At 39.9% G+C, this 71,468-nt stretch overlaps 1 protein-coding gene and 1 non-coding gene across 2 annotated transcripts; one reads left to right on the top strand and one right to left on the bottom strand.

The window, feature by feature from the left end:
* Positions 1–20,677: 20,677 nt before the first annotated feature.
* SNX3 (sorting nexin 3) lies at positions 20,678–70,974 on the bottom strand. The gene is made up of 4 exons (XM_019443028.2): positions 70,517–70,974; positions 32,294–32,389; positions 22,830–22,954; positions 20,678–21,437 (listed from the first exon to the last, which is right to left on the bottom strand). The coding sequence occupies exons 1-4, from the start codon at positions 70,676–70,678 to the stop codon at positions 21,332–21,334; spliced, it is 489 nt and encodes a 162-aa protein (XP_019298573.1). The 5' UTR covers positions 70,679–70,974; the 3' UTR covers positions 20,678–21,331.
* On the top strand, positions 65,662–65,768 carry LOC128777950 (U6 spliceosomal RNA). Its single transcript, XR_008423240.1, has one exon. It is a non-coding gene; the product is annotated as a U6 spliceosomal RNA (small nuclear RNA).
* Positions 70,975–71,468: the final 494 nt, after the last annotated feature.

The raw sequence follows: 71,468 nt of genomic DNA, 5'->3' as shown, positions 1-71,468 counted from the left end.
CACTGTTCATGTTTGACAACGAAAATGTCCACGGGTGTATACAGTATTACCCTCGTTAAAGTGAATAGACTAGAGCCAATGTATTCGACATGGGTACGTGTTGTGAAATGCAGTGTGGGGGTGGGTGGAAAGTGAATCACAAAAGATACATACAGCTGAGTGTTTATGTAAAGTTTTACAACCTACAGAACAATACCAGATTATGTTTATGGGTATATAAATATATCACAAATATTTAAAACGAACACGAGTGGGATACACACGAACTGCACAATAGTGGTTACCTTTGGGAATGTATGAGATTAGTGAAAGGCACCAAAAAGGTTCAAAAATGTTTCTGAAGTGGCTTGTTTCATAAGACAAAAGCGAATCAGAAACAAATATGAGATCAATAACAAGATCTGGTAAAGCTGAGCAATGGCTCTGAGGCTATCCATCCATGTATTAGTCAAGTTTTGCTTCAATAATACTAAATAGCAAATAGCCCTCAGAGCCTAAGATAGCAGACTTGTATTTCTTGCTCACGGGAGGCTGCCCGTCCCTGGGGGCTCGGCCGGGCGTGGTTCCAGGCTGGAGTTTGGGTTCAAGTGTGCTCCAGTGTTTCCTCATTCTGGACTAGCTGCTTGCCCGAAGCAGCTTCTTCGCATGGCAGAATGCAGAAGTGCAAGATGCGGAATCAAACCACGCAGACGCGTCTGAAGCTGCTGCTCATGTCACATTCTTTCGCTTTCCACTGGCCCAAGCCAGACACATGTGGCCAAACCCAACTTCCTGTGGGCAGGGATGTATACTCCTCTTGTGGAGGAGGGGGATGGAAGGGTATCGCTGACCTACAATAAAATCTGTCACAATCATATAATCTATCTTAATCCACTGAAAATATCCTTAGTGAAGTTAAAAAGGAGTAAGTTTCCTGGGACATGCCACAGAATAGATTCCCACTGGGATTCCCACCGCCTTTGTTTTGGGCATCTCCACCATTATAGGCAAGAATCAAAGCTGGCTTTCAAGATTTGAAAAAGCCCAGAATTAAAAACCTCATAGCACTCTCTTTGGGGACTTAGGATCTCTACTGGATGCAGTTTGGGTACTTTAAGAACCTCAGTGCTTGCATGGATTTTAAGGCAGATATCCTCTATGGCTGGTGTCGGCGGCAGAGTTGTGGGGGATGTGACACGGTAGTCTCTGAATATACAGATTTAAGTCCTACCGTTCCAATATATGCAATTTGAATATACAAACAAGAGAAGATGGACCTAGGCAAGTGATTACTGCAGCCCAAAACCAATCTTCCGTGCTCCTTTAACAAATGGTTTTTCTCAATCGGGGAGGGCTGCTTTTCAAAAGTATTATTTACATGTTGTGACAATTAGGTGAGGGGGTCTTACATCTGTGTTTGAATCATTTGTAGTCGGCCTTTGATACTGGGGAAGAGAAAGAACAGGAGGTTAACTTACAAACTGAATTAAGGACCCTAAAATATTTCACTTATAGTTTAGGGATTTTTAGTCCAATTTAGGAGCCCAAGAACTGAACCCCTTGACCAGAGGTGTGCACTGTGGTTGCTGTCCTTAATCCTTATAAAAATGGAAACGCTAGGGGCACCTGGGTGGCTCAGTCAGTTGAGTGTCTGACTTCGACTCATGTCATGATCTCACGGTTCATGAGTTCAAGCCCCACATCGGGCTCTGGGCTGACAGCACAGAGCCTGGAGCCTGCTTCAGATTCTGTGTCTCTCTCTCTCTCTCTCTTACCCTCCACTGCTCACACTCTTGTCTCTCTCTCTCTCTCTGTCTCTCAAAAATAAACATTAAAAAAATTAAATAAAAATGGAAACCCTCTATTTTTTCTGTAGATTATATTTGTGTGTATGGCTGTCCCTTCCAGTGGTACATATGGCTCTACTTCATTTTTTTTTTTAAACATCTGCCTAGTATTCCATTTTATGGATTAACTACAGTTTATTCAACTAATTCCTTACTGGTGGACTTTGAGTTACTCACAGTTTTTCACTGTAATAAATTAGACTGCAAAGAACCATCTTTCTATGTACACTTCCATGAACGTGGGGGTATTTCTGTAGGATAAATTCTTAGAAGTGGCATTTCTGAGTCAAAGATTATATGCATTTTTAATTTTGATACATACAACCAAATGGCTCTCCAAAAGGGTCGTATCAATTTGCGCTTCTGCCAAGAGGGTCTGAGAGGGCCCATTTCATTGCTCAGAATTTAAAAGTACTTAATCAGACACAGGCTTGATGAACACTTCAGAAGCTGTTAGAAAAATACAGAGAATGCCTGTGTTTCTATTATGAATATGCCTCTGCTTACTGGGCTCGTGAAGTAGATCTCACCCTGTACCCATGGTAGAGCTTGACTCCCCCAGTTTTTCTAGTCCGGGCCCCTTCTGCAGACTTCTGAGCATACCCATGTTTCAAGGAAGGTTGAGAGAAAGTAGATAAATGACAATGTTTTTGTTTTTGTTTTTTGATATATGATTATGTAGAAGCAGCTTGGCAAACACTTTCTGCTGCTGAGATGCTGTTCTAAGAATCTCAAGCCACTCATTTTACAAGAACATTTTTTATAATCACTCGGGGAAATTGAAGAACAATAACTCAGTTTGATTAACTCCAGTGCCTTTACCATGAATGACTAATGGTTTATTTTATGTCATCTGTATTTTAAAATCATCTTTTTAAATTTGTGAATCCTCTTTTGGAATGTGGAGTGGCTTTTTGCTCTGATTATCCCTGACCTGTATAGAGACCATTAGGGAGGGTCATCAGAGCTTTCGGCCGCCTCTGAGTGGGGTTCCTCAGCAATGTGCAGACGGCAGACTCCCCAGTGGGGTAACCAGGATGTTGCCACATAGCTCAGGGAGCTTCCTGACATACCCCAGTGTTGCAGTGCTCTGTTGGGAAACTGTGAGTAGGGTGAGTGCTTTGAGGAAGCCAAGGTCCTAGGTTTCCTCCTCGGGGGAGCCAGGTGTCCTTATCTGTCTTGGCCCTGTAATCTATAGTATCCGTCAATTAGTATGTCCCGGCCACTGAGCAAGGGCCTGCAGAGGCCTCGGCTTCTCCACCATGAAGGCTGGAGAACAGCCCCCAGCTCCTGCCCCATCGAGTGTCATTCAGAGCATCTTCTTTTTCTTGTTTTTAAGTTTATTTATTGATTTTGAGAGAGAAAGAGTATGTGCACGCATGAGCAGGGGAGGGGCAGAGAGAGAAGGGGAGAGAGAATCCCAAGCAGGTTCCACGCTGTCAGTGCAGAGCCTGATGTGGGGCTGGATCCCACAAACCATGAGATCATGACCTGAGCTGAAACCAAGAGTCCACCACTTTACCAACTGAGCCACTCAGACGCCCTTCTAGGGCATCTTCTTTGCACTGGCCCAGCGATGAGCCTTGTGGAAGGGGCACTGGCTAGGATGAAGAGGCTGGGGTTCCAGGATGGACAATGTGATCTTGGGTGAGTCAGCTAACCTCAGTGTACCTCAGTGTTTTCATCTGAACAAAGGAGCACTGGGTGCAGTGATGCCTAATTTCCCTTCTTACTCTCACTCTTCACGTGGGGCCAAGAGAGCAGCAGAAGAAATTCTCCTTGGTGGCAAGAACCGATCAGATTAAGTGGATTTCCAAATGTGCTCAATCCTGACTACTTGCCCCCAAACCCTTTCATTTAGACAAGTCGTTCTCAACCTTGGCTGCTTCTAGAATCATGTGGGCAGCTCTCACAGCTGTCAGTGCCCAAGCTACATTCCAAGTGCAACTGTAGCAGAATCTCTGGGGCAGGGCCCAGGCATCAGCCTTTGAAGGCTTCCCGAGGATTCCAGTGTAAGGCCAAGGATGAGAATCACTGATGCCAGCCTTTGGTCAGGAGCCCTGGGAAGGGGGTTCACGTTCTGGCTCCAGGATCCTCTGCGCCCCTCATCTCTCATGTCTGGTTACTCTCCCACTACTCACTGATGACCTTTAAAAAAGTTAATTCTTTCCCCTCTTTCTCTGCTCTGGCCTGTCATTGAACTCACCCAGCTGATTGTGGCGCTTATGATTGAGAACCTCTTCTGACCGCTTCCCTTTCCCCAGAAATTAATGTGATCATTAAGGCTTATAATTTCACTCACCAGTGCTATCAATCAAGGGGCTGCGAAACAGAGTTAAGAGTCCTTTTGTAATTGGCAGCGGCCTGTGATTCGGAGCAGAGCATCCAGGGGCTGTGGGGAGGCTGAAGGAGGGGAGGGCCTGGTGCACAGGGAGGGGCTGTGCCCCCTTGTACTTAGTCCATAAGCCCTTTGTGGCCTCCTTTCTCAGGGGCCAGCGAGCTCCCAGCTTCAGCAGCCCTAAATGTCAAAAGGAGGAAACCAGTTCTTGGCAACTGCACTTCAGGCTACCCCTTGCCCACCCCAAACTCTGCAGAACTTGGGAATAGGAAAGAGCAATGGATTCTTTAGACACTGGGCAACTCAGAGTCTTGTCAGGAAGGGGCAGTGGGTCCAGATTATCTGCAGTTCAGAAGGGGGGTCCAGGCTGTCAGTCCTAAGGGAGTAACACTCCTCCCCAATCGTGTTGTTCAGAGATACTTCAGAACCCCATAAACAACAGCTAAGCCTGGAGCAGTGCACACCCTGTGCTTCCTTCCCCAGCCCACAGTACCTCCAGGCTTCCTCCTGTGTGCAGGGAGCTTGCGATCACAGTGACCTTGGGACAGTAGCTGAGTTCCCCCTCCTGGGAGGGTTGACTTAGCTCATTCAGTTTCTAGAACACACAGTGCCTAATGGATTATCTCATATATACATGGTGGGTGACTCGTGGACCAGAGGTGATAGGGGAGTTATTTTTATTTTAAATAAAACATTAGTACAACATTAAAAGTGACTTTCTTTTATTAGATAAAAATAGGAAAATCTGGAGGGGAAAAATCATCTATAATTCCACCTCCTTAACACAACTATTTCCATGTTTGCCTATTTTTTCTGGTTCTTATGGATGTACCTGTATATTTGAAGCATTTTGAAAATGATTTAATATATTGTTTGCATCCCTTTCTGAACATTTTGCCCTTGCCTTTGTGTGGCTGAGATGTCCATCCATTTGGCTGAGAGAAATACTGGGATTTGCTATAAAAGGGAATGAAAGGGGAGGAGGGTGAAGATCCCACCTCTGATCTGAAAAACAGGTTTAAACAATAATGTAACATTACAAGCCAGGCTATTATTTTGAGTTTTCCAAATACTTCATTCTCTGCTTTTTCAAAGTGGGAGCCTAGAGTTCACAGAGTTCTGTAGTGAAGAGAAAATTCTGCTTTGGCCTATGACAGTGCAGCCAAGAGGTGTGCTGCTTGATGGTCGAAGTAAAGGGAGGAAGTAAAAGAAAAGCTCCTTCCTTCCTACTTCTTGAGTATGGTGGGAAGAAGGAAAAACAGGGTCAAGTAGAGGAAACAAGGCTCATGTCTGTGTCCCAACTTCCAGACTTTTTTTTTTTTTTTACACTTATTTATTTTTGAGTGACAGAGAGAGACAGCATGAACCAGGGAGGGGCAGAGGGAGAGGGAGACAAAGAATCCGAAGCAGGCTCCAGGCTCTAAGCTGTCAGCACAGAGCCCGATGCGGGGCTCGAACTCATGAACACGGAGATGATGACCTGAGCTGAAGTCCAACACTTCAGTCTGACTGAGGCACTCAGGGGCCCCAAACTTTAAAAAAAAAACAAAACAAAAAAAAAAAACTTTATTTTTGAGCGAAAGAGACAGCGCGTGCGGGCGGGCGCGCGCGCGAGAGAGCAAGTATGCGCTTGCGTGTGCCCCGAGCTTGCTCACAAACGCGGGGGCGAGGCAGACACGGGGACAGGGGATCCTGAGCCGGCTGGGCTTGACGCTGACAGCAGCGAACTTGATGCGGAGCTGGAATTCGTGAACCATAAGGTAATGACCTGAGCTGAAGTTGGACCCTCAAGGGACTGAGCTACCCAGGCGCTCCCAACTTCCGGACCTTTCCCCCGGTGTGGGGGAGGGGCATGGGGAAGTTAGGATAACTTCCAGGGAAGGAGCTTTCTGCTTCTAAACCTGGATTGTGGTGACCCACAGTACTCTGAGGCTGCTTCCACAATACTCTTGGGGTGAGCCATAGCAACGTGGCTACAACATGGGGAAAGAAAAGTGAGGTCCTAAGGTTTCCGTTTCTCTCCATTCTCTTGTTATGTGGAAGCTGACTCAAGAACTAGGGGCTGGCCACCGACGGGCAAAGTGACAGACTGGTCAGCAGAGGGTAGGTGTGGATTCCTGGGTCGACGACTGTCTGGAGAATTTGGCAGAGGTCTAGGAGTCACAAGAGCTAAAGTGGAGCCCTGTTGTCCAGGGACTGCCACAGGCTCGGACCAAACCTGGAGCCCAGACCACAACTTAACAGCTGCTGCAATACTCAGTGCAAATACCTCCTGGTGGACAGCCCCTCAGCAGAGACGTTTCTAGAGTCCAGTGGGCTGGAAGCGCTGTGCCTGAGGACCTCAGCTCTTCCTACAACTAGAAGCACACTTTTGTGTCACTAGTCCCCATTATATGGGGGCACCTTTTTGGGGAGAAAAGCACAGACAAGGGGTCACTCTCTGGGAGACTGCAAACTACATAAAGGGCTATTTAAATCACCCTCACAAGATAAGATGCAACGTTAATGTTTATCTCTAAACAGCAGATGTGTGTTTGTGAAGACCAGTTGAATTGTAGAAAAACTAAAGAAATTGCATATTTATGCAATTTGAATTGTAGGGGAGTTATTTATTTATTGAGAGAGAGAGAGCAGGGGAGGGGCAGAGGGAGAGGGAGAGAGAATCTTAAGCAGGCTCCATGCTTAGTTTGAGCCTGACTCAGGGCTCAAACTCCCGAACCGTGAGATCATGACCTGAGCCGAAATCAAGAGTTGGATGCTTAACCTACTGAACCACCCAGGTGCCCCAAATTATAGTGAGAGTTTCATTTGAATCCTCCTCCATTAACTCTAAAGAGCTGGTGAATCATTTGAACTGTGAAATGGGTGAAAATAGAGAGATATGCAAACTCTTGTCCAATTCTGGCTTTCCAGCACCATAATCCAAAATAAGAATTTTGACTGGGGTAAGGGAATGAGATGCCATAACCCCATGGGTTACGATATTCATAATTCACTCATTTCTTCACCTGGTAAAGCTCATCAAGGGCCCTCTGTGTACCGGGACTGAGCTCCACGGTCAGGACACAGGAATGATAAAGCCTTCAAGAAGCTCATTCACAGTTTAGCAAGGGAGACTGTTACACAAATTACAGTGCAGTGATGAGGGCCATCATAAATGGAGACAGGGACACTTTGCTAAGGGGACATGAGAGCAGAAGAATCTTACCTCTACCCTGGGACACGCAGTAAGCCTTCGCTGAGCTGGTGGCAGTTATGCTGACTTTTGAATGATGAGCAGGGGTGAACCAGCTTCTGACCAGTTGGGTTCAGCAGTTTAGCTGGAACAGCATGTGCAAATGCCTGTTTGAGTGTCATATTTAGGTTGAAGCTTCAGAGGTTGAGGATATGTTGGTAGGGGCTGATGGTAGGTATGTTTGAAACAAGATTGGAATCTGATTCTGGAGGGTGTAGATATCTTTAGGCATTGATTTCGGCCTTGAGTTGTTATGTACCGACATACCTTCAGTCCCTGCTAGACTGTGACACCCAGGTCCCCCATGTACTTTGAAAGCAGTCAGCATTTGTTGAATAAAGAGATGTGTTACTGTAGAGTGTATGGAGTCAATTAATTATACTGAGGAGATAGGTTCCATTGACCCATTTGACAAGTGTCAAGACCAAAACATGAAGGGCTTAGGGACTTTCTCTAATAGCAGTCAGTACACCTCTGTGGTCACCTTGAATCCCTTTAGGAATTATTGACTCCTGTGTTTTCCACCAAACTCTTCAGCATAATCCAATGTGTGATGTCTGTTCATGGATTCCTTTATATTGCACTGTCCCAAAGCACTTCACCTTATTATTTTTTAATTCACCTTACCTGCAAGTAAAACTCAGACACTGCTGAAGAAAGAAAATGGTAGCAGTCCAGCCTACTCTGTACCACTGCCTCAATGACAGTTGAGGAACGTCAGCAGTCAACACCAGATGGGATAAGGTCAGCAGGCTGTATTGCCCAAATAGTTGACTAAGGCCTGGGAATAGTATTCTCTTCCAGAGAGCAAGCCAGCAGAGGAGTTAGAATGACAGCTTCTTGCCTGCTGAAAGAATACACCGACAACGAGGCCCCTTCCCCAAAGGAAAAGTTGCCACAGTGAATTAGTCATTTTTACAAAAGGCTCATATCAGTGAATTAGTACATAACTCTTGTGAAAACAACCTAGCAACTTGTATCACAAGCCAAAGATATTCATTCATTTCTTAAGATGTATTTCTGGAGCTCTAGCTCAAAAAACCCCCTAAAATATAGCAAGAGTTAAAAAAAATTTTTTTTAACATTTATTTTTGAGAGACAGCATGTGCAGGGGAGGGGCAGAGAGAGAGGGAGACACAGAATCCGAAGCAGGCTTCAGGCTCTGAGATGTCAGCACAGAACCCAATGCGAGGCTTGAACCCACAAACCATGAGATCATGACCCGAGCTAAAGTTGGATGCTTAACTGACTAAGCCTCTGAGGTGCCCCAAATAGCAAGAGTTTTATGCACAGAGGTGCTTACCATACTATTATTTATAATAATGGAAATAATAAAAATCTCCAATATTAGAAGGTAACACAAATACATTTAGTATACCCTCCACATTAATTGTTGTATCTGCAAAATTATATGGAGGTATTAGTGTATGAAAATTTGCATAGGCAAAAATAGTGGGATTGTGGGTAAGTTATTTTGTATCTACTTTCTAAACAATTGATCAGGTGGTTTTGTTATTATTTTAATGTTTGTTTATTTTCGAGAGAGAGAGACAGAGTGGGAGCAGGGAAGGGGCAGAGAGAGAGGGGGACACAGGACTCAGAACAGTCTCCAGGCTCCAAGCTGTCTCCACAGAGCCTGGTGTTGGGCTCGAACCCACAAGCTTGCGATCATGACTTGAGCTAAAGTCGGACACTCAACCAACTGAGCCACCCAGGCGCCCCGAAGTGGTTTTATTATTTTTAATAGCTTGACATATTTCTTGTATTTATATCTGTGTTGGTAGTTTTTTCATTATTTATATTTGTTTTTACAGTTAACAAATTTATTTAGAATTTCCAAAGCTGGGGGGCACCTGGGTGGCTCAGTTGGTTGAGCATCTGACTCTTGATTTCTGCTCAGGTCATGATCTCGTGGCTTGGGGATCGAGCCCTGCCTTGGGCTCTGTGCTGGCAGCACAGAGCCTCCTTGGGATTCTCTCTCTCTCCATCCCTCTCTTTCAAAGTAAATAAATACACATTAAAAAAATAAAATTTCCAAGGCTGGAGCACAGTCTGCCTTAGTTCTGGCTGTGGGGTCCCCTAGGGTCCTGGAGGGTCTGTGGAGGTAGGTACGTGCACTCTGGCAGGTATAAGGAGGTACCTGCCTTCTTGGGAATTGCTAAGCAAGTTCAGGGAAAATCTACCTATCCATGGTGTCTCATTAATGCCTACAGGGAAAACAAGGGCGTGGAAGCTGAAGAGGCAGATCTGTGAGAGGTGTGAGTGAGTGGCAAAGAGAAATGACAGCAAGAACCCAACAGGATTTAGAGATGGGCTGTGCACCCCGTCACTTCACACGGAGGCCCAGGCAGGTCAGTGACATGTTCAAGGTCAGGCAGTGGCGCTGACCCAGAGCTCAGACTCTCCCCAGCTTCCCAAACTGAATTTTGCAGTCCATACAAAAGACCAATTCCCTGCTTCTTACTGTGGAATGTATCTACTCAGTGCCTCTATTGGGAAATTACTTTTCTTCTCACTCCCTCTCACAGGGGAATGAAGGCTTTCATCTCTCAGTTTCCCTTCCCACTGCTTCCCCTTGGGCGGTACAGGGGCCTGGCGATTCCATGTGCGTGTTTCCAGGAAGGGAAGAGAGTTTGGCCAGTGGTGTCACATTTCTGTACAAGTAGAGATCAGGGATGAAAGAACACTTTCTTTTCTCAATAAATTCTTAGAAATCATGAGTACTTCCTCAAAGAACTATTGTTTGTTTGGTCTTTAAAACAAATTACTGATACATGCAACAACATAGCTGAATCTTAAAACATGTTGAGTGACATCCAGACAAAAAATTTACCACCTAGCCCGAGGACACAGAGCTGAGATTTGAACCCAAGTCTGGTTGACTTTGAAGCTTATCCTCTTTCTCCTATTCCTTGGCCCCCGCCTCTTGGCTTTTGGTCTGGACTCTGGGCTGCTGTTAGGGGAGGGTTCTGGACAAGTCCCTCTCTGTGTCTGAAAAATAAGAGGCTTGGGTTGGATTGCTTCTGAGATTCCTTACAGCTCTAACATCCTAGACTCTATAAGTCTATTTATTTTATTTATTTATTTATTTATTTATTTATTTATTTATTTATTTTTTATGTTTATTTGTGTCTGACAGAGGGAGAGAGAATATGAGCAGGGGAGGGGCAGAGAGAGAGGGGGCTAGAGGATCCGAAGGGCTCTGTGCTGAGAGTGGAGAGCCCGATGTGGTGCTCAAATTCATGAACTGGGAAATCATGACCTGAGTCAAAGCCAGACGCTCAACTGACTGAGCCACCCAGGTGCCTCCCAGTGCTGGTTTCTTAGTGTTGCGAAAAATACCCTGGTCATATGAGATGTCAACTGGGTGAGGGGGTACATGGGAACTCTTTTTTTTTTTTTTAACGTTTATTTATTTTGAGACAGAGAGAGACAGAGCATGAACGGGGGAAGGGCAGAGAGCGAGGGAGACGCAGAACCGGAAGCAGGCTCCAGGCTCTGAGCCATCAGCCCAGAGCCTGATGCGGGAGCCATCAGCCCAGAGCCTGACGCGGGGCTCGAACTCACAGAATGTGAGATCGTGACTTGAGCTGAAGTCGGACGCTTAACCGACTGAGCCACCCAGGCGCCCCACATGGGAACTCTTTGTATTATCTTTATAGTTTTTCTGTAGAATTAATTAATTAATTAATTAATTAATTAATTAAAGAGAGGGATGTAGGGAGGGAGAGAGGGAGTGCATGAACTGGGGAAGAGGGGCAGAGGGACAGAGAGAATCTTAAGCAGGCTCCATGCTCAGCGCGGAGCCCCACGAGGGGCTCAGTCCCACAACCCTGAGATCATGACCTGAGCTGAATCGAGAGTTGGATGCTCAACTGACTGAGCCACCCAGGCACCTCTCAATTATTTCAAAATAAAAAGTGTTTTGTTTTGGAGCACACAGTGACATGTTGTCCTCTCGCCTCTGTCCTTGGGCCACCCAGTCTGTTCCTCCCCAGCCAGGGGACCAGTGTTACCTGTTTCTTACATAATCTTTCAGAGATACTCAACTAATAATCAGAGAAAGTATCCATATCGTATAAATATCCTTTCTCAAAACCAAAAGTGTGTCTGAGATACAGTCCTCAAAGCGAATTGCTGGGCTTCTAGTTTTGTTATTGCCAAATTGCCTTCCCTGGAAGTTGTGCCAACAGTTCCTCCTCCCAGCGGGCAAGGTATATGTATGAGCACCTGCCGTTTCACCCTCACAGACTTGTCTGCGAGACCAGTTCACCTCAGTCTTATCCGACTGCCAGCTCCCGAAATGCTCATGAGCAAACGTCTGCAGAATGCTGTCACAGAACGGTGGGTCCATTCTGAAGCACGCAGCCCAGGCAAGTGGGGGGTGGCCGCAGTGGCCGGCCGGGCTCAGCCAGACTGTGAAGAGGGGCAGCCCAATGATTAACATTCCTGACGTCAATTACCACCGTCCTCAGGAGAAGACCTTCACCGAAGGGCATTGTCTCGGCTCCACAGCACACAAAGGGTCAAGCCTCACAAATTTGCTCATAGCGGGGGGAAGAAAAACCCCACAGGTCAAAATGTTCAGATTACAGGTTCGGGAAAATCCCTTTACAGAAAGAAGACAGCAAATCCCCAGTTCACTTGAAAGGACAAAACTTTCTTCACCTCAGAGATTCTCCAATGAATAAACCGGTTAAACATGGTTTGGATTTACTGAACATGAAAACAACTGGATTAAAGTATAATCTAGCTAGAAAGGAAAGGAAATGTACCCAGAACGCTAAGTAAGGACAAAGCTGCAGTGTTTATATGTACCAAGCATGGACGGACATTCCAGTTTTATAACCAAGTTTTCCTAAATGTTTAACTTTCCTTTAGATCCAGATAACGAGTCTCTGTTTGCATAGGCCTCTCTGATAACAACACGGGTATCAAGGCAACTGTATGAGCGCTAGGAGCATCGATGCCCAGGAGGCCACAGGCCCTGGCACACGAGAGTTTGGAGGCACCAGCTATCACGGCAGGTGTTCAGCGTGGGCCTGGCCTGCCAGCAGCCCGTACAGTGCACATTGGAGTCAGCATCGCACAGGCACAGGTTCTGTAATTAGAAAGACCTGGGTTTGTATCCCAGTTTCACTTTTTACTGACTGTGTGACCTTAGGCAAACAACTTATACTGTCTCAGTTCTTCTCTTAGTAAAATGAGAATACCCACGCAATAGGCTGTTTTGAGAATTAAATGAGATAATACATGGGAAAAGCCCAGGCTGAAACTGAAGAACCCAACAGATAGGAGGCTGGTTGTCTTCCAATCTTGGGCCACGTTCAGATCTTACTCTGTGACAGGAGGCTTCAGAATCTGTTATATCATGGGCTCCTAACCCTTTTTGTACCAAAGATCCTGACTCAGATGTTTATAAAAGTATAAGATGAAACACACATGACTCCAAAGAAAGCCAGTTTGTTGAATACACTTAAAGTGTTTTTTAAAACTTGTGTTAAAATAATACACAGGCCTTTAACACGTTAAATAAGAGTCCACGGTAGGTCTAATAACGACAATCATTTTAAAGTAGTGATCAGTGGGGCGCCTGGGTGGCTCAGCCAGTTGAGCGTCCGACTTTGGCTCAGGTCACGATCTCGTGGCTTGTGAGTTTGAGCCCCGTGTCGGGTTCTGTGCTGACAGCCCAGAGCCTGGAGCCTGCTTTGGATTCTGTGTCTCCCTTTCCCTCTGCCCCTCCCCCACTCATGCTCTGTCTCTGTCTCTCTCTCTCAAAAATAAATAAACATTAAAAAAATAATAAAGTAGTGATCAGTGTATTTCAAGATCTGCAACAACAAATATGACATTCATACTTGCATCTTTTTAAAGTTTATTTATTTTGAGAGAGAAAGTGCAAGCAGGTGAGGGGCAGAGAGAAGGAAAGACAGAATCCCAAGCAGGCTCCACACCATGAACACAGAGCCCAATGTGGGGTTGTTGAACCCATGAACTATGAAATCATGACCTGAGCAGAGATCAAGAGTCAGATGCTTAACCAACTGAGCCACCCAGGCGCCCCCATACTTGCATTTTAAAATTGGTGACAATCACAAGTTCTGCTTATACCACTACTATGGTTTGCTCTTACTTTCATAATGGAAGAAATCCTAAATTCCAGTGAGAGAATATGAAGTATAAAGATGCAACTTTTTTCCCCATCCAGATTCAGACTCTAGATTAAACAATATCACCACCTCTGGCCTCAAGACTACTGATAAAAAGCATTTAAAAACTGTCAAGTCAGGGGCTCCTTGCTGGTTCAGTCGGAAGAGCCTGAGATTCTTGATCCCTTTACTCTTTCACTCTGGCTTCTCTCAAGATACTCTGTTGGTCTTTCATTTTCTGCAGTTAGGAAATGATATGCCTACATGTTGTTTTGTTTTGAGTTTGTCCCACATGATATCTATCCTCTCAGCTTCCTGGACCTGTGGTTCAGTGTCTCTAATTTTTGGAAGATTCTCAGCCATGATTATTTCGGCATTTCTTTTGCTCCGTTCTCTTTCCCTTCTGGCATTCCAGTTACACCTTATGAAAGTATCCCACGGGTTTTGAAGTTCTGCTGGTGGTTTTTTAGTTTTTTCTTTGCATTTGTTTGAGAGGTTTCTTTTCTTTTTAATTTTAGAGAGAGTGCACACAAGCAGGGGAGAGGGAGGGGGCGAGAGAGAGAGAATCTCAAGCAGCCTCCACACTCAGCATGGAGCCCAATGAGGGGCTCAATCCCCCAACTGTGAGATCATGACCTTAGTCAAAAGAGTTGGATGCCCAACTGACTGAGCTACCCAGATGCCCCAATTTGAGAACTTTCTATTGTCAGATTCGCGGATTCCTCCTAAACTGTTAAACCTACTAAGGAGCTCATGGAAGGTGTTCTTCAATTCTATTACAATGACTTTGATTTCTAGCACTTCCTTTTGATTCTTAATTTCCATTTCTCTGATTATATTACCCTTGTGTTCTTACATGTTGTCTTTTTCTATTAAAACCTTTAACATTAATCACGGTTATTTTAAATTCCTTGCTTGATAACTCCAAAATCTGTGTCCTTCCTGACTCTGGTTGTGATGACTGCTTTCTCTCTTCAGACTTCTTCTTGCTTTTTGGCATGCCTTGTAATTTTTTGTTGAAAGCCAGACCATTTTGTATTGGGTAACAGAAAGTGAGGTAAATAGGCGTCTATGAAGATTTATGGTAATCTGGCTAGGGAGTGAATGTGTTCAGTGTTTGCTGTAGTTACAGTGCCACAGGATTCAAATTCCTCTAGTGTCTGCTTTTGTCTCTTAACTTTGGGTTCCCCTCATTACTCCTCTGCAGTCTGTCTTGAATCTTTTTTTAAAAATTTTTTGAAGTTTACTTAGAGAGGGAGAAAGAGAAGGGGAGGGGCAGAGAGAGAGAGGAAGAGAGAGAGAATCCCAAGCAGGATCTGTGCTGTCTGTGCAGAGCCTGACATAGGCCTCAAACTCATGAGCCGTGAGATCATGACCAAGGCCGAAACCAAGAGTCAGACGCTTAACCGCCTGAGCCACCCAGGTGCCCCTGTCTTGCATCTTTCAGCTGGAATCCACTGTGACTCTACTGGGGCCCTGCGGGTGTGGGGGTAAAGAAGGGGGTTTGTGTGCATTCTATTACGTCCAGATCAAATCTCTGTGTTTTGGTGGGCCTGTGACCTCTACGAGTATTTCTGCAGTGGTATAGCCTTGCCCCTCTGCCCCTCCCTCCCTTCTCTGGCTACAGCATTCCCAGTCTGTTTCCTTGAGGTCTTGACCCTTGTTGACTGTATATATTTTCCCTCTTAGGTGAGATAGCAAGGCTGGAGGGGCTGGTGTGAGAAGAATGCCCTTCCCCCAACTGGGATAGGGCTCTGGCAAAGTCTTTTACCCTGGAGAGTGGGCCTTTGTAATAAAGAAGGTTCTGGGTGTATTTCACAATGATTACTCATCTCTCCCTGCCAGAGCCATATGGGGATCTCCCTTGATCTTCACTGTGGGTATTACCCCCAAGAACATACGCAGTTCCTCTAACACTGCAGTCTCCAGGAATTTCTTACTCTCAGGCTAGACCACACTCAACCTCTGGCAATCCATTATTACTGTGTAAGCGTTCCTACCAGTTTATGGCTCCAGCACTTTCTGTTGCAGGAAAAGATTTTGACTATCAATTCTCGATGAGCCCCTCTCTCCAGACTTTGGGGTGATGGTTTGTTTGCCCTGCAATCTCAATTCTCTGATGGGTGGGTCCAGGAAAAGACACGGATTTTCAGTTTGTCCAGCTTTTATTTGTTGTAAGGACAAGAGTGCCAACTTTTAAGCTCTGTACATGTCAGAGCCAAAACTGGAAGTCCCCTTTATTCTGAACAGCCATTCCCTTCCCTCCATCTGAACTCCTGTGTCCCTTCTTGCCTTCACATTTGCTGTACCTTTCTCTGGCTATGCTAGCTGAGTCTTTTCATGATGTCGAAACAAGACTGAGTTTCTTGAGAAAAGAGGCCATGGTTAACCTCTTGCCTATGTTCATATTTTGTACATGTGAAACGTCTAGTGCTGCTGTTTGACTTTACTGGATCCCTTCCATTTATGGCCTTCGTTCTAACATTCTAACAGTACAAAGCATCTGGTGAGATGTTACCCAGTGTCCTCTAAACTTCCTTTTGTGCTTTTAATTTTTATTTATTTTTGAGAGAGAGACAGCGTGTGAGCAGGGGAGGAGCAGAGGGAGAGGGAGACACAGAATCTGAAGCAGGCTCCAGGCCCCCAGCTGTTAGCACAGAGCCCTCGAACTCATGAACTGTGGGATCATGACCTGAGCCGAAGTTGGATGCTCAACCGACTGAGCGACCCAGGCGCCCCCCTTTTGTGCTTTTAAATAAATCATTGTCATCTCTGAATCAAGGTCTTCTTTTCTTAGCAAGGTTGGAATAATGCAAATTTCACTTATTGTAAATCGAGATTTACAAAAGTAACTTCTCAAGATCTGAGAAGTCCTTACTCTTTTTTCCTTTTCATTTTTTTTAAAGTTTTTATTTAAATTCCAGTTAGTTAGGGGCTCCTGGTAGGCTTAGTCAGTAGAGCTTGTGACTCTTAATTTCAGGGTTGTGAATTCAAGCCCCAGGTTGGGTGTGGAGCCCCACATTAAAAAATAAAGAGGGGTCACCTGGGTGGCTCAGTCGGTTAAGTGTAGGACTTTGGCTCAGGTCATGGATCTCACTGCTTACAAGTTTGAGCCGCCTTCGGGTTCTGTCCTGACATCTCAGAGACTGGAGCCTGCTTCAGATTCTGTGTCTCCCTCTCTCTCTGCCCCTCCCCCCACCACTGTTTCTTTCTGAAATATAAACATTAAAATTTTTTTTTAAAAAAACAGATAAATTCCAGTTAGCTAACATACAGTGTAACACTAGTTTTAGGTATACAATACAGTCATCCCACAGTTCCAAAAAACACCCACTGCTCATTACAAATTCCCTCCTTAATCCCCATCACCTATTTAACCCACTCCCCCACCCACCTCCCCTCTGGTAACTATCAGTTTGTTCTCTACAGTTAAGAGTCTGTTTCTTGGTTTGCCTTTCTTTTTCCCCCTTTGCTTGTTTTGCTTTTTACACTCCACATGAGTGAAATTATATGATATTTGTCTTTCTCTCGATTTCCTGACTTCATTTTGTAATGACTTAAGTAGCTAGGTTAAGATCAAATCTGACCAAATCCTAGGAAAAGGGCCTTCTGGCTAAATGTCCAAACCTAGCTGTTGCAGAATTATCTAGGAAGCTTTAAAAAAAATTCTTGGACTCAGTCTTAGGGAGTAATTGTGGTATACAGCTAAGTGTAGAAAAATAAGATACCTCTGATCAGTGAGCTATTCATGTCCAAAAGTGCTTTTTTTACCCACACTTAATCTAACTAAAAAAACAAACAAAACTGATCCATTCATTCATTCATGTTCAGCCTAGAGGACACAGGAAATGTTACCAAAAATTCACTCTTCATTCGCTAAATTTATTGCGCACCAGGTAAGGGCTGGTTACCAAGTCACAGGCCCTGTCCAAAAGAAGGAACTGTGCTCATGCATGGCTTTGAGAGTCAGACATCCGTACAACCCACATCCAGAGCCATCACATCCTGGGTAACTGTGAGCATGTCACTTAAGCTTGCAGGGCCTCAGTCTTCTCATCTATAAGGGAGAATATCACTTACTTCATAGGGTTCTGTGACAGAGATCACAAAGTGTTGAGGAAGACTTACACTCCATCCTCCTAAAGCAGTTTCTAGCTCATTTCCAGTCCAAACACTTGCACACTGAAATAATCACAGCTAGTACTCACTGAGCAGTTAACCTGTATGCCAGGCAGTGTTATGCTATCAGTCCAGCCACATGTCAAATTTTAACTGTGAAGGCCTGGAGGCCAGCAGCCTCCTCCTTGATTGGCTGTACTTATCCTCACTCCACTAACCAAAATAGACAAAGCAAGCTGAAACAACAGGACGAGGACTTTTTTTTTTTTTAGAGATTTTATTTTTAAGTAACCTCTACCCCCAACATGGGGCTCAAACTCCTAACCCTGATATCTAGAGTCACATGCTCTACCGACTGAGTCAGCCAGGTGCCCCAGGACAAGGACTTTTAATCTAGAGGTGACCATAACAAGAGGGCTGAGCTTGAAAGCCACAGGATGTAATAAAAAGATGTGCCCCTCCCCCCCCCCCCACATCCTCCCTTCAGAGGTCATCATCACAACCAAGGGTCATGATGGCAGAACCTCCAAGAAGGAAGCCAAATACTAGATAAACCTATCTACGAACTGCCATGGGTTTAATGGTGCCATTTGCTGCTACTACTAATGTATTGATCACTATCACTGCCATCAAATAACTAAGTCTTTGTCCCAGATACTATTGTTCTGTGGAGTTTACATTTAGTCCTCAAAAACTCTAAGTTACTAAAGGTACCACTGATGCTCACCTTTTACAACTAACAGCCAAGATAAGGCAATTACTTACTGAGAGGACACAGCCTGAGACTCTTGTAACATAACTCACTGCCAAATTAACTTCTACTTTTAGGAGACCCTTACGGGCTTCCAGAACCTCCTCCTATATGGTTAGAGTTAATTGCAACTACATTTTACTTCACAGGATTAAAGGTGTCCTTTTAAAATGGACCATGGTTTTAATTCTCTAAGAGACAACAGTGAGAAGTGCCTGCCCACATTAGGCAAAAACATATCACCTGCAATAAGCAACATTTCACCTAATTTGAAACTTTCAACTTTTTTTTTTTTTTTTTACTTATTTATTTTTGAGAGAGAGAGGGAGAGGGGCAGAGAGAAAGGGGATCAGAGGATCTGAAGCAGGCCATGTGCTGACAACAGCAAGTCCGAAGTGGGGCTCAAATTCACAAACTGTGAAAACATGTCCTGAGCCAAATTTGGATGCTTAGCCGATTGAGCCACCCAGGTGCCCCAAAACCTTCAACTTTCTTTAAAAAACAAAAGCAAAAGACTTTAATTAATGTTTGTTTATTTTTGAGAAAGAGAGAGTGAGTGTGAGTGGGGGAGGGGCAGATAGAGAGGGAGACAGAATTCTCAGCAGGCTCCAGGCTCCAAGCTGTCAGCACAGAGCCCGACGTGGAGCTTGAATTCATGAACCTTGAGATCATAACCTGAGCCAAAGTCAGGCGCTTAACTGACTGAGCTATAGAGCGCCCCCAAATCTTCAACTTTCTAAGGATTATACCTGCCCTAATGCAATTGTAGAGGTTAAAAGTAAGCAGGCCAGGGGCACCTGGGTGGCTCAGTCAGTTAAGCATCCAATTTCGGCTCAAGTCAGGATCTCACCATTTGCGAGTTCAAGTCCCGCATCAGGCTCTGTGCCGACAGCTTAGAGCCTGGAGCCTGCTCTGGATTCTGTGTCTCCCCCTCTCTATGCCCCTCCCCCACTTGCATTCTCTCTCTCAAAAACAAATAAACATTAAAAAAAAAAAAAAGTAAGCAGGCCAGTACAACCCATCCTAAGCCACATTATTCCTTTGTCTATAAATGATCAAAATCAAAAGAATTCCAGTGAGCAGAAACGTCCACACTACTGAGGTTTTTCTGTTGTAGGAGGCAGTCCTGTGCGCTGTGGGAGGTTTAACAGCATGTCTAACTTCTGCCCACTAGATTCCAATAGCATTCCCCAGTTCTGACAACCAAAAATGTCTCGAGATATTGCCAAATTGCCCTGGGGGCATACTCATCTCTGCTTGAAAAACACTGCTTGAGAAGAACTGATTCAGAGCTACCATGACTCTGTTCTGCATACCAAAAACCGACAGCCTTTTGAGTTTACTTCTCTAGCTCCCTGAAATAAAGTTCACATGTTGTTTAGCTTTGTACCTTCTTAATTTATAGTAACAGAAATGTCCAGTTTATGGAATTGTGAAATATTATTTAAGCAACAAAAGGTCTTACAGGGCTGCTCTAATTCCTAGGACTTCCAATCTGCTAGGTGGACATCCTAGTCTGGCTAAGACCAAAGCTGGTCCTCTCAAATGAACTGACCTGTCTCTAGAGGAGACGCCACTGGAGTGGGAAGGCGAACCTTCCTTACCTTGTGGTTTAACTCTAGGTCACAATGGGACCCTCCCAAACCACCAGATGTTGTTCAAATTCAAATCAGAGACCACATTCTGGCTGCAAAGGTCTGGCTACAACACAAGTTAGACAGCAAGGAGTCATGCATTTTCTGGTTTCTTACCACTTATACAAGTCGGGCTAGAACGCTGTGCCCTTCTCCCTTGGTTAAAGAGGATAAAGTGTGCCACCATCCCAAGCTAAATTAAAGAGAAAGCATGAATCTGCTGATCAAGAAAAGCGTTATTATACCCTTGCTAAGTTTGTTTAAACAAGTCACTTAGATGAACTAGGAAAAAAATTCCTCTGAAAAACAGGAGGCACAGTGTTGACTTATCTTAAAAGGCCTTTTAAGAATGACTTGAGATTACAAAGCATTTTTCAAATACACAAAGTGCTTCATAACAACTCAGTAAGCTTTAAGGAATGCTTCTTTTAGTACATCACTTTTTTTGTTGTATAAAAGAAAATACCCCAATTCAAAGGGTGGTAGCATATTTGATATCACCCCTGTTTAAGAGGAATGGAGTTACAGGAATGAGAAGTATATAATTAGTAAATAATCCCTCTCAACAAGTGAGTTAAGTAGGACAGCCGTAAAGGGGGACAAAAAGAAGCTGGAGGCAACACAATCAGTGCATATCAGAAATGCATTTTTATTTTTATTTGAAAACAACTTAAATTTTTAGACAAATGATTTTAGTATATAAATTGGATTTTGTTTTTATACAGAATATAAAGATTTCCCTCATTGATCTTCCATGTGAAGGGTATTACAAGCCTGAAGGGAGATACTTTCTGCACACAAGTGTGTATCTCACACGTAGGGGACTGGAAACCAATGGTGTAGTGCATCTACACATAAATTAGGACAAGTGACATCACATATTAAAAAGGGGTAAGAGAAATATTCTAGTTAATCAGATTCAAGAAGCAAACAGGACACAAAAACTGTGCAGATAAGACCAAGTCAGTAACTTTAGTTAGGACACTGCAGATCATACTGGAGTAACAGGTTTGTGGGGTTACAGTGTGTACCACATTAAAACAGCAAGGAAGAGCGAGAAAGGCTGGAACAAGGGATTTTCACTAAAGCAAATTAACTTCTTGTCAACTGCCAAAACAAAACAAAACTGAGCATATGAATGTTAGTATACTGAAGGCATGTTATACCAGTTTCTGTGCAGCATGCTAAAAGTTAGATAGAACTTCTTCACTGGTGCATACGAATCATTAATAGTCACAGGAGGTTTTTGTTTTTTTTTTTTGCCCCTTCTCATCAAATTTCAGGCATGTCTTATTTTAGATGGAGTATAGCTTTTATCTATAATTTCATCCTGTAAAAACATGTGAAGACAACGTTCATTCTGTGCCAGAGGATGACCAGCGACCCTAGGAATAAAAATTACAAATTTAGTCCCAATACTTTATAAAAGTGGGGTCAGGAGTCACACACACATATTCTATAGTTAAAAAGCATGTATGATTTAGCAATAATAAGTGTTATTCTGGACTGCCCATTAGGCTATGCTCTATCAACTAATGGGAAATTTCCTTTGGTTCACAAGGGTCATTTAGAAAACATTTAATCACTGTATTTGCACTGCTTCTGGCACATGTACCCAAGAAACTTCTTTATATAGCAGTTTGTACATTCACAAAAAACCTAAATGAATTTTAATGTTAAAAGTGAAACGTCATTAATTCTAAGAACCCATTTTAAAGAAGGAAAAGATATAGGATCAAAATTAGAAATATACTGAATTTGAAAAAAAAAATACACTGAAGTTCAATAAAAGCCCAAAACACTAAGAAAGAGGCACAAGTGTGTCCAGGTTTTTCTTCTTTTTCCTTTTTTTGGCCTGCTTTAAAGGTTCCCATTGCAGACTAAACACAAGATCAAAATGGGTAACCAGACTTCTATTTCTCAATTCAAAAGTACCTCAGCTAACACTGCCTTCTCCAAAAGGAAAGCGTGTTCATAAAAGACAATGAAGGCTATGTGCTAAACTAAAAGTTAAAGGCTTTGTACAACTTTCCCTCCTGTTTACCACTCACAGATCTTCAAATTACTAAAAATTGAAGTTGTTGGTTAGTATGTAACCTCGTACAACTATATTCTTCAGCATTTGACTTCATTTGGTCAAATTTAAGTCCAATGCACAATTTATAGCAAGCCCCTTCCTGACATTAGCTCTGTTACTTTGGCTTTTAAAAATGGCTATATTTCAAATTAAGAATAAAATTAAAAGCTAGAAATTTTGGTTTAAGAGTTTCTAAAGTAAAAGATAAACAATTGAAAGTCTTCTTACATTTTGGAAAGAAACATTTTGCTGTGAAAATTTTGAATGTGCACCTTTACACAAGACATGCTGATAATACCTCCATTTGCAATCAAACAAAATGATTGCAAGCGTACCACAAGTTTTATTGTTCATGCTAGAACATACCTTAAATGAGAAAGAATCATAAGTAAAACTATTTTTTAAATGCTGCAATTTTAAATGTAATTTGCATAAATTAACCAAGAAAAACAAATACAAAACTTAGGTCAACACAAAGATACTCATTTTAATCACTCAAGTGTGTTAATATTTATCACATGATATTCAACTTGTTATATACTTTACTTTATTTAAATGATACAAAATGTTAGTTAGGAAATGGCCAAAAAAGAAAAGCAATACTACAGTTTAGCTTAATATCTAAATTTTGAGTATTTGCTTAAAGTTGTCTCAGAACACTATTCGCTCTTATACCTCTTGAGGTACAGAAAGTACTTACTTGTTTATAAACTGCTCCAGCCCTTGCTTCCTTTCTTCAATAAAATTATCATCAAATATTCCATCATCTCCTCTGAAAGGAAGCTGACGCAAAAATGCTTTTCCAGGGAGCGGGGGAACTACAACCTAAAAAAACATAGGAAAGTTCTTGAAGATGCTGACTGGGTTGTGAAAATTTATAGACCACAACATGAAGACAAAGTGTATGTTCACTGTGACAGCTATTCCACTGTTCAACTAGTTTAAATAAAAAAATCAGTAAAGAACACATTGAAAAAAAAACCACACTAAAAAACAGTCAATGTTTTGGAGGCAAGATAACCAAAGGTAGACAGAATAAATAGCCCATTAGATCAATGCTCCTTAATGGCATGGCCCATAGCTTAAGGTTTTCCTGAACTTATTGAAGCATAAGTATACAAAAAGAGCATTCAAGCAATGCTGAAATGAAACCTACGATGCCTCCAGTTTTGATGCCACTCAGGGAAGACCATGCTTTATTACAATGAAAAACTACAGAGATCAAAATCAACTTTCAATTAATTAAGAAATAAAATATTAACAACATTCTCTCCAGCATGGGCAGATAAGAATTCTGTGGTCTATTTCCTCCACCTCATACCATCTGCATACAGTCTTTCCTACTTGTGTTTGAAGTGATGATAAAAAAGTCAACAATTCTGTCACCATGCTTCCATTTTGTTTTTTTTTAATGTTTATTTGAGAGAGAGAGACAGCACACATGCAAGTAGGGGGAGGGACAGAGAGAAAGACAGGAGAGAGAGAGAGAATCCCAAGCAGGCTCCACCTCCTGAAGCATGAGATCATTACCTGAGCTGAAATCAAGAGTTGGATGCTTAACCGACTAAGCTGCTCAGGTGCCCCACACTTCCTTTTTCTATGTTAAGAAACATGTCAACATTCTCCCAAATCTACTACTCCATCTTTCCCCAAAGACCTGTCATTTCTTTCTTCCTACATAGCAATATCCTATTTTTCCCCTTCAAAGTCTAACTATCCTCTAGGGTCAACTTATACTGATCTCTTCTAGGAATTATCTAGAGCTCAAATATTTGAGTTAAATAGCACCTAGCTACTTACTTCACAGGTTAGTCAGGGTTTCTCGCCCATGGCACTATTAACATTTTGAGTCACATTATTCTTTGTAGAGGGGGGAGAGTAGGGGAAGGAGTTTCTTGGTGCACTGCAGAATGTTTAACAGCATCCCAGGCCTCTACCCACTAGACTGGGTAGCACCCAGTAGTGACAATAAAAACAGTCTCCAGACCCTGTCAAATGTCTCCTGGGGGATAAAACAGGCACTGGTGGAAAACCAACTTATCCTACTAATGCCTTCAAATCAAGGATCCTGTCTCAGGCTTCCTATGGTTATTTAAAGAAAAGTTGGGCACACAACACAACAGACACTCAAATATCTGTTAAATGACTAACCACTTAGCGGGATCCATATCTTACACCAAAACAGAGAAAAGGTGTAAGTGACAAATCAAACAAGAAGAAATATAAATAGTAAACAGAAGTAATTGTACATACCCTAAAAGAGGAAAAATTTTAAACCCCTGATGCAGTTTCTATCCTAAAACAATAACCCAGCTGGGTAAAAAAAGGGAAAGAGCAACACAACTTCATAAAGAATAGCAAAGAACAAAATGACAGCAAAAAAAGAAACACAAAACCAAATACCCAACATAAAATTCATGATTCTTTCCTAAATGTAGTCTTCTCTCCAGGACCAATGATTAACACATCTAGAGATTTGTCTCTGTAACTCTGCCTCAGTATTCTTGAATCTCTCTCCCTACATTAATATTTGTGAAGTAGAGTGTTAAAACCTGCAGAGACCTTACAACTGAGAAACACATCATGACCATTAACTGAGCTCCAGCAGAATGGCTTTTCTGAAGGACAGGGGAAAACATCTGTATCTATGAAACTACTATTAAAAAAAGAATCTAGAACCAATGCACTAAACAAATGACTACCATTAATTCAGGACATAATTCAGCATGAAATTTAAGATCAGTATGTATTATCTGCAGAGATATATTCTTCCTAACATAATATTCAAAACAGTCACTGAAATGGATGGTGAGGTTGTAGGTAACAGGATTTAATGATCTACAAAAATCTTGAGTGGCTTGCCCAGCTAAGATTCCAAAGATCCTCTTCAACATCAAATTAGTTTTGCTGAACAAGTCTGGAAAGATCTAGTTAGAATTTTTTTATTTTTTTTATTTTTTAATTTTTCATTAATAATTTATTTACTTTTTAAAATTATATCCAAGTCAGCATATGGTGCAACAATGATTTCAGGAGTAGATTCCTTAATGCCCCTTACCCATTTAGCCCAGCCCCCATCCCCTCCAGCAATGCTGTTTGTTCTCCATATTTAAGAGTCTCTTATGTTTTGTCCCCCTCCCTGTTTTTTATTATTTTTGTTTCCCTTCCCTTATGTTCGTTCTTAAAGTCCTCATATGAGTAAAGTCATATGATATTTGTCTTTCTCTAATTTCGCTTAGCACAATACCCTCTAGTTCCATCCATGTAGTTGCAAATGGCAAGATTTCATTCTTTTTGATTGCCGAGTAATACTCCATTGTATATATACCACTTCTTCTTTATCCATTCATCCATTGATGGACATTTGGGCTCTTCCCATACCTTGTCTACTGTCGGTAGTGCTGCTATAAACATTGGGGTGCATGTGCCCCTTCAAAACAGCATACCTGTATCCCTTGGATAAATACCTAGTAGTGCAATTGCTGGGTCATAGGGTAGTTCTATTTTTAATTTTTTGAGGAACCTCCATCCTGTTTTCCAGAGTGGCTGCACCAGTTTGCATTCCCACCAGCAGTGCAAAAGAGATCCTTTTTCTCCACATCCTCGCCAACATCTGTTGTTGCCTGAGTTGTTAATGTTAGCCATTCTGACAGGTGTGAGGTGGTATCTCATTGTGGTTTTGATTTGTATTTCCCTGATGATGAGTGATGTTGAGCATTTTTTCATGTGTCGGCCATCTGGATGTCTTCTTGGGAGAGGTGTCTATTCATGTCTTTTGCCCATTTCTTCACTGGATTATCTGTTTTTTGGGTGTTGAGTTTGATACGTTCTCTACAGATTTTGGATACTAACCCTTTATCTGATACTTCTCCCATTCCATCAGTTGCCTTTTAGTTTTGCTGATTATTTCCTTTGCTGTGCAGAAGCTTTTTATTTTGATGAGGTCCTAATAGTTCATTTTTGCTTTGGTCTCCCTTGCCTTCAGAGACGTGTTGAGTAAGAAGCTGTTGCTGCCAAGGTCAAAAAAGTTTTTGCCTGCTTTCTCCTTGAGGATTTTGATGGCTTCCTGTCTTACATTTAGGTCTTTCAACCATTTTGAGTTTATTTTTATGTATGGTGTGAGAAAGTGGTCCGGGTTCATTTTTCTGCATGTCACAGTCCAGTTTTCCCAAAACCATTTGCTGAAGAGACTGTCTTTATTCCATTGGATATTCTTTCCTGCTCTCTCAAAGATTAGTTGGCCATATATTTGTGGGTTCATTTCTGGGTTCTTTATTCTGTCCCATTGATTTGAGTGTCTGTTTTTGTGCCAGTGCCATATTGTCTTAATGATTACAGATTTGTAATACAGCTTGAAGTGTGATAGAATTCTTATACCAATCTAATCATCATTAATCCAAAGATACGTGTGTACACGTGGGGTTAGAAGTAGACAGGAAAATACTTGGCCAGCATAATATAGTGAAAGCATACTAAAATAAAAGCTAAAAAGATATCACTATAATGACCAGTAAACACAATAAATATCATCTACTTCCTAGCCTCATATAACAGATCTTATTTAATTAAAAATACTTATAAACAGGGGCTCCTGGGTGCCTCACTCAGTTAAGCATCCGACTTCGGCTTGGGCCATGGTCTCACAGTTCGTAAGTTTAAGCCCCGTGTTGAGCTCTGTGCTGACAGCTCAGAGCCTGGAGCCTGCTTTGGATTCTGTGTCTCCATCTCTCTCTGCTCCTCCCCCACTCACACTCTGTCTCCCTCTCTCAAAAATAAAAACTAAAAAAAAATTTAAAAATTAAAAAAAAAAGGTACTTAAAATAACTTGATTAATTGTTCTTAGCAATACTATAATAAAAATACAACTTTAGGGATTTAGGTTAAATCCCTCAGAGATTTAACTGGTCTATTGTTAAAACTGAAGTATTGTGCTTCAAAGGACAGTAATAAGTGGAAACAATTCATAGATAAAGAGATTTTGGCAAATCAACTATCTTGTAAGAGACTTTTAAGAGTTTTTTGTATATTCTAGGTACAACTCAATAATAAAGACAAAACACTCGATTAAATGGGCAAAGGATCTGAAAAAATATATATATAACTGATAATATGTAAATACAAATATAAATAAATAAATATATATATATCTGATAAATACATGGAAAGATGATCAACATCATCAGCCATTGGGAAAATGAAAATTCAAACCATAATGATATTCCAACTTCACACATACTAGGACAGCTATAATAAAGAAGACATAATAGTTATGTGTTGGATGGGGAGTACACGGGAACTCTCGTACACTGTTGGTGGGAATGTAAAATGGTGCAGCTGCTTTGGTAAACAGTCTGGGAGTTCCTCAAAATTAAAGAGAGTTGTCACAGGACCCAGTAAATCCACTTCTAGGTATATACTCAAGATAAATGAAAATATATGTCCAAACAAAAACCTGTAAACAAATGTTCACAGCAGCATTATCTATAATAGTCAAAAAGCAGAAACAACTGAATGTCTGCAAACTGATTAATAAATGTGTTATATCCACACAACAGAATATTATTATTGGGCAATGAAAAGAAGTGAGTTAAGAAAAAAAGAACTAGTGGGGCCCCTGGGTGGCTCAGTCGGTTGAGCGTCCGACTTCAGCTCAGGTCACTATCTCACAGTCTGTGAGTTCGAGCCCCGCATCGGGCTGTGTGCTGATGGCTCAGAGCCTGGAGCCTGCTTCGGATTCTGTGTCTCCCTCTCTCTCTGCCCCTCCCCTGCTCATGCTCTGTCTCTGTCTCAAAAATAAATAAAAACATTAAGAAAAAAATTTAAAAAGAAAGAAAAAAAGTAGTGTTTAATGTTGAAAACACACTCAGTGAAAGAAGCCAGACACAGAAGGCTAAATATTCTATGCTATTTATATGAAATGTCCAGAACAAGCAAATCCATAGAGAAAGTAGATTAATGGCTATATAGGGTTGGGTGAGGAGGGGCTGGGGGAGAAATTGGTAGCGACTACTAATAGCTATGGGATTTCTTTTATGGAGTAATTAAGATGTTCTAAAACTGACTAGTGATTGTTGCACAACTTTATGAATATATGAAGAACCACTGAATTTTACTCTTCAAAGTTTATTTTTATTTATTTATTTTGAGAGAGAGAATGTGTGTGTGAGCAGGGGGAGGCACAGAGAGAGAGGAGAGAGGAAATCCCAAGCAGGCTCCGTGCTGTCAGCACAGAGCCTGACTTAGGGCTCGATTTCACAAACAATGAGATCAAGACCTAAGCTGAAATCAAGAGTCAGATTCTTAACCAACTGAGCCACCCACGGGCCCCTGAATTTTACACTTTAAATGGGTGAATTGTATGGCATGTGAATTATATGTCAATAAAGCTGTTATTTTTTCAAAAAGTGCTATATACATTCACCAAATGTTTATTAAACACTCCAACATGCCATGTGCTATGTTAAGCAAAGCCCAAAGCCCATCAAGACACTTCTTCCCGTAAGTCAGAGAAAGACAAATACTGTATGATCTCACTTATAGGTGGAATCTAAAATAAATCAAACTCATAGCAACAGAGAGTAGCAGAGACTAGTGGTTGCCAGGGATTGGCAGGTGGGAGAAATGGTAACATGCTGGTCAAAAGGTACAAACTTCCAGTTATAGGATGAGTAAGTTCTGGGGATCTAAAGTAGAGCATGGGGAGTATAGTTAACAATAATGTATCATATATTTAAAAATTGCCAAGAGAAGCATATCTGAAATGTTCTTACCACCACCACCATGAAAAAAAAAGTAACTATGTGAGGTGATGGTATAGTAACTAAGCTTATTGAGTTCATCGTTTCACAATATATACATATAACAAATCATTATACTGTATGCCTTAAACTTACATAATGTTATCTGTCAATTATATCCTAATTTTATTATTTAAAAAAAAATTTTTTTTTAGTGTTTACTTTTGAGAGAGAGAGAGAGAGAGGGTGTGAGCAGGGGAGGGGCAGAGAGAGAGAGAGACACAGAATCCAAACCAGGCTCCAAGCTCCGAGCTGTCAGCACAGAGCCCAGCGTGGGGCTTGAATTCATGAACTGTGATGTGAGACCATGACCTGAGCTCAAGTCAGATGCTTAACCGACTGAGCCACCAGGCACCTCAATTATATCTCAATTTTAAAGCTGGGGAAAAAGGACACTTCTTCCCTATGGTCATAAAACATTTCTTCTTTGTTACCCACAACTTTTCTAACTTGGTTTGTACATTTAGACCTTAAAACCATGTAATTTATACACAGTTATAAATTTTTATTCCTAGACAGCCAAATGTTTCAACTCCATTTACTGAATATAAATTCTTTTCCCTACTGAATGACAATGTTATTTTTGTTCTGAACTAAATTTCTAATAAACACGCAAGTCAGCTGCTAAGATCTATACATTCATTCTAAGTTCTACAACATTCAGCTAATCTATTTGCCTATTCCTAAAGCAATAGCAAACTATTTTAATTACTATAGCTTAAGATAAACTCTGATGTCTGCATATGCTTATTAGTACATGCTGAAAATAATTTCTGACTCTTCTTGAGCTTTCTTGGATTATAAAGCTCAGATATAAATCTGCAAGTTCATTAAAAAAAACATTAAGATTTCTGTTAGAATTTTATGAATTCATAAGTAAGTTAGGAGGTAATGCTTTACTTTGATCAGGTTTACTGCTAAAATGTCACCTCTAAGTGAGGGCTTCCTTTGACTACTCTATAAAAGAGTACTCTCCTCGAATTCCTTGCTTCCTATAGTTTTTGGTTTTTTTAGAACATATTCCTATCAGACATACTATATATCTTACTATTTTTTCTGCTTTCCCTTCACCACAACCCCAACTTTCCCAATTGAATGTAAACATCATAGAAGTGGGAACTTAATTTATTCACAGCTCTATCTATAACTCATAGAACATAAAGAATTAGCTCTCAAATGTTTACAGAGTAAATGTTTACAGAGTAAAAATAAAACAAGTTTAAAAAAAGTGAATATTCCATGGAAATGCAAGCTGGTGCAGCCACTCTGGAAAACAGGATGGAGGTTCCTCAAGAAACTAAAAATAGAACTACCCTACAACCCAGCAATTGCACTACTAGGCATTTATCCAAGGGATACAGGTGTGCTGTTTCGAAGGGACACACGCACCCCCATGTTTATAGCAGCACTATCAACAATAGCCAAAGTATGGAAAGAGCCCAAATGTCCATCAATGGATGAATGGATAAAGAAGATGTGGTATGTGTGTGTGTGTATGTATGTGTGTATATATATATATATATATATATATATACACACATACATACACACACAATGGAGTATTACTTGGCAATCAAAAAGAATGAAATCTTGCCATTTGCAACTTACGTGGATGGAACGGGAGGGTATTATGCTAAGTGAAATTAGAGAAAGACAAAAATCATATGACTTCACTCATATGAGGACTTTAAGATACAAAACAGATGAACATAAGGAAAGGGAAACAAAAATAATATAAAAACAGGGAGGGGGACAAAACAGAAGAGACTCATAAATATGGAGAACAAACTGAGGGTTATGGGAGGAGGGATGGGCAAAATGGGTAAGGGGCACTAAGGAATCTACTCCTGAAATCATTGTTGCACTATATGCTAATTTGGATGTAAAGTTAAAAAAATAAAAAATAAAACAAGTTAAAAAAAAAGTGAATATTCCAAAACAAGAATGTAGTATTTCTAAGTTTTGAAATTTTCTTTACATGGTCTTACATTTCTTTTTTACTCATAAACATTTTATACTTTGATAGGTCTTTTTTTAAAAAAAATTTATTTATTTTGAAAGAGAGAGAGCAAGAATGAGCAGGGGAGATGGAGAGAGAGAATTCCAAGCAGGCTCCGCACTGTCAGCGCAGAGCCCCCCCATGCAGGGCTCAAAGCCATGAATTGTGAGATCATGACCTGAGCCAAAATTAAGAGTCAGACAACCGACCGAGCCACCCAGGAGCCCCTATACTTTGATAGTCTGTTGAGTAAAGTTGTTTTTCCTTTAAATTTTGATGGAATGCTATGAATTGTGTATATTGCTCTCTATCCAGCCACAGGTCTGATTAAGGAAGTTTTTCTTCCGCTTCAACTTATCACACTTGAGAAACGAGTAGAAGCGACCCTACTTCAGGGCTCCTACCATATCAACTTGTTTCCTATTACACTCTAGTCACAAAGTAACTTTTCATCATTCTGAGCACACCATGCCCTTCCAGAACTCTATGTTGTTGATGTTCTTCTGACATAGGGCTGAAATAAGGAACTAGTAGGAGACCTTGCCTTGCTGATTTTTTTTGCAGCCAAAGTCACCAAATTTTCTTTTAAGAGGAGATGATTCTTACCAAGGTATATATAACAGTTTTAAAATTGCATGTAGTTGGGCGCCTGAGTGGCTCAGTCAGTTAAGCATCTGACTCTTGATTTCAGTTCAGGTCATGATTTGACAGTTCATAAGTCTGAGCCCTGCATCGGTGACAGTGCAGAGCCTGTTTAGGATTCTCTCTCTTTCTCTCTCTCTCTCTCTCTCCCTCCCTCTCTTTCTGTCCCTCCCCTGCTCTCTCTCAAAATAAATAAATAAACTTGAAAAAAAACCGCATGTAGCAACCTATGAGACCATGACCGTCATTTAAAAAGCTAATCAGGACATATCACAGAGTAAGGTAAGTACTGGTTTTTGAAAATTTTTGTTATATGTACATGTGTATGATGAAATAAAATATTTATTATGAGTCAGTAAAAAAACCCTGGAAATCCACTGATACATGAGATGTATTAAGGAAGACAAACTTGGCAAGGAGTGTGTGGGAGGGCAAGACTGAATAGGAAGAGGAGGGAAAGGAAGGAAGTAATAGCAAAAAACTTCTAAGAAGTGTTACTCAAGTATGACTTAGTAAAGACCTCAACTGGGCCTTTAAGTAAACAAGAAAGAGTTCTGAGCAAAAATTAGACTTCCTCCATCTCCTGTAAGATAAAATCAAACTCCTTGAAATGAAGAAATCATATATGCTTTTACCTCCTTCATTCTAGGTAAGTTTTCTGAAAGGTCCTTAAACATTAAAAGTCAGAGTGTTTTGCTTTAAAGTCCTATTACAAATAATTCTTACCTTGCTCTCTCTTTCTAATTCACTTCGCAGCCACTCAAAGTCACTGTATCTTCTTCTAACAGTAGATTCCTTCAGCTTGAAAATAGGCAGATTTGTCTGAAAATAAAAAAAAAAAATCATTCCTAAGTTGAAGCATGGGACAGGGACTTCAAAATAAGGAGGCTGGGGGATCTGTTTGTCAAATTGATAATGTGGCAAGCCTGGTTATCTTAAGATAAGAAAATCATGAAGTTATCAAGATGACATTTTTACCTCTAACAAAATAAAACTTCACCAAATGTTAAAAAAGTGTATCATTTACACTACAGTACAATTTATTTATTTTTAATTTTTAGAGAGAGGGAAAGAGAATCTCAAGCAGGTTCCAAGCACTCAACACGGAGCCCGATATGGGGCTTGATCCCACGACCCTGGAATCATGACTTGAGCTGAAATCAAGAGTGGGACACTCAAACCAACTAATCCACCCAGGCACCCCTAGAGTACAACCTTTAAAATGCATGTCTGTACATATGCTTTAGGATATCATTCTGCCTGAGGTCAGCTACATAAATATAGTCCATTTTTTTTTCTATTTCAGTGAGCTGTACAAATGTCAACTGAACAGGAGTGAGAATAAAGCTAGCTCCGACTGCTGTGAGCTGGTTTAGATAGTACCTTACTATACAATGCTCACAGGGGAAAGAGACCTTAACTACTTTGAAATGGAATAAAAAATATTTTGTTATTATGACTAGATTAGATGCTTCACGATAAAAGAAATAAAGGATTATTCTTTATTATATATAATTATATATATAAATTTACATATATATAAATACATACATATAGATACACATACACACACACACACACACACACACACACACATATATATATATATGAAAATTTACATCCCAGTTAGCATATAGTGCAATAATGATTTCAGGAGTAGAATCCAGTGATTCATCCCCTACATGTAACACCCAGTTATCATCCCAACAAGTATCCTCCTTAATACTCCTTGCCCATTTAGCCCATCCCTCCACCCATAATCCCTCCAGCAACCTTCTGTTTGTTCTCTATATTTAAGAGTCTCTTATGTTTTATCCCCCTCCCTGTTTTTACATTATTTTTGCTTCCCTTCCCTTATGTTCGTCTGTTTTGTATCTTAAATTCTACATGAGTGAAGTCATATATTTGTCTTTCTCTAATTTCACTTAACATAATACACTCTAGTTCCATCCATGTTATTGCAAATGGCAAGACTAATTTTTTTTTTTTAATGTTTATTTCTGATAAAGAGACAGAATCTGAAGCAGGCTCCAGGTTCCAAGTTGTCAGTGCAGAGCCCAATGTGGGGCCCAAACCCATGAACCGTGAGATCCTGACATGAACTGAAGTTGGATGCTTAACCAACTGAGCTACCAGGTGCCTCAAGACGTCATTCTTTTTGATGGCCGAGTAATACTCCATTGTGTTTATATATACCACACCTTCTTTATCTATTCATCTGTTGATGGGTATTTGGGCTCTTTCCATACATTGGCCGTTATCGATAGCACTGATATAAACATTGGGGTGCAGGTGCCCCTTCAAAACAACATACCTGTATCCTTTGGATAAATACCTAGTAGTGCAATTGCTGGGTCATAGGGTAGTTCTGATTTTTTGAGGAACCTCCATACTGTTTTCCAGAGTGAATGCACCAGTTTGCATTCCCACCAACAGTGCAAAAATGTTCCTCTTTTTCCACATCTTCGCCAATATCTGTTGTTGCCTGAGTTGTTAATGTTAGCCATTCTGTCAGGTGTAAGGTGGTATCTCATTGTGGTTTTCATTTGTATTTCCCTGATGACGAATGATGTTGACCATTTTTTTCATGTGTCTGTTAGCCATCTGGATGTCTTCTTTGGGAAAGTGTCTATTCATGTCTTCTGCCCATTTTTCACTGGATTGGATTTTGGGTTTGAGTTTGATAAGTTTTTTTTTTTTTTTTACAGATTTTGGATACTAACCCTTAATGTGATATGTCATTTGCAAATATTTTCTCCCATTCTGTAGGTTGCCTTTTAGTTTTGCTGATTGTTTCCTTTGCCATGCAGAAGTTTGTATCTTGACGAGGTCCCAACAGTTCATTTTTGCTTTGTTTCCCTTGCCTCTGGAGACATGTTGAGTAAGAAGTTGCTGTGGCTGAGGTCAGAGGTATTTGCCTGCTTTCTCCTCCAGGATTTTGATGACTTCCTGTCTTACGTTTAAGTCTTTCATCCATTTTGAATTTATTTTTGTGTATGCTGTAAGAAAGTGGTCCAGATTCAGTCTTCTGCATGCCGCTGTTCACTTTCCCCAACACCATTTGCTAAAGAGACTCTTTATTCCATTGGATATTCTTTCCTGCTTTGTCAAAAATTCATTGGCCATATGTTTGCGGGTCCATTTCTGGGTTCTCTATTCTGTCCCACTGATCTAAGGGTCTGTTTTTGTGCAAGTACCATAATGTCTTGAGGATCGCAGTTTTGTAATACAGCTTCAAGTCCAGAATTATGAAGCCTCCAGCTTTGGTTTTCTTTCTCGGGATTGCTTTGATTATTTGAGGTCTTTTCTGGTTCCATACAAATTTTAGGATTGTTTGTTCCAGCTCTGTGAAGAATGCTGGTGTTATTTTGATAGGGATTGTACTGAATATGTAGATTGCTTTGGGTAGCACTGACACTTGAACAGTATTTGTTCCTCCAGTCCATGAACATGAAATATTTTTCCATTTTTTTATGTCTTCAATTTTTTCATAAGCTTTCTGTAGCTTCCAGTGTATAGATTTTTCACCTCTTTGATTAGGCTTATTCCTAGGTATTTTATGATTTTTGGTGCAACTGTAAATGGGATCGATTCCTTGATCTCTCTTTCTGCTGCTTCATTATTGGCATATAGAAATGCAACTGATTTCTGTGCACTGATTTTATATCCTGTGACTTTGCTAAATTCATGGATCAGTTCTAGCAGTTTTTGGTGAAATCTTTTGGGTTTTCCATAGAGTATCATGTCATCAACAAAGAGTGAAAGTTTGACACCCTCCTTGCCGACATGGATGACTTTTATTTCTGTTATCTGATTGCTGAGGCTGGACTTCCAGTACTATGTTGAGTAACAGTGGTGAAGAATGGACATCTCTGCCCCGTTCCTGATCTTAGGGGGAAAGCTCTCAGTTTTTCCCCGTTGAGGATGACATTAACAGTGGGTCTTTTGTATATGGCTTTTATGGTCTTGAGGTATGATCCTTCTATCCCTACTTTCTTTAGGGCTTTTATCAAGAAAGGATTCTGTATTTTGTCAAATGCTTTCTCTACATTTATTGAGAGGATCATGTGGTTCTTGTCCTTTGTTAATTTTTTTAATGTTTTTTTATTTTTGAGAGACAGAGACAGAGCGCAAGCAGGGGAGGGGCAGAGAGAGAGAGAGAGAGAGAGAGAGACAGACAGACAGACAGACACAGAATCCAAACCAGGCTCCAGGTTCTGAGCTGTCAGCACAGAGCCCAATGCAGGGCTCAAAATCGTGAGCAGTGAGATCATGCATGACCTGAGCTGAAGTCGGACACTTAACTGACTGAGAAACCAGACACCCCACTGTCTTTTCTTTTATTAATGTGATGTATCACATTGATTGATTTGTCGATATTGAACCAGCCCTGCATCCCAGGCACAAATCCCACTTGATCATGGTAAATAATTCTTTTAATGTATTGTTGGATCTGGTTGGCTAGTATCTTGTGAATTTTTGCATCCATGTTCATCAGGGAAGTTGGTCTATAGTTCTCCTTTTCAGTGGGGTCTTTGGTTTTGGAATCAAGGTAATGCTGGCCCCACAGAACGAGACTGGAAGTTTTCCTTCTATTTCTATTTTTTGGAACAGCTTCAATAGAATAGGTGTCAACTCTTCTTTAAATGTTTGGTAGAATTCCCCTGGAAAGCTATCTGGCCCTGGACTCTTGTGTTTTGGGAGATTTTTGATTACTAATTCGATTTCTTTACTGGTTATAGGTCTGTTCAAGTTTTCTATTTCTTCCTGTTTCAGTGTGGGTAGTTTATATGTTTCTAGGAATTTGTCCATTTCTTCCAGATTGCCCAATTTATTGTCTTATAACTGCTCATAATATTCCCTTATTATTGTTTGTATTTCTGCAGTGTTAGTTGTGATCTCTAATAAAAGATTATTCTTAATGGTCTTCAAAAAGAATGCCAGAAACTAGTAGGGAAAGAGTGCAATGTCTGCACTCTTACTACTAGTGTGAAATTATGAGTTACATACATTAGATCAGGTTCATAGATGCACAGCTTTACAGGCTGACAGCAAGTTTAAGAATTGAAAATATAATACCCAGTACTTTGCGGTTATATTGGAATGGACACTGTTCTTTACAAGATAGCAAGGACCACTTATGACAACCTCTAAAAACTTAAAGTAACAAGAAAGATTTCTATTATCTTATACTGATCCTATAAAAAGAGAAAATATACTACCAAACCCAATTTAGAATGGCTTATGATTAAGGACTATTAGCAGAAGCAGTATGTCACTATGACTTTATTATCAAGAATAGAACTTAAAATGCATATAATATCACAAAGTTTATAAGGGACAAAATGATCTAAAACAATTAATGCCATACCATACTGAATATGCTATTTAAGACTATACACTCTTAGGGGGCACCTGGTTGACTCAGTTGGTTAAGCATCTGACTTTGGTTCAGGTCATGAACTCACAGTTTGTGGGTTCAAGCCCCGCTCCAGGATCCCTGCTGGCAGTGTGGAGCCTGTTTGGGATTCTCTCTCTCTGCCCCTCCCCCACTTGTGCTTTCTGTGCTTTCTCTGTCTCAAAATAAATTAAAAAAAAAAAACAAACCTATACACTCTTAGATTACATTTTGTCTTTAATTCAGTCTCTGCACTTATAGAACAGCAAAATGTTTTACAGTTGAAAAGAATAAAGTGTCACCAGAAGAAATACATTGTATATAGGGACATCATCCATTATGTAAAACTCACTCTTAAAAGAAAATTTCAATCATCTGTTAAGCTTAATGCCACTGATAAGTTCTTGTCATTCAGCAAAAGAAAAGCTTTTTATTCAGGACCTTAAACCCATTTTGTAGTAGTCTCAATTTTTTCCAAAGTGTATTAGCTTCTCTATGTTGTATACCTTATAGCTTGGAATCCTCTACAGATGCTATTGGGCAGAACACTGGATAGGTTTCAAGCATGAAACCAAATCTCACAGGAGGTTTAAAAGCACTTGAATTTTCTTTCCCAGGTAACCACAACATTTGTTCATTGTATTAATGACTAAGAGCAAAATTGCACCTAACAAGACTCTTATTATACTAAAAGTCAAGCTTATATTTAGAGATGCTGGCTTGCTATACAGAAGGGTATTCTCATTCCCCACAGGGAATAAAATTAGGTCCCCTGGGGAGCAGAATGATAATTCCCAGAAAGAAAGCACTGGATTATTTCTCTCTAATTTCACCCATTGGCTTTTTAACCAAGCTCACCCTTCCGCATTAAAATATTAAGTCTTTGTAAGTGTCTACAGATAGAAAGGCTTTTATAGAATTGAGTGTTTTCTGCAGGTGAGATTTTACATTTTGAATTCCCTCCTCTCAAATTACTTTACAAAAGGGATTAGCTGCTCTCTTTATTCAATATGTTAAGATCAAGCTTGTGAAAGAGTTCCCTAAGAATTTTCATACTTCTGGGTACGGAAGTCCATAAAGTTAATCTCTGAAACAACATATCAAGCTTACAGGTACAATGTTGAGGGAAGAGTGCCAATTCAGCTCATTTTACCTTCCATTTTCCCTTTTGAACTTTTGACACAATCATGACTATATCTGATTCACTTTAATAGAAGAGGAGTGGGAGAATGGAGAAAAAGTCCATTCCTTTCTATGATTAGCTAATAGTTTGATAGATTATGTATTTTAAAATTCTTTTATTTAGTTTCCTCAGCTGGGTAGGATTTCTCTTTATATGAGAACTGCTTTAGAGTTTTGATCAAGTCACATTATGCAATTTGTTTTTTTTGTAAGGGAATTTTAATTTTAAATTTAATTTTTTATTTTGAGAGAGTGAGAGCGCACACAGTGGGCAGGGAAGAGGGGCTGAGGGAGAAAGAGAATTTTAAGCAGGCTCCATGCTAGGTGTGGAGCCCAACGTGGGGCTCGATCCCATGACTCTGGGATCATGAGCCAAACTGAAATCAAGAGTCGGACACCCAACTGAGCCACCCAGGCTCCCTGCATCATGTAATTCTTAATATTTACACATTACATTTGGAGAGGCAAGTTTGCTTGTTAACTTCCTCTTGATCAACACTGTTTTTCAACTCAATTTGATCAAAATAAAAATGAAAAAGTGAGGTGTTTTCTTTAAGCCACTGTTAATTACAAACACTTCATGGGTCACTTTCAACTTATTTAACACTCATAAAATGTTCCAGTTTGGTGTTTTAAACAGGGAAGGGTTAGGATGATTACTTTTTTTCCTACAGGTTTAGGAAGATTCAAGCTATAATTACAGTTTGGGAACATCTGTAATAGGGCTAGTGCTAGGTAAGGTGGGGAATATAAAGATGACTGAGATGGAGCCCCAGCCCTTATGAAGCTTATACTATAATAGGGAGGTTAAAAAGTTTAAATCTACGTGGTTAAAAATAACATACACCATAAACAAAAACAAAGCGGAAAGACCAAGAACAAACTGTAAGAAATATCTGCAACATAAAACAAAAGGATAGCTTTATTAAAATGTAAAGAACTTAGAGACAGTGAAGGATAAAGATGAATAAAACCGGCAGAACACAGAAAGACTCATGGCAATAATGTTCAACTTCACTTATGCAAGAAATGCTAGTTAAAACAGTAAGATCCCATTTTCACTCATCAGACAGCCAGGTATTACATTTTAATACCTAGTGGAGGTATGGGGAGAGACAGAGACACTTGAAAAATCTGCTGATGGAAGTAAAAACTGTACAATCTTTAAGAAAGGCATTTTGGTGACATCTATCACTTTTTTTTTTTAACGTTTATTTATTTTTGAGACAGAGCATGAACAGGGGAGGGGCAGAGAGAGAGGGAGACGCAGAATCCGAAGCAGGCTCCAGGCTCTGAGCTGTCAGCACAGAGCCCGAAGTGGGGCTCGAACTCACAGAAGGCGAGATCATGACCTGAACCGAAGTCGGACGCTTAACCGAAGTCGGATGCTTAACCGACTGAGCCACCCAGGTGCCCCATCTATCACTCTTTTAAATGCATATATGTTTTAAGCCAACAATCCCACTAGGAATTAATCCTACAAATATTTCCACATATACAAAAAGATATTGGCATATAGAAATTTACTTAAGCATGTTCATGTAACGGTAAAACAAAACCTAGTAAAACTGTTACAAACATAAAATGAAATATTATACAGCTTTTACAAACTACAATTTAGCCAGACTGATTGGAAAGCCTGCCTGAGACATATGAAGTATAAGTTTCAGAACAGGGGAGACTGGCTGGCTCGGTCAGTAGAGTATACGACTGTTTTTTTTTTGTTTTTTTTTTTGAGCATGCGACTCTGGATCTCAGTGTTGGGAGTTCAACCCCCATGTTGGGGGCAGAGATTACATAAAAAAATAAAATCTTATAAAAGAACTTTTAGAACAGTATATACAGTATGATACCATTTTTATTATAATGGCATTGTTATATATAATATAATATATATTAAATATGTAAAGTGTATATATATACTATATAATAATATTATAATAATATTCCTATAATAATAAAGGAATTGACAATTGATTTGGCCAGTTTTCTTTTAACACACGGAGTAAGCCATACTATAGGAAGACCGTGGAGAATGGTGAAAACAGTGTGAACTACATGCAGAGTAGTCTAAAGTGCACAGATCATGGGAAAACTGAAAAGGTTAAACTGTACCCTGAGTATCTGGTGGAAGTATATATCTGTTAGAACCAGGAGTTAATAAACATCTCCCAACAGGAAAATAACTCTGACACAGAAAAATAGGACAGAGAAGTTACCACAAAAGTTGAAGCCACAGAACTGGACAGATTAGCTACATGTTGTGCATGAGGCAGCATGAAGAAAAGCTGGTTCTCTCATCACAAGAAAATTTTTAACTATGTATGGTGAGAGATGACAACTAGGCTTCCTATGATCACTTCACAGTATACATAAATATGGAATCATTATGCTGTACACCTGAAACTAATATAATACATCAACTGTACCTTAAAAATAAAAAAATAGTTGGTTCTAGCTATTTCTAGGGTTTATCTGCTTGTAGAATATGGACAAAAGCCAAACTACTGAGGCAAATTATAGCAAAAGTTCCTTATAAGTTTTACTTTGGATTTCATTTAAAATGCTTTAGACTTACCCCGAGAGAAATAAAGTGAATTCTGAAATTAAATGTAAATTAGACTTAAATATGGTTAACTTACTTAAGATGACTAAAACTTCTGAATCTTTTAAAAGGCAACATTTAGTATTCTGTAACCCTGACATTCATATTTTCTCCCTAATTTTAGAAGGTGATCTAAACTCACACTGAGCATAAACTAGAAGCCACTATTTACTGCCTAGCTGTTACTTTACCTAATAAGTAAAAGTGTCAAACTCAGCCATTTGTATAAAATAACAGTATTTTATTAGTAGGAACGGTGACCAGAGACAGGCAAGATTGAGAGAAGTAAAACTTAAGTCCACTATCAGGCAAGAACAATAAACTAAGCCATAGTCTTCATCTATTTGGGAAGTATGTATCATTAGTAAGAACTGAAGGCAAGTTTGAATAGGCCTGGTTTTCTCAATTACATTCATGGAATTATGAAAGCTGAACAAATCAGGTGTCACTATACATCTGAAGGAAAGACACAGACTCCTACGAACATTTCCATCAACTATTCCCATAGGATCTATATAAGAAACACAATGTTAACAATAGCTATGCTATGTCAGGGCTATGGCCCAAACTAACATTTAAAAGGCAAAGAATTACATTTATTTGCCTCTCAAAAAGGTAAGTAGGTTGGTGCCTGGAATTCACTAAGTCTATAAAAACTATTTTATTCACCATTCCAAAATATGCCTTTTTAATCATTATAACCCAAATACTAGTAAATTTGTCACCACTACTTAATAACATTTCTTTGGAAAACTATAAAATAAATTACCTATATTATCAAGGGAGGCAAAAGCTGAGACTACAAGAAATGTTCACATCTGGCACTGAAAGGAACTTTAAAATACACATCTAAAAATGGGACACAATGTTAAAAAGAGAAAAAAAAACCCAAAATTTCTACTCTATATCCTACTACTACTACCAAAATCAAAGACATCAGTGATTCTTCAACCCAGTTATGCTTCAGAACTACGTAGGCAGCTTAAAACAATTTCTTTAAAAAAAAATTTTTTTTTAAATGTTTATTCATTTTTGAGAGAAAGAGAGACACAGACCATGAGCAGGAGAGGAGCAGAGAGAGGGGGAGACGCAGAATCTGAAGCAGGCTCCAGGCACTAAGCTGTCAGCACAGAGCCTGACACGGGGCTCAAACTCATGAACTGTGAGATCATGACCTGAGCTGAAGTCAGATGCTTAACCAACTGACCCACCCAGGTGCCCAGCTTAAAACAATTTCTTAAATGGAAATATAACACGAGTAGAGAAAAGTGAACAAATAACACTGAGGTATACATATAGCTCAATACGTTCTCAAATGGTAGTAATCTGGGTAGTCTCTAAAAACCAAACCAAACAACCAGTCTTGAGGATTACCTCAGAGCCATTATATCAGTTTCTAGGGGAAAGAGGCCTTTAGAAAAGTTCCCCAGATGATTAATACACAAGCTTAGAAACTATTACTATAACACGTCTGACTGGTTCAAAAGATCATACAACAGGGGCGCCTGGGTGGCGCAGTCGGTTAAGCGTCCGACTTCAGCCAGGTCACGATCTCGCGGTCCGTGAGTTCGAGCCCCGCGTCAGGCTCTGGGCTGATGGCTCGGAGCCTGGAGCCTGTTTCCGATTCTGTGTCTCCCTCTCTCTCTGCCCCTCCCCCGTTCATGCTCTGTCTCTCTCTGTCCCAAAAATAAATAAAAAACGTTGAAAAAAAAAATTTTTTAAAAAAAAGATCATACAACAAGCAGCTACACAGTGCTGAGATGGAATTTACAGCTGTAAATGTCCACATTAAAAAAGACAAGGGGGGCCTGGGTGGCTCAGTTGGTTGGGTGACCAACTTTGGCTCAGAGCATGATCTCGCAGTTTGGGTTCAAGCCCCGCGTCAGCTCTGTGCTGACAGCTCAGAGCCTGGAGCCTGTTTCAGATTCTGTGTCTCCCTCTCTCTGACCCTCCCCCGTTCATGCTCTCTCTCTCTCTCTCTCAAAAATAAACCTTAAAAAATAAAATAAAATAAAAAATATGAAATATCTCAAATGAATAAACTTCTACCTTAGGTAACTAGAAGAACAAACTAAACAAAAAACAAGGAAGGAAATAATAAAGATCAGAGTGGAAACAAATGAAATACAGAACAGAAAAAGGGAAAATATAAAAGAAAAGCATTCAATGCTTCAAATAAATGACATTTTAGTGAAATTTAAGATTATTTTTAATACCTTGTTTTATAAAACTTTTGACAGGCAGTCATACTATTCCTTCTATAGTCAAAGAAAATTAAAGTCAGTAACCCTATTCTTTGTCATTCTTACCTTCAAATCTCAGAGATTCATTCATTCAATATGAAAGCATACACTTTATAATATTCTACATTACAACAGTGGTTAAGAGCTCAGGCTCTGTCTAGGTTCAAATTCCAGCACTATCATTTAGCTGTATGACTTGGGCAAGTTAACCTGTTTTTCAATTTGCTCACCTATATAAACTGGGGGTAATAATGTGAAAGTATATCAAAATAGATGGTTTAGAAGTTAAACTAGCCCAGATAATTTCTTTTTTACTACTTGGGAAACCATACAAAGGATAAATATTTTAGGGGGAAAAAAAAAGAATCAAGTTCTGTCTTGTTATCTCTTTAGTCTTTCAACTTAGAACAGCCTTCCTGACTTTTTTGTCACTCAAGACATTGACAATTTTACACAGTGCAGGCCAGATATTTGAGATACTTTATACATTTGAGTTTGTTTCCTCATGACCAGCTTCATGTCCTGCATTTCTGGCAGCAATGTTCCTAACGGCAGGAATGTTGAAGCTTTCTCAGTGCATCATCACATCAGAAGGGACATGATGTCAGTTTGTCCTATTGGCTCACTTGATTAAGGTTAAGTCAGCCAGATTTCTCCAATGTAAAGTTACCTTTTTTCCTTTTTATACTAAGTTTTTTCTTATTTTTGCACTTGGTCCTCATAATAAAATTTAGTGCCATTTGGAATTTATCCACCTAAACTTAAACTTACAGAACCGTCAGAGCACAAAATGCATTCTGCTTCTTGGAGAAATTTACACTTTCAGGTGAAGTTATCTGCCTGACTTTAACGATGAGGAGGCTGGCTTACTGCATGAAAGTCCTACTTTCTGCCAAATATAGTGTCAACATACAGATCTGTAAGTATATTATGTTCACAATTTGATTTAGTAAATAGATTAAGAAGAGGATTTACAGTCTAAACGAAGCCATGGATATCTGTACTTGTTTTAGGAGAAATTCAGGGCAATTCTCAAGCTTCTGTATATCTTGCCTTTTCATTTGCAAGGGAATATATTTTGCAGAGCACATGAAAAGGTGATGGGCTAATTAGATACCTGGGATATTTAGAAAACTTGAAAAGAATGAGAGTAAAGGCTTAAAGAAAACTATTCAGTATTATTTAGTTGGTTTTTATTTGTTCTAATAATATACTAGAAACAAAACTCCAAAAGGATGAAACGTCATGAGATGTCTGTATTCCTGGACTCTAAAACTGCTATTTAGTGGTGAGCATAGGACAACCTGTAGACATTTTAAATCACTGGGCTGTACACCCAAAACTAATATAACACTGTGTCAACTATACACAAATATAAACAGTTAAAAACCCTGCCATTTGTATAAAAGAGAAACCAGCCATTTCCCAGAAGATAGTACTAATCACACAGAGTAAAATCATCAGGAATCCAAACAGACATTATATACTGAAGAACAGATTTTTGAAACCACAGTATAGAGCTCTGAAATAAGTGCTCCCTTCACATGTAAGCAGAGGAAACAGTCACACTGGTCTCCAAAAAGCTGGGTCTTACACATTTACATAGGCTGACCTATTAAAGTCAGCAGCTCTTAGATATCCTATATGTAACCTGATTATCACTGGTAGCCAAACAGAAAACCAAGCCTCAAAATGTGATCACCTGAATATAGCTTAACAATAGATATTAGAAAAATGTTTACTAGGTGTTTCTAGTATTTCTTCAGATAGTGTCATGTGTACATTTGAAAAAAAGAGACTGGCAACAACATCAAAAGTATACTCAATAGACCATACTCTATTAAACAATCCTAAGAGATGTAAATGGATGCCTCACTTGAGTTCTCATTAAACGGCTGCATTTCTCCAAATATCTACATCTAGAGATAAAGGATAAGCTGAGAAGTGCTTAAGCTATTACCTCGCCCTTCAGTACTTTTGATACTTGTTTTACCCAATCTGGAACAGCATGAATAACTGGAGATATGGTTTATAACCTAGATGAACTCTAAATATGGCTGGGGAGAAGTCATTTAAGTGAAGAATAAGCTTTTAGTCCAGAGAACCTTTGAAATGTAGATTGTCACTAAGCCAAGGTATTTAGTTTAGTTTCTTTCTTTAAAAAAAAAAAAAATTAAGGACATGGCCTTATAGTGATACAATTTCCCATTATTTTAAAAGCAGTATCCTTTTTTAAAAAAACTGAAGTATAGTTGACATACAATATGATATTAGTTTCAGGTGCACAACACGAAAGAAGTATCCTTTATGGCATAATTTCCAAAACAGTAGAGAAGAAATTATCTAGACTGTTTTAATGCATAAATCAAGTAATTCCATATACTTTTCCTACTTCGTCCATAGTCTTCATTTGTGAATCGGCAACAAGACTCATTTTATGAGCTCATGCAAGGTTTCCAATGAGCAACCTTTAAGGAAACCGAGCAGTAATAATTCTACTGTAAAGAAAAATGTTTGTAATAGTTTATGAACATTTACATAAGCTTATATAGGTTTCTCCTGAAAGAAAACTGCCTATTAATAGCTTACGAGCTTTTTTGAACAATTTTAAAAGTGCAAAATTATTTTCTGTATTTTCCCAACATGCCTCATGGTTAGAACTGTCCCGCCCACTCCACACAACCCACACACACACATCCCCAGTGCTACCACCTACAGAATTTCATTCAAATTAGTTTGAGGTGGAACCTAAACATCAGTATTTTTAGGTAATTCTAAGGTGCAGCCAGGGTCGAGAATCACTGCTCTAGAACCAATGTCCTATACCTACTAACTGTGAAACAGGGTAGGGGAGCTAAGGAATCTGTAAGACCACCGAGTGAGTTTAGTTTAGCCAGGACAGTTATGGGCAACAATATTTTACCTCCTCAAGGACAGTGATTTGGAACTAATCCTTAGGAGGGTAAGTGGAAATGGGATGCAAAGTCACTGTTAAGAAAACCTTAATGTGGAAACCAATGAAAGAATATTAGTTAAGAAACTCTATTCATTAAGTGTATTCTAAACTTCTATGTATGTACTATCAGGCACATATGGACTACAGGGATCTAAAAAAGATCTCAAGAGGGGCGCCTGGGTGGCTCAGTCGGTTAAGTGTCCGACTTCGGCTCAGGTCATGATCTCACAGTCTGTGAGTTTCAGCCCCATGTCGGGCTCTGTGCTGACAGCTCAGAGCCTGGAGCCTGCTTCGGATTCTGTGTCTCCCTCTCTCTGACCCTCCCCCATTCATGCTCTGTCTCTCTCTGTCTCAAAAATAAATAAATATTAATAAAAAAAAAAATTTAAAAAAAAACCTTAAAAAAAAAAGATCTTAAGAGATACAGCATGAAATCAGAGGGTGGGGAGGGTTTAAAGAGGTAGAGTAGAAATAAAATAAAGAGGTGCCTGCCTGGCTCAGTCAGTGCAGCATACAACTCTTGATCTGGGGGTTGTGAGTTTGAGTCCCAAATTGGGTGTAGAGATTAAAAATAAAAAATTTTGGGGCGCCTGGGTGGCTCAATTGGTTAAGCATCTGACTTCAGCTCAGGTCACAATCTCATAGTTAGTGGGTTTGAGCCCCACATTGGGCCATGCACTGACAGTGCAGAGCCTGCTTGGGATTCTCTCTCCCTCTCTTTCTCTGCCCCTCCCCCACTTGCACTTTCTTTCTCAAAATAAATAAACTTAAAAAATAAAATAAGGGGTGCCTGGGTGGCTCAGTCAGTTAAATGTCCCACTCTTGGTTTTGGCTCAGGACATGATCTCATGGTTCATGGGTTTGAGCTCCGTATCAGGCTCATGATGACAGTGCAGAGCCTGCTTGGAATTCACTCTCCCCTCTCTCTCAAAATAAACAAACAAACACTAAAAAAATAATGAAATAAAATAAAAATTTTTAAATCTCAAAAAAAAAACAAAAACCACCACATACATATGAAGAACACATTAAGTTTGCACAGCAGGCTCATAAAAAGTATCCTTAAAATTAGGGGCACCTTAGTGGTTCAGTCAATTAAGCTCAGGTTGATTCTGACTCAGGTCACAATCTCATAGTTCCTGAGATTGAGCCCTGTATGCAGGCTGTCTCTCGCTCTGCCCCTCCCCTGCATGCACATGCTCTTTCTTTCTCTCTCTCAAAATAAACAAACAAAAAGTGTCCAATACAATTAAAAAATTAGAACAGTAATACACATTCCTTTGTAGAGATTTCATTTTGACATATATCCTTTCAGACTTTTATGCGTACAACTTCTATTTTTATTAACTATGTTATGAGCTTCTCAACTGGTATCACTAACATGATTATATACACATTACTTATACGAGAGGTGGTATAATACAATAATTAAGTATGCAGCTCTGGAACCAGACAATCTGGTTTTAATCCCAACTCCTGCATTAACCAGCTATCTCACCCTTGGCAAAATGCTATGGATGAGAGCTAGATGAAGCCTTGATACAGATCCAGGGAATTTATATACTTTCCTTAGGACAAAGCCCTAAAGGTGAAATTACTGAGCCAAAGGCTGTAAATGTTAAGGCTTCAAAATATCCTCCAGAGAGGTTATACTATACTGTAGATTAAGGAGGTACATAACTGTAGTAGGCTATTACTTTCGTTGCCTGCAAAAAATCATGCCTCCCAGTAGCTTTCTGGATCGTCTCCTATATTGACTTGGCCATGTGAACGCCTTTGATGAATGGTATATTAGCAAGTATTTGTGAATGGGGCTTGTCCTCTTGGAACATCTGTTCATAAAGACATTCTCTCTTGGCACCCAGACACCACTATTCTCTTAGAAGTCTAGTTATCCAGGGGTGCCTGGGTAGCTCAGTCGGTTAAGTGTACAACTTTGGATGTCATGATCTCGTGGTTCATGGGTTCGAGTCCTGCATCAGGCTCTGTGCTGACAGCCCAGAGCTGGAGCCTGCTTTGGATTCTGTGTCTCCCTCTCTCTCTGCCCCTCCCCCACTCATACTCTGTTTCTCTCTCAAAAATAAAGAAACATAAAAAAAAAAAAAAGTCTAGTCATCCACATGGAGGAAACTCAGGACCTGATCAAAAGCCCCAGCTGAACTCCCAGTCGGTAGCCAGCACCAACTTGCCAGCTAGCCATATGACTGAATCATCTTGGAAATAAATCCTCCAGCCCCAGTCAAGCTGCTGCAGCAGATATCAAGGAAAACAGAGATAAGATGTTCCTTCTAAGACCTAACCAAACTGCAGAAATGTGATAAAGTGAATGTTAGTTGTTTTAAGCCACCAACTTTTGGGGTTGTCTGTTACACAGTAACAGATAACTGAATCAGTAATCTGACTTTGGCAGAATTATGCTAAATAAGAAGCACATTGAGAGGGCAGTATTTCACTTATAAAAATACAGTACCTAATTAACTCCTTGCTGCTAACTTTTTTGCTTCCTTATTAGCTCTTAACTATGTTCTGAGCAGCTGAGGTTCCCAGAAAAGCTAAAATAGTTAATTGATTATGGAATATTCGGTTAAGGAAGTGTTCCTCTGTAACTTAAGAAGTTGATGGAACTGAAGATTTCCTACTCTAAACAAAAGCAAGGTCCCAAAACAAAAGTTGTAATTTAAGACTAAACTGCTTTCTCTGCACTAACCTGATAAACTTCTAAGAATAGATAGTATGAAATAATTTGCCACCTACATTATAAAAGAAAGAAGCTGAGGTGTTTCTTCAAAGAATGAAATATTACCTGTAACATGAAAACATGAAAAAGCATATTTAATGAGTCTTAATTCTCTAAGACATGAGTGATACCTATATTAATAGACTCCTTTCTCTTCTTGGGAGAGTGATTAGCTATAATAAAAGCAACTAGACAATGATATAAAATACTATATACATGGCATGCTTTAAATGTAGAAACTGACAGCAGTGTCATTACAATACTTTATTCCTTTCATAAAGCCCCACAAAGAGTGATTATTGTTCTAATAACCCGAAGGTACTCAAATCACTAACACAAAACCCTTTTATTAGAAACAGTACATAACTCTCTCAAGAACCCTCATAATAAACTACTGGAAAGAGCGCAGGTCACAAGAGGAGTTGTAACTTGTCATCAAAGATTTCAATACATTATTAAGTCCGTATAATTCAAAAAATTTTCTTGCCAGCATACTCTCTTTAACTGTTAGGTATGCTCAGTGTTGGCAGTGGGGTGGGGGGCTGGAGAGCAGGGTATTCTGGTTCTGTCCCTCATAATTTAAGTTCATTTCTGAGTACCTGGTCTAGCCTCTTTTAAAAAAAAATTTTTTTTAATGCTTATTTATTTTTGAGAGAGAGAGAGACAGAGCGTGGCAGGGGAAGGGCAGAGTGAGAGGGAGACAGAATCTGAAGCAGGCTCCAGGCTCTGAGCTGTCAGCACAGAGCCTGACGTGGAGCTCGAATTCACAGACTGCGAGATCATGACCTGACCCAAAGCTGGATGTATAACCGACTGAGCCACCCAGGCGCCCCAGTCTAGCTTCTTTTCTCCTCATACTTTCCTTTCCCTGCCATCTCCTCTGAATTGTGAAGTTTGTAAGAAAAGGAAATCATTCCAGATCCTTCACTTCTAGCTCCCAAACCCTACTTGGAAGTATGGCAAATCATATATTTTAAGTCATAACATCTATAAATATTAATTATGAAGTCTCATAAGCCACTACTGTTACCTGGAGTGCTAAAAACAATACAGAATAAAAGGCATTATTTGAGAATCTACCATGAACACTAAGTACATGGACATGGTCCCTGATTTAACAGACTTTATACAGACAAAGATAGGTAAGGGTAAGGACAGAGAAATTAAGAATAGTAGGATACCATGGGGCAAGCTTCTGTAAGACAGTACACAGTTTGGGGAGTACATTATTATGAAAAAGACATGTATACACAACCTTTCAAAGCTAATAAAAATATTTTCTAGGTATACTTTTATGTATACATCATTATGTATGAAAAAACTTCAAGTTTAGATGTTCAATTCTGTAGATGAAGAGTTTAAAGTCCCTGCTTTTTCCACTCACCAGGATATTCAAGGTTCTAGTGAGTACGGTTGTATCTTAGGTTTAAACTATTGTTATTCCACTTTCAGTGGAAGTTTCTGACATGCTACATTATGGGGGGGGGGGGAGGGAATGCAAGCAAATATATGTGAGTAAATATTCATTCAATGTTTCCTTTGTACATTTCTAAATTTAGCATAGTAGGAACTAATCATAAATTTGTGATACCATTTCTGATTTCTGGAAGCAGTAAGAAACAAATTACTCAAACAGACCTGGGCTCAAGTTCTCCTCTGGAACTCATACACAGTATGACCATGTCAAGTTACTTTCCTCTCTAAATCTGAGTTGCATCATCTTTAAAATGAAGATACTGCCATTTACCTCAATAATTAAAGAGGAACTACTATTACTTCACACATTATCGCTTATTGGCTACCTAGTGTAGGGCAAATGTCATGCCATAGGTCACATTTAATCCTCTGAAGTCTCATTTTATGGCTGAAGAAACTCAAAATGTGGAGTGAGGTAATTTGCTTAGGGTCACATGCATACAAATAGGCAGAGAGAGAGGGAATTCATGTTCAAGTTCAAAGTTCATGCTCTTAAGGCACACTCATAGTACCTAACCCAAACCAGATGTTAAATAAATAAAACTTTAAAAACTCCACTAAGCATCTAATAAGTACCTAAACAACTACTATGTGCAAGAAACTAAGTAATACTTGATCAAGAAGCCTTTAAAAACACTTGAACTGGGGCACCTGGGTGGCTCAGTCGATTGAGCATCCGACTTCGGCTCAGGTCATGATCTCACAGCTCGTGAGTTCGAGCCCCGCGTCGGGCTCTGTGCTGACAGCTCAGAGCCTGGAGCCTGCTTCTGCTTCTGTGTCTCCCTCTCTCTCTCTGCCCCTAACCCACTCACATTCTTTCTCTGTCTCTCTCAAAAATAAATAAACATTAAAAAAATTAAAAAAATAAAATAAAAACACTTGAACATTGCACAAAAAGTGCTTCTGAGCACACATAAGTTAACATTAAAAGCATAATAATATTAGTAAGATCTCTTAAAAATATGAAATCTCAAAGAAAAGTATAATGTAAAAAGGTAAGGGTGGGGGTGCCTGGATGGCTCAGTTGGTTAAGCATCCGACTTCAGCTCAGGTCATGATTTCATGGTTTGTGCTGGCAACATGGAGCCTGCTTTGAATTCTGTGTCTCCTTCTCTCTCTGCCCCTCCCCAACTCATGCTCCATGTCTCTCTCTCTCTCAAAAATAAAAAGTAAACATTAAAAAAATTTTTTTAATAAAAAATTTTAAAAAGGTAAGGGTAGGGGCACCTGGGTGGCTCAGTCAGTTAAGCGCCGACTTCGGCTCAGGTCATGACCTCACGGTTCATGAGTTTGAGCCCCACATTGGGCTCTGTGCTGACATCTCAGAGCCTGGAGCTTGCTTTGGATTCTGTCTGTCTGTCTGTCTGTCTCTCTCTCTTCCCCTGCCCCACTCATACTCTGTCTCCCTCTGCCCCTCAAAAATAAATAAATGTTAAAAAAAAAATTAAAAAAAAAAAAAGGTAAGGGTAGAGCTGCTGGAATGGTGGAGTAAAAAGCTAATAAGCAAAGCCTCCCCCTCCACAAAAAATCAGTGATAAAAACTAGATGAACGTGTTGGGGTGCCTGGCTGGCTCAGTCAGTTGAGCATCTATCCGACTCTTGATTTAGGCTCAGGTCATGATCTCATGGTCTGTGAGGTCAAGCCCCACGTTGGGCTCTGCAATGACAGCGTGCAGCCTGCTTGGGATTCTCCTTCCGTCCCTCCCTCCCCCTCTCTCTAAATAAACAAATAAACATTAGATACAAAACAAAAAAACAAAAAAACCTAGGGACACTTGGGTGACTCAGTCGGTTAAGCACCTGACTCTTGGGTTTCAGCTCAGGTCATGATCTCACGGTTTGTGAGTTTGAGCCCTGTGTAAGGCTCTGTGCTACAGCACAGATCCTGCTTGGGATTCTCTTTCTCTGCCCTCTCCCCCCTGCTCTCTCTCAAAAAAAACAAAAAACAAAAAACAAAAAACAAAAAACCTAGACAAACATGTCAAAGACAACCCTACTAGGATTCTGAAAACTGACTAAAGACCTATAACAAATCGAAAAACATTTATTCAAGAAAAAATAGTGAACCTCAGGTAAGAACAGTGGAAGTCTGTGCTGTTTTAACAGCTCCATCTGTGGTAGTTTTACCAGTGGGGTTAAACCAGCACCATCACTGCCAGAGGGGAGTGACTTGATTAAAATAAGAATGCAGAAAAGTTCCAGATGCAGGGCGTATTGTTGAGAACAATAGGGATCTTGGTGGCAAACAAGGGGAAGGCCAATATTGCAGCAGCCAAAGATTGACTTTGGACAATTCCAAGGTTGACTAGGACAAGAAACAAATCAGCAGACTTGATGGAAGCTTAGCAGAGATGTCCTAAGAATGGCACAACCATGATGGGCCTTAATTAAGTTCCCCCTTATCCCTGGTGGTCTGAAAGGCTGTGTCCTTGCACAAAGCTGCATGCAGACTCAGAAAAGATGGCAAGGACCCTACTTATCTACAGATCTCTGGCTGTGAGGTCTTTCACAGATACAGAAGAGCCATGGACATGAGAAGACTTGGCACAAACTAAAAGTTAGAACTTGTAAACGGCCTATGCTTTGAATTCATTCCTCAACCTACATACGAATTCATTTCTTAACCTACCTACAAATTCACTATCAAAGGGCAGAAGCTTTCATGGCTCTAGGTGTTTATGCACAACCTCTGACCAAGTCACTGGCTAACCATTAAGTTATACTGATCCAAGGGTGACCTCTAGGAAACCAGGCTTAAAAAACAAACAAGACTTGTGGGGGAAAAAAATCAGAGATATTAGCAACAGCATACTCCAGACTTCATGCAGGCAGGTCCTTAAAAAAATAAAGATATAGTAACAGACCCTCTCCCAACTGGAGAGGGGCAAGAGGTGACATAACTCATGAGTCTCTATTATCTAAAATGATCAGCTTAACAAAAAAATATTATGGAACATGCAAAGAAACAGGAAAGTGTATTCCATATACAGGGAAAAAATAGAATTGTTTTCAACAGAAACTATCTTGGGACACCTGTGTGGCTCAGTCGGTTGAGCATCTGACTCTTGATTTGGGCTCAGGTCATGATCTCACAGTTCATGGGACTGAGCCTTGCATTGGGCTCTGTGCTGACAGTGTGAAGCCTGTTTGGGATTCCCTCTCTCCCTCTCTCCCTCTCTGCCCCTACCCTGCTCATGGGTGCACTCTCTCAAAAAAAATAAACATTAAAAAAAAAAAAAAAACTCTCTGAAGAGGTTCAGATGTTGGACTTAGCTGACAAGGACTTCAAAACAGCTAACATAATAAATATGTCCAAACAACTAAAAGAAACTATGCTTATAGAATTCGAGGAAACAATGATGACAGTGATTCAATGAATAGAGCATCTCAACAAAGAGATTATAAGGAAGACTCACACTGGAATTGATGGAGTTGAAAAGTGTAGTAACTAAAATTAAAAATTCACTGGATGAGCTCCACAGATTTGAGCTGGCAGACAAAAGAAATCAGTAAATGACAGATCAATAAAAATTGTTCATTCTAAAAAACAGGAAGAAAACAGAACAAACAGCCTCAAAGACCTGTGAGACGCCATCATAGGAACCAACACACACGTAATGGGAGTCTCACAGTAAGAGAAAAAACAATAAAAGAATGGCCAAAGACTTCCCAAATGTGACTAAAATCTTTAATCTACACATCCGTGCAGTTCCATGAATTCCAAGTAGGAGAAACATAAAGATATCCACACGTACCCATCATGGTCAAACTGTTAAAAGCCAAAAACCAGAAAATCTTGAAAATGGCAAAGAAAAACAACTCATCATATATAGGGAGACACACAGTAAGATTAACAGATGACTTCTCCCCTTAAACAATGGAAACCAAAAAGTAGTGGAATATTCAATTCAGAAAGCTAAAAGAAAAACAACAAAGAAATCTATATTCAGTGTTAGAAATGTGATATGGGAACCCCTGCTGTATACACCTCCCATTATGTGTGTAGGTGAGGCCTATGAATATGATGGAGGTCACTTCCATGATTAGGTTACATTTTGTGGCAAAGGTGAAGGGCTTTTGTAGATGAAATTAAAGTCCCTAATCAATTTGACTTTGAGTTCATCAAAAAATGTTTGGGTGCACCTGACTTAATCAGGTGAGCCCCTAAAAAGAGGGTTTCAGTTCCCGTGAAATCAAGAAAATTTTTCCCATTGGCCTTGAAGAGGAAGGCCACTATAAGTTCTACAGCTACAAGAAAATGAATTCTCCCAACAACCATATGAGCCTAGAAAGAATCCCAGGCCTTACAGGAGACCACAATCCTGAACAACACTCTGACTGTAGGCCTTGTTAAGATCTGAGCAAAGGGCCCAGCTAAGTCATGCCCAGATTTCTGACTTACAGAAACAGGCAAGGTAATATTTTGAGGTGCTACATTTATGATAATTTTTAATGCAGTAATAGGAAACTGATACATCCAACAAAACTATCCTCCAAAAATAAAGATGAAATAAGACATTCCCAGATGAACAAGGATTGAAAGTTAAGTAGATCTGCCTTACAAGAAATACTAAAGAAAGCCCTTTAGGCTCAAAAGAAATGATAACAGATGTTACTGGGGTCCACATGAAGAGATAAAGAGCAGCAGTAAAGGTAATTACACAGGTAAATGTATAAATGTGCTTTTCTCTTTTCTTCTCTTAGATGATTAAAAAGAAAACTGCAGGGGCACCTGGGTGGCTCAGTCGTTAAGCGTCCGACTTCGGCTCAGGTCATGATCTCATGGTCCGTGAGTTCGAGCCTCACATCGGGCTCTGTGCTGACAGCTCAGAGCCTGGAGTCTTCTTCAGATTCTGTGTCTCCCTCTCTCTCTGCCCCTCCCCCATTCATGCTCTGTCTCTTTCTGTCTCAAAAATAAATAAACATTAAAAAAAAAAAAAAAAAAAAAGAAAACTGCATGAAACAATTATAAACCTGTATTGTTGCCCCCATAACATATAAAGATATAATACACATGACATAACAGAACAAAGGAAGGGGGAGGAACCAGAGGTATATTGGAACAAAGTTACTATATTTTACTGTAATTAAGTTAGCATTAATCTGAGTTACACTGTGAAAAGCTAAGTCACTGTAATTCCTAGATCAAACACTAATAATTTTAAAAAGAATTTTAAAGGGTCTTAGGAATTAAAACCTAGAAAATATCTATTTAACAAAAAAAGCAATAAAGGAGGAATAGAAAAACAAAAATGCGACATAGAAAATAAGTATTAAGGAGTGCACTTGTGATGAGCACCAGGTGACATATGGGATTGCTGAATCACAGTACTGCATACCTGAAACTAATATAAACGCTGTATGTTAACTAACTGGAATTAAACTAAAAACCTGAAAAAAAGAAGAAAGAAAGTATCAAATGTCAGAAATAAACCCATCACACCAGTAATTTCACTAAACATAAAATGATTAAACACTTCAATCAAAAGACAGATATTTTCAGCCTGGATTAAAAACTAAGATCCCGGGGCGCCTGGGTGGCTCAGTCAGTTAAGCGTCCAACTTCGGCTCAGGTCATGATCTCATGGTCCGTGAGTTCGAGCCCCGTGTCGGGCTCTGTGCTGACAGCTCAGAGCCTGGAGCCTGCTTCAGATTCTGTGTCTCCCTCTCTCTCTGCCCCTCCCCCTCTCATGCTCTGTTTCTCTCTGTCTCAGAAATAAACATTAAAAAAAAAAGTTTTAAAAACTAATATCCCATTATAAACTGTCTACAAGAGACACATTTAACATTCAAAAACAGAAATGGGTTAAAAGTGAAAGGTTGGAAAATAATATTCCTACAAAAATCGTAAGAAAGCTGGAGCGACTATATTAATAACAGGTAAAATTGACTTTAAGACAAGATAAATGAATAAGGACCAAGATTCTTGTTAAAGGGTCATGAAGAACTGCTTTCCTCCCCTGCTTTGGTAATCTGAAAGAAAAGACTACCATATAAACTTAAACAACTATGCCTCTTCCATTATTTCTGTTTCCATGTTTTTTTTTATAATGATAAAACACACATTTTATGTTACAGAATATACATTTTTAAGTATACAGAATTCTTTTTTTTTTTTTTTTAACGTTTATTTATTTTTGAGACAGAGAGAGACAGAACATGAACGAGGGAGGGTCAGAGAGAGGGAGACACAGAATCTGAAACAGGCTCCAGGCTCTGAGCTGCCAGCACAGAGCCCGACGCGGGGCTTGAACTCATGGACCGCGAGATCATGACCTGAGCCGAAGTCGGCCACTTAACCGGCCACTTAACCGACTGAGCCACCCAGGCGCCCCTCAGAATTCTGAAACATTAAGTACATTAACATTGTTGTGCAACCATCACTACCATCCACTGCCATGTTTCAAATTTTTTTTTTAATGTTTATTTTTGAGCGAGAGAGAGAGACAGAGTATGAACAGGGGAGGAGCAGAGAAAGAGGGAGACACAGAATCCGAAGCAGGCTCCAGGCTCTGAGCTGTCAGTACAGAGCCCAACACGAGGCTCGAACCCACGAACCGCAAGATCATGACCTGAGCCAAAGTCAGATGCTTAACCAACTGAGCCACCCAGGTGCCCCTATCCACTGCCATGTTTAAAATAATATACTCTATAATAATATAAGAGATTCTGAAGAGTTTGGGGAGAAAATGCAGATTTGGTACTGTATGTCAGAAAACCATTTACTGAAATCGGTACTTTTTTTTTTTAAAGTAAACTCTGCCCTAACCTGGGGCTCAAACTAACAACCCCCGATATCATGAGTCACATGCTCTATTGACTGAGCCAGCCAGACACCCCCTTCTCTTTTCTGATAGTGCAATAGAAAGCTAGAGCCAACTCAATAATAATAGTAATAATAATAATAATAGTTAATATTAAATAAGACAGTATTTATTTTTATTTTTTATCTGAGAGAGAGAGAGAGAAAGAGAAAGTGCACGAGTTGGGGAAAGAGGTGGGGGGTGGGGAGATGGAGGGGATAGAGAATCTTAAGCAGGCTTCACACCAAGCTCAAAGCCTGACCTGGGATTTTACCTGAGCCAAAATCAAAAGTTGGATGCTCAACCTACCCAGCCACCTAGGCACCCTAATGAGACAGTGTTTAAAGTCCATAACACACATCATTTAATTCTCATGTAACTCTAAGGAACATACTAACACTGTCATCTTTAGGATGGAAAACAGGTTCAGAGGGGTTAATTGCCCAAGGGCACTCAACAGGCTGGGCAAACTGGGATATGAATTCATGTTCATAATTTAAGTGTTCTTAGATAAACACTATCCCCCAAAGAACAATAACAGTGGAAATTCTAAAAAAATGGAAGTCTATGCTATAGGGGTGCCTGACTGGCTCAGTTGGAGATGCACACAACTCTTGATCTCAGGGTCATGAGTTCAAGACCCACACTGGGCACAAGGATTACTTAAAAAAAAAAAAAAATCTTAAAAAAAAAAAAATGCTGGGGCATCTGGGTAGCTCAGTCAGTTAAGCATCCAGCTCCTGGTTTCAGCTCAAGTCATGATCTCACTGTTCATGGGTTTGAGCCCCGCATCAGGCTCTGCGTTGACAGGGTGGATTCTGCTTGGATTCTGTCTCCCTCTCTCTCTCTGCCCCTCCTTCTCCCTCTCAAAATAACTAAAAATAAACTTTACAAAAAATTTTTTTTAAAAAAGGAAGTCCATGCTATGTAGGTACGCAATAGTTTTGCTCCTCTGCTACAACCTCCCCCGCCCGACCTCCTCCCCACACATATAATACTCAAGTCTGTTTCCAGTTCTTTTCTACCATCACTGGGTAGGGAAAGATAGCCTCAGATGCTTAGACCAACTGGGAGAGAAGTCTAGCTTCCCTGAGAATGAAATCAGTCAAAACCCAACAAGAAAACGAGGACTGTTAGTGAGGTAGGGGTATGGAGCCCTACAAAGGGACTGATGGAGAATGAGAACAACAAAATGTAGTATCAGGGCAAGTGTAGGAATTAATAGTAATAACAGCATATATAAATTAAAAGAATAAAATTTCTTGGCACGTTCTGACACAGAATATAGAATTTCTGACAATACCGATAGCAAAAAACTGCCAAGATGTCTCTGAAACCACATGATACTGATAAACTGTGCTCTTTCAATAAAGTCAGGTGAATACAGAACAAATGCTAATGAGAACCACAAGCCATCAAAAATTGCCAAAGAGTGGCACAAAAACAGACATCCAGATCAATGGAACAGAATAGAGAACCCAGAAATGGACCCACAAACATATGGCCAACGAATCTTTGACAAAGCAGGAAAGAATATCCAATGGAATAAAGACAGTCTTTCGGCAAGTGGTGCTGGGAAAACTGGACAGCGACATGCACAAAAATGAACCTGGACCACCTTCTTATACCATAAACAAAAATAAACTCAAAATGGGTGAAAGACCTAAATGTAAGACAGGAAGCCATCCAAATACTCGAGGAGAAAGCAGGCAAAAATCTCTTTGATCTTCACTGCAGCAACTTCTTACTCAACACGTCTCTGGACGCAAGGGAAACCAAAGCAAAAATGAACTATTCGAACCTCATCAAAATAAAAAGCTTCTGCACAGTGAAGGGAACAATCAGCAAAACTAAAAGGCAACAGACAGAATGGGAGAAGATATTTTTAAATGACGTATCAGATAAAGGGTTAGTATCCAAAATCTATAGAGAACTTATCAAACTCAACACCCAAAAAACAGATAATCCAGTGAAGAAATGGGCAAAGAAGATATCCAGATGGCCAAACGACACATGAAAAAATGCTCAACATCATTCATCATCCAGGAAATACAAATCAAAACCACAACAAGATACCACCTCACACCTGTCAGAATGGCTAACATTAACAACTCAGGCAACAACAGATGCTGGCAAGGATGCGGAGAAAAAGGAACTCTTTTGCACTGCTGGTGAGAATGCAAGCTGGTGCAGCCACTCTGGAAAACAGTGTGAATGTTCCTCAAAAAATTAAAAATAGAACTACCCTACGACCCAGCAATTGCACTACTAGGTATTTATTCAAGGGATATAGGTATGCTGTTTGAAAGGCGCACATGCACCCCAATGTTTATAGCAGCACTATCAACAACAGCCAAAGTATGGAAAGAGCCCAAATGTCCATCGATGGATGAATGGATAAAGAAGATGTGGTGTATATATATATATATATATATATATATATATATATATATATATATATACACAATGGAGTATTACTCGGCAATCAAAAAGAACGAAATCTTGCCATTTGCAACTATGCGGATAGAACTAGAGGGTATTATGTTAAGCGAAATTAGTCGGAGAAAGACAAATATCATATGACTTCATTCATATGAGGACTTTAAGATACAAAACAGATGAACATAAGGGAAGGGAAGCAAAAATAATATAATAACAGGGAGGGGGACAAAACAGAAGAGACTCTTAAATATGGAGAACAAACAGAGGATTACTGGAGGGGTTGTGGGGGTGGGTGGGCTAAATGGGTAAGGGGCATTAAGGAATCTACTCCTGAAATCACTGTTGCACTATATGCTAACTAACTTGGATGTAAATTTTTTTAAAAATTGCGAAAGAGGGGTCCCTGGGTATCTCAGTCAGTTGAGCATCCAACTTCGGCTCAGGTCATGATCTCGCAGTCTGTGAGTTCAGGCCCCACATTGGGCTCTCTGCTGACAGCTCAGAGCCTGCAACCTGCTTCGGATCTGTATCTCCCTCTCTCTCTCTCTGCCTCTCCCCTGTTCATGCTCTGTCTCTCAAAAATAAATGTTAAAAAAAAACTTTTTTTTAATTTAAAAGAAAGTGTTGCAACAATTCAAACAATCTTTATAACAACAACCAAGAATTTAAGTTAGGAAGTTATAAAAATGGAAGTTCTCTAGGACATTTCAATGAATCTACACCTGAAGCTGTTTTTGCTTCACAGCTTGTTCAATCCTTTGCAGCCAACGCGGACTCCTCACCAACTTCAGGTATTTAAGAAAAGAAGGTATTAAAGTGTATAGTGCGGAACAACACTGATTTACGAAAGTGCTTTAAAATCTGTACGTAATATCCACTGGTGAGTTGCTTTTAGTTTGCCTACATGAGAATTTAGTCATAAAGACTTCAAAATGTTTTAATCTAACAGACTTTTTCTGAGGCCCTCATAAAAAACCCTTGAGGAAGTGGGGCAGGAAGGGATTTTGGGAAGCATTTCCTCTTCACTGGCCACAGCAAGGCCTGTAAGAGACCCAACTTCAGTGCAGAATAGGAAATTACTTCAGGGGCCCTAATGTAAATATCCTGGGAAGGCCTTGGGGCTCTCTACAGACCTGAAAGCAAATACAACTGAAATCTGTCTGAACCACACAGATTTTACATCTACCTGTACAGGACTGAAGAAAAGGGAAATTCTATGCATTCTGAATGGCACCATTTACTCTCATCCCAGTTCTTTCGGTTAAGCTATATTAAGCTATAGTCTAACTACAATTTATAGATGTGTGCTCAATTTCCTAATATAAAACCATTATCCTACAAGGAAAAGTTTGTAACCTTTGGCTGGATTAAGAAATTTTCTCTTTTGGGGCACCTGTGTGGCTCAGTCAGTTAGCATCTCATGAACCATGAGATCATGACCTGAGCTGAAGTCAGACACTTAACTAAGCCACCCAGGTGCCCTCCTCCTTTTTTTCTTAAATCATTAGAGATTTTTTTCATACATTTTTTAAAAATGTGTTTGTTTTGAGAGAGAGAAAACGTCATGCACACGTGAGCGAGAAGGGGAGGGGCAGAGAGATAGAGAAAAAGACAGAATCCCAGGCAGGCTCTGCACTGTTAGCATGGAGCCCAATGCAAGGCTTGATCCCATGACCCTGGGACATGACCTGAGCCAAAACCAAGAGACAGATGAGCCCCCAATTTTGTCTATCTTAATCAGCAGAGAACAGGGTGTGTTTGAAATCAGTGCATGCTTGGAGTTTGGCACAGAGGAACAGTGAACAGACTATGGAGGGACCAATGACTACAAGCACAGTGAAAAGGGGCAAAAAGGTTAAAGAAATTCAGGAGAAAAAGCCCTATATATATATATATATATATACTGGTTCCTTCATATATGAACCATCCTGTATATTCAAGGCCAATTATCACTTATAATGAACTAACACAAGTCAACTTTCATTCCAGGGAAACTGGACAAATAGATGTCTGGAAGTTTGAATCTAACACTTTGATTTAAACAGCCCTACATGGCTAATGGCTACTATATTAGAACACTTTTAGACAAAGGCATATCCAAAATTCTAGTGAAAAGCAAATCGAAGAACATATTCCTTCTAAATAATCCACTGAACTGTATTCATAACTGATGGCCTACTCCAACCTATAAAGCCTTTCTCACTTTTATGAATGTTTTACCATATTTTATATAATTAGAATTCTTCTACAATGCTTCCTTAGCTTTGACATTCTTAAACTTACTTCATATAGCAGCTCTGGGTGCCTTACATATTTGATACATGTATTTTTTTACTTCATAGCCTTTTATTTATTTAAAAAAAATTTTTTTAAGTAATATCTATACCCAACGTGGTGCTCGAGCTCACAACACTGAGATCAAGAGTTGCATGCTTTACTGACTGAGCCAGCCAGCTGCCCTTACTTCATAGTCTTCTAAGTTGGGATTTTTAAAATCTATCCTGTCACAAATGGATCTGGATTTTTTAAAAGAACAAATTATTCCTGCTCATTATAAATAAATGCCTGAAGTTAACATGCAGGTTTCTTTTCAAAATAGAAACCAAGAAACAACAACAACAACAACAAAATGTAACATCAGAAGAAATTGTGTAGTTATACATTTATCGCCCGAAATACTTAAATATATTTTAGACTTTGAGACCTGGAATCACAAGTTGCTAAACTCAAAGTACTTTTCTCCTAATGTGTGCAGTAAATGGACGATATTATTGCTTCCAAGACCTTGCTTGGGATTATGGAGGGTCAGAGGCCTAACAATAAGCATGACACCTTTTCTGAGTTAAATTGTAACCAAAAGCCAATAACCTACAGTATTCACCATATAGTACTCATAATTTTACATTTGTCTAGTTTTAGAAGTTGGTGCCTTCATATGAGAAGGCATAAGATCACAAAGATAAACCACTGTATCAAAGACTATGTGGTTCCTTTCTCTTATACTCAGTTTAAAAGAAAAAAAACAAAACTGCACTGGTCATTTAGTGGTATTAATCTTGACCTATATCTGAACAGCTAAAGTGACTTAGTCTTTTGGTAATTTTCTATTCAGTTTGGAAAAATAATCCTCTACAGCCTATTTAAGTAAAGTACCCAACTTTTTTTTTTTTTTTTTTTTTTTTTTAAGTAGACTCTAAGCCCAACATAAGGCTCAGACTCACGACCCTGAGATCAAGAGTTGCATGCTCTACCAACTGAGCTAGCCAGGTGCCCCTCTTTAGTTAAACTATGAAATATTTTTGACTTTATAATGAGTTTACATATCTTAAGTCATTGCATTTGTAAATCTAAGTAGACTGCACTTGTCAAAATATTGGGTTTTTAAAAATGTTTATTTATTTTTGAGAGAAAGAGAGACAGAGCATAAACAGGGGAAGGGCAGAGAGAGAGAGGGAGACACAGAATCCGAAGCAGGCTCCAGGCTCTGAACTGTCAGCATAGAGCCCAATGCGGGGCTTGAACTTGTGAACCATGAGACCATGACCTGAGCCAAAGTAGGACACTTAACTGACTAAGCCACCTTGGTGCCCCAAAATGTTGTTGTTTCTTACTATGGAATAGACCAACATCCCACAAGGCGGGAATGGGGAAAAACAGCAAGCAATCTATAGGTGGCAGGTGTGGGAATAATTTAAGGAAAGCCAAGCAAACGTAGATGCTTTTATCAGTGATAAAATCAAAGTATAAAGAGCAAAGAATTAGAAAGTGCCCATTCCGATATTATGAGACACAAAGTAATTTTATAAAAATTATTTTAAGTCTTCATATGATTCTCTGATAAGAGATACTGATCTCACTCATTTATATTCGTGGCTCAAATTATATACTCATTCAATGCCATCAGTTAAAATGCTAGTCCTAACTGCCTACATAGTTTTATACAGCCATTAAAGAAAAGAAAAAAAGGTTAATCATCTGTTTTCAGTATCTCTAATCCAACCCCAATCCCATGGTACACCCCTGTACCAGATATGCCATATCTTCATGTTTGTCTCCTTTCTCAACTCATCAAAATTAATTCTCAGGAAGAGATCAGAACTCATTCACATTGAAGACTGTCAAAACTAATGAGAAATCAATTTTATTTCTTACAAATCAAATGAACTCTCTCTAAACTCTGAAGTATCAGGCAAAGACAAAAAAAAAAAAAAAAGGAAAGAATGAAGAAAGATGATCAGAATGTTGCTAAAGCCACACCCTACAGGAACTAATCCCAATCACTTATTTGCTACTGTGGCAAAGCACAGTGTTCTCCCTATCTTCACAAGGCTGCCCAGATAGACTAAATTTCCCAGCTTCCTTTGTGGGAAAGGGCATTGGGCAGGAATATGCCTTCCCTTGGCTAGAAGATGGATGTGATGCTGGAAGCAGACAGTCAAGTCATGTACCAGCCCAGGACTGCCCTTGAGACCTCTCATGTAAAAAAATAAACTACTGTTGAAGTCTCCATGAGAACGGCCCAAACTGTATCCTAACTGATACAACCTTTCTTGCAAAAGCTACATCAAATGTCCCACTTTACCATCATGTCAAAATTCCTAGGCTCTAAATTAAGTATTTCCTTAAGGAAGTAAAACTTTGGTTGAAAGCCTCAAGTCATCTAACTAATAAATCAGTAAACAGCTGTACCAAGATTATAGTATTGCTTTTCTTGGACACCATCTTTCTTATCTGATATTCAAAAAATTGCTGGGTCTGCTTATATAAAAGCAACACAATATGGTACAACATCAAAGTATCTAAAAACAACAGTTCAGTTTTTTGTTTGTTTTTTTTTTTTTTTTTGGTAAGCATGATTATGATGGTGAAGAGAGAGAAAATCCCTATGAACAAAGAATCACCAAGATAGCTAAAGGTTAAGTGCTTTTAGATTGTTCCACTTTAAAGACAGAACGGCAATACTAATAAAATATAGTAATTTCTTATATGGATATATATTTTGCATTTTCTGAACTCCCAGCTTACCTCCATGATTACACAGTGATATAGACAAGGATGGTGCAAGGGGGAAGAGATCTGTCTTGGCCGAATACAGTAAAATCCTCCCCTTCTTCCCAAAAACCTAAGCTGTACAAGTTGCTATGCTTTCAGCTACTATCTAAATTGCCTCCCCTCCAAAAACAGTTTTCTATCTTTGGCAAATGTCATTGGTTTTCCTCTCTGCTCTCGGATCTCTGTCAGGATGCACTGTTTTGTTTTGGTTAGTTGTTGATTTGTTTATTTCTATTTATTTAGAATTTGCCTTTTTAAATCCCATCATGGCTACCAATCACTGTGGTTCCATATATTTTTCTCATACTTCTCAGAGACAGAGAGCATGGTGCAACCAGGAACAAGCCTTGCTGTGTACCAGTTAAGGGTTCTTGCTGGGGTGCTTTTTAAACTCCCACTTTCCATATCCCACCCCTACCTAATGAAATGAGAATCTCAACAGTGTCCAAAGCTCCAGGTGAATGTTCACTACAGGCTCTGAAGGTCAGAAGAATCTAGATTCAAATCCAAGTTCTGCCATTTAATACCCATGACTTTGGGCAAGTTACTTAACCTTCCTAAATTTCACTTATTCATAATGTCACTATGCACCAAGCGCAGTGCCAGGTGTTGAGTAAGGGTGATAATGACAGTCCCTGTCCTCTAGGAGCTTATACTGGAAGATACAGGAACTAAAGGAAATCACACACCAGCAAACAACGTAATCCCAATAGGGCTACAAGCGCACACAAGAAGGAAATCCAGTCTAAATTCTAAGGATGAACAAAATCTCTAAAAAGGTGACAGTAAGGCTAAGCCCTACAGGACAAGTAATAGTAGCCAAATGAGGCCACTAAAGAAAAGACTGTTTTGTTTTGTTTTTTTAAGATTTTATTTTCTTAAGTAATCTCCACACCTAACGTGGTGCTCAATCCTATAACCCCAAGGTCAAGAGTCACATGCTTCATCAACCAAGCCAGTTGGACACCCCAGAAAGACTGTTTTTAACAGCAGAAGAAGTGTATAGATACAAGAGGCCTAGATAAAAGAGAATTCAGCTTCTTCAGGAGATACAAGTAGTTCAGTAGGACTGGAACAAAAAGTAAGAATGAGGGAAGGACAAGAAAGGATCAACAGGGACCCCAGCTTTTACATCTGCAAAACAGGATTATTATCTGTTCTCTTTAGTTACCTCAAAGATCACATTATATAGATTTAACAGTGCTCGCTTCAGCAGCACACATACTAAAATTGGAACGATACAGAGAAGATTAGCACAGCCCCTGCACAAGGATGACATGCAAATTCGTGAAGCATTCCATATTTATATATATATGAATATATATATATACACATACATATATATATATGGCACATATATATATATGGCACAATGCCTTGAACAGAATAAGCACTCAAGTTATAAATCTCTTCTTCAGCTTCAACACACACAGGAAAAAAAATCTCTTTTATAACATCATTAGCCAGTCAACAACACTTTCTCTTCAGGTCATCTCATCAGAGCACAAAATTTAATAGCAAGCTCTTTGCAGTTGTTCTCTCCTGCGTGCATCCGACCTACTGTGGATTACTGCATAGTGCCAACTATGGGATTTCCTTCAAAAGGTTCAGACACCTGAGGATGCTCCAACAGTAGGCTGTTGATAACAAAGGTTTTAATGTACTGTTTTGAATTAAATGAACTGTGGCTGTGAAGCAGTTCTGAACCAGGACCAGAATACTTCAAATCTAACCCTGGCTCTAATACTAGTTAGATAATTTACTTTGGGTAAGAGAGAACCTTCTGTGCCTTGGGTCCCTGATGTACTAAAATGAACAATACAGATAGAACAGTCCCTAATAACCCAATATAGCAAGGCCACTCCCTCTTCCCAACTTAAGGGATGGACTAAGTAAGAACAGAATCTTCAAAGCTAGTTATATACCCTTCCTTTTTATTTTTTTTATTTTTTAATGTTTATTTATTTTTGAAAGGGGGGATGGGGCAGAGAAGGAGGCACAGAATCCGAAGCAGGCTCCAGGCTCTGAGCTGGCAACACAGAGCCCAATGCAGGGCTTGAACTCACAGACTGTGAGATTATGACCTGAGCTGAAGTCGGACGCTCAACCGACTGAGCCACCCAGGTGCCCCCACATGCCCTTCCTTAACGGAGATACTGGATGTCAACCTTAGCCAGCAGCAAAGATGTGTATCAGACATCTCATGACCAACTGAGAAAGCTGCATAGATACTGCAGATGTCCTTTGGCACTAAAATACCTTGATTCTTTAAAATATTACTTTGGCCCTTTAATGATACATTCTTATAAATCCTAAAAACAAGTCTAAGAATTAATTTATTTCTCAGCTTCCAACCTGGATATTAATAACTCCCAATTTAAAATGAGAGGACTCGGGGTGCCTGGGTGGCTCAGTCAGTTAAGCCTCTGACTTCGGCTCAGGTCATGATCTCACAGTTTGTGAGTCTGAGCCCCATGTCGGGCTCTGTGCTGACAGCTCAGAGCCTGGAGCCTGCTTCAGATTCTATGTCTCCCTCTCTCTCTCTGCCCCTCCCCGGTTTGTTCTCTGTCTCTCTCTCTCAAAAAACAAATAAAAATCAATAAAGAATCTTTAAAAAAAAAAAAAAAAAAAAGAGTGGACTCGCCTAGAGAAAAATCACCAATACAGGTTTAGAATGGCAAACACTATCAAGATGATACTTTTACTGACCATCTTTCTTGTCAAAATGTTTATCAAACTTTACTATTCAGCTTTATATTTTAATAAGCCTCAATTTTAAAAGGCTACTTCTGTAACTATATGAACTACATGAGGAGTTAAATGTTAGCTAAACTTGCTGCGGTAATCATAATATATACATAGAGCAAATCATTCTGTTGAACACCTTAAACATGAACATTACATAGCAATTATACCTCAATAAAACTGGAAAAAATACTAGTACCATCATAGGAAATGTGGTACCTTAAAATATGAAATACTCTACTCAATATTTTTGGGCTTAATATGCAATTTACCACCTTCCAAATGGCATCACAACTTTCTACATGGAATCACACAAAAAATAAAAATTTAAAACAAACAAGCTACTTGGTTAAGTACTAAACAAGACGGCTTCTTCTATGCCACGCTTGCCTCAATGAAAGTAAACTTCCATGCCAAGAAAATCTAACAATTTTAGTTAATTCAACTGCACAGTAATACAGAAAATGTAGTTAATTGATAACTGCCTTTTAAATTAGAAGATACCCACATTTAGAAAAAGGTAACTTTCGAACACTTAGTATTATCAGTCAATGTTCAAGAGACTTATGTGCATTATCTCATTTAGTCTTACAATGTAGGTGCTATTGTTAGCATACCTATTTTACAGAGGGGAAGTGGAACTTAGATTGTGTACCTTATTCTGCTAATAAATGATAAATCTATTCTTTGAACTCAGGGCTCAAGAAAGATCCTTAACTTCATTCCTGTTTGAGACAACTGTCTCTAGTTACAACAGAAGATCTTAACTAATTCAAAATCCCCAGAAAATTAAGGTTACATTATAGTACAAACTTCATAAACAGTGACTGAATTTCCCCTTTAGACTTCTCTTTAATATGACAAAATAATTCTAGACCCTGAGCTTTCCTAAACCTTTCATCATTTATGGTGCTCTCTGCTGTACCTACCCATTAGAACAATTTTTAAAAACATTAACAATGTACCAATTATTTTCAAAAGCCCAGAGATACTAATCAAGTGATCCTAATAGTCTTAAACACTACCCTTAAACCAAAAGATAAATGGAGATTGGGAAACTTGCATTCTAAAGTGCCACCATCTAGATAAAATTACTCTGTAAATTAGAGTAATTTCAATCAGAGCCTATAAAATTGAACATTTTTCTCAAGACCAGAATTAGAGAGTAACTAGAAGATAGTTTAAGGGCCCAAACTCCACATGGCAACTCAACAGCAAAATGCAGGCAGTAGGGGCTAGGGACAGCAGCAACAGTTTAGAAAGGCAGTAATAAATAAAATTACAAAATGATTTACCTATTCATCTCGCTGGCCATTCTCCCTTAACACAAGATTGTAATTACTCTCAAAAATCACATGCTCCTTAAAACCTATTGTCTTTACTATATGGTATCCTAAGTTTCAAGCTAACACATTATATATTAAGAAAAACTCCAGTGGCATTTCATAAGCATTAGAAACCCACAGTTTTTTAGAGGATACTTGCATTTATGACTATAAACATCATTCCCCCCAAAAAACCGATGTGGGTGTATACTTTATTAATTCCATAACTCATTAACCAATATTAAAAAAAATTAGTCTCAAAAATACAAATGAACACTATATTTTAAGTGCCACATCAGCTATTCAGTAAAGTATCAGATGTATTTTTTTTAAATAATTAAGCTATACTAGAGTGTACTTAATACCCTGCACTCAGCAACATAAACACAAAGTTATTAAATGGAGGAAGTGTAGGCAGGAGATTTTGCTTCAGTTGCATGACAGGAAGCACAAGCTATGGAAGTTTAGAAACAGGAATACCAAGTTCTGTTTTAGCACAAGAAAGGAAAACATGGTGGTAAATAAGGGTATAAGAGGAAGTTCTTCTTAGTGAACAATCTGTCATGTATCCAAAATCATACCAAAAGTTTAAAAAAAAAAAAAAAAGAAAGAAAGGAAGGAAGGCCTTTTTCACTAGGCTTATGTGGTAAAGTACTTCGCTAAGTATCCTGGAGCCTGGAGTTTGCAATTTCACTATAATAAGACTGCTTATGGTCCACATTTTACACATCCAAAGGGACACAAGGGTGGCTTATAACACTAAACTGTTAGTTTCAGATCTTAAAGCTTGATCATTAACATTTTCATAGCAATACATAATAAATCATTTTTATGTACATAAGTGTCACAATATGAATATACTTAACGCTACTGAACTGTACACTTAAAAAGCGTTAAGATGGTAGATTACAGGTTTTGGTTTTTTTTTTTTAACCACACACGCCGAAAGTGCACAAGTTAATGAGAAATTACTCAATTTATTTATAGTAACTTGTTATGTAAATTTCGATTACTCTGAAGTGAAATTCTTATTATACTTAATTTTTAATAAAACAGTTTGTTGTCGTTTTTAACAGCTAGATTCGTTTTATGTAATTAATTTTTAAAGATACTTCCATACACGAGCAAGTTCTTTAATTGTGAACTACAGTGAAAGTGAAGCATTATTCTCAATTAGCATCTTTCAAATCATCTGAATTACTTATTGCCATCAAATACTAGCTATGAAATTATAAGTGTGTTTCTACTTCAGCTGATTCCTTCATTCAGTGAAGTGCAAATCTCGAAATTAAGAGAGCAAGATCCCTAAATGAATAGGCTTTCTTAAGGCAGTTGTAATTTTGGATTGGGAAGTAGACAACACTTGCCACACCTCAGCCTTTAGCACGACTGTGGCCCAGAATGCTAAGGTCAATTCTCCGTTCTCGCCAGGCTCAGCCCTACCAAATTCGTCAGGCTTTTGTGAGCTGCCACTAGATTCTGTTCAAAAAAGTGTACAACCTAGATTACTTTGGTAGCTCAGGAAGGGCCTGGAACAACCAGCGTGGCCACCTCTGGAAAAAGTCTCCGGGAAAAGAAAACTGGGAAAACTTCAACTTTGCGCAAACCCCCTTTCAATCACATGTAGCTCCCCTCCCGATGAAGTACAGCGTTCTCGAAAGATCTACACCTTTCCAACTCAAATGTCATTCCCAGATCAGCTGCTTGAGGGGCAAGCGGCGCTCAACCCACGCCCTCTTCTTCGAGCACCTTCTCCCAGGGCCAGTGCTGGGCTCAGCTCACTCCGCAGCCCCCTTCCAAACCCTACAAGAAAAAGGGCCCTGGCCCAAGACCCCGCCCGTGGACAAGGCTGCCCGACCGAGTCAGCCCGGGGCTCCTGGCCGGGGCGGCTGTAGCCACCAGAGAGAATTCGCTAGTGGGTTGGCTGGGGACGACCACGGAGGGCGGGAGGGGGGTCTCCCTGGAAGGGGAAAAGACGGCCTCACCTTGACCCTGATTTCGTAGGTGGTGAAGCGGCCCCGGCCGACCCCCACCGTCTGCGGGTTGCTCACATCGATCTCGAGGAAGTTGCTGGGCGGCCCGTAGGCATCATTAAGGTTCTGGGGCTTGGTGATCAGCCGGCGGGTGTCCGCCACGGTCTCCGCCATTTCGCTGCTGCAGCCGCCGCCGCCGCGGACTCCCTCCGCCCCCTCCGAGTTCCACCGACGCCGCCGCTGCTGCCCGCCGCGGGGACACCGGGCTCGCGCACAGCGGTCGCGAAGCGAACGAGCACGTAGGACGGGCGTTCACCCAGCGCGCGAAGCCCCTCCCTGCGTCCTTTCGGCTTCCGCCTCTTATGCCCAGGGGAAAAACAGCTGACTCTCTGGGACGCCGCGACCTGGGCTCGGAAAGCCCAGCTGAGGCCGCGGAGGGGGACTGCAGGCTAGACGGCGGAGGAGCGGAGGCAGTCACGGGACTTCTGGTCGCGAGCAGGTTCCGGCCAGACTACAGCGCCCATAATGCACCGGGAGGGCGCGTCGCCGCCTGGCTGCGGCCGTGGTGCTGCGGGACCTAGGGGCTCGGGCGGGGGTGGGCGCTTCCTGTCTTTCTTGCAAGCAGCTTGGGCTTGGAGCGTTGGGAGGAACAACGGAAATGGTCTTCGCGGCCTTGCTGCGGGGACAAAAGTTAAACGGCGAGTTTTGGGGGGTGTGCCCGCATTCGAAACAAAACTGTCGCAGCCTACCAAACGTCTCACCGTGAACCACTGAAAATGCCTTTCTAGGCAACCATTAACAAGTGCCTCACGTCATGATTTTGATATCAACTTGACAGTTTGACCATACACGTGTATAGATTGATAAACGGAGGGAGATAAAGTAGTAGAGTGGAATACAGACAAAAGACCTTGGCAGATCACAGCACTAAGGTCACACCATTTGGGGACTGGCAGCTCTCTAA

Source organism: Panthera pardus, unplaced genomic scaffold, assembly GCF_024362965.1.
Source record: "Panthera pardus isolate Hobbes unplaced genomic scaffold, ASM2436296v1 HiC_scaffold_17, whole genome shotgun sequence".
Lineage (NCBI taxonomy): Eukaryota > Metazoa > Chordata > Mammalia > Carnivora > Felidae > Panthera > Panthera pardus.
Note: the sequence above shows the minus strand (reverse complement) of the source record. Positions and strands in the feature narration are given on the sequence as shown.

Excerpts from the sequence above, each read along its gene's own strand:
- SNX3 (XM_019443028.2), bottom strand. The coding sequence starts at position 70,678 with ATGGCGGAGACCGTGGCGGACACCCGCCGGCTGATCACCAAGCCCCAG. Across the intron at positions 22,955-32,293 it reads AATTAGAAAGAGAGAGCAAG|GTTGTAGTTCCCCCGCTCCC; the intron begins GTAAGAATTATT and ends ATGTTTTTTTAG. Across the intron at positions 21,438-22,829 it reads CTGGAGCAGTTTATAAACAA|GGTCGCTGGTCATCCTCTGG; the intron begins GTAAGTACTTTC and ends TTTTATTCCTAG.